The sequence below is a fragment of the Electrophorus electricus genome, chromosome 18 (assembly GCF_041902795.1).
Source record: "Electrophorus electricus isolate QZ-2024a chromosome 18, ASM4190279v1, whole genome shotgun sequence".
Taxonomy (NCBI): Eukaryota; Metazoa; Chordata; class Actinopteri; order Gymnotiformes; family Gymnotidae; genus Electrophorus; species Electrophorus electricus.
In genome coordinates, this window is record NC_137514.1 from 16,734,183 (window position 1) to 16,806,271 (window position 72,089).

A 72,089-nucleotide genomic window follows, 5' to 3' on the forward strand; every position below is an offset into this window, starting at 1 on the left:
ATGCATTCCCTTTTAGTCTAAAACACAATCTCTTGCCCTGAAACTGTGTTTAAGGTGAATACAAAGCTGTTTTATAGTGTGAAAAAGGTGAAGAACAGAGTTACAAAGTAAAGATTCTTCTTATAATGCATTCCGTTTTAGTCTAAAACACAATCTCTTGCCCTGAAACAGTGTTTAAGGTGAATACAAAGCTGTTTCATAGAGTGAAAAAGGTAAAGAACAGAGTTTCAAAGTAGATATTCTTCTTATAATGCATTCCCTTTTAGTCTAAAACACAATCTCTTGCCCTGAAACAGTGTTTAGGGTGAATACAAAGCTGTTTCATAGTGTGAAAAAGGTAAAGAACAGAGTTTCAAAGTAAAGATTCTTCTTATAATGCATTCCCTTTTAGTCTAAAACACAATCTCTTGCCCTGAAACAGTGTTTAGGGTGAATACAAAGCTGTTTCATAGTGTGAAAAAGGTAAAGAACAGAGTTTCAAAGTAAAGATTCTTCTTATAATGCATTCCCTTTTAGTCTAAAACACAATCTCTTGCCCTGAAACAGTGTTTAAGGTGAATACAAAGCTGTTTCATAGAGTGAAAAAGGTAAAGAACAGAGTTTCAAAGTAGATATTCTTCTTATAATGCATTCCCTTTTAGTCTAAAACACAATCTCTTGCCCTGAAACTGTGTTTAAGGTGAATACAAAGCTGTTTCATAGTGTGAAAAAGGTGAAGAACAGAGTTTCAAAGTAAAGATTCTTCTTATAATTCTTTCCCTTTTAGTCTAAAACACAATCTCTTGCGCTGAAACAGTGTTTAAGGTGAATACAAAGCTGTTTCATAGTGTGAAAAAGGTAAAGAACAGAGTTTCAAAGTAAAGATTCTTCTTATAATGCATTCCCTTTTAGTCTAAAACACAATCTCTTGCCCTGAAACAGTGTTTAGGGTGAATACAAGCTGTTTCATAGTGTGAAAAAGGTGAAGAACAGAGTTTCAAAGTAAAGATTCTTCTTATAATGCTTTCCCTTTTAGTCTAAAACACAATCTCTTGCGCTGAAACAGTGTTTAAGGTGAATACAAAGCTGTTTCATAGTGTGAAAAAGGTAAAGAACAGAGTTTCAAAGTAAAGATTCTTCTTATAATGCATTCCCTTTTAGTCTAAAACACAATCTCTTGCCCTGAAACAGTGTTTAGGGTGAATACAAGCTGTTTCATAGTGTGAAAAAGGTAAAGAACAGAGTTTCAAAGTAAAGATTCTTCTTATAATGCATTCCCTTTTAGTCTAAAACACAATCTCTTGCCTTGAAACTGTGTTTAAGGTGAATACAAAGCTGTTTTATAGTGTGAAAAAGGTGAAGAACAGAGTTACAAAGTAAAGATTCTTCTTATAATGCATTCCGTTTTAGTCTAAAACACAATCTCTTGCCCTCAAACAGTGTTGAAGGTGAATACAAAGCTGTTTCATAGTGTGAAAAAGGTAAAGAACAGAGTTTCAAAGTAAAGATTCTTCTTATAATGCATTCCCTTTTAGTCTAAAACACAATCTCTTGCCCTGAAACAGTGTTTAGGGTGAATACAAGCTGTTTCATAGTGTGAAAAAGGTGAAGAACAGAGTTTCAAAGTAAAGATTCTTCTTATAATGCTTTCCCTTTTAGTCTAAAACACAATCTCTTGCGCTGAAACAGTGTTTAAGGTGAATACAAAGCTGTTTCATAGTGTGAAAAAGGTAAAGAACAGAGTTTCAAAGTAAAGATTCTTCTTATAATGCATTCCCTTTTAGTCTAAAACACAATCTCTTGCCCTGAAACAGTGTTTAGGGTGAATACAAGCTGTTTCATAGTGTGAAAAAGGTAAAGAACAGAGTTTCAAAGTAAAGATTCTTCTTATAATGCATTCCCTTTTAGTCTAAAACACAATCTCTTGCCCTGAAACAGTGTTTAAGGTGAATACAAAGCTGTTTCATAGTGTGAAAAAGGTAAAGAACAGAGTTTCAAAGTAAAGATTCTTCTTATAATGCATTCCCTTTTAGTCTAAAACACAATCTCTTGCCCTGAAACTGTGTTTAAGGTGAATACAAAGCTGTTTTATAGTGTGAAAAAGGTGAAGAACAGAGTTACAAAGTAAAGATTCTTCTTATAATGCATTCCGTTTTAGTCTAAAACACAATCTCTTGCCCTCAAACAGTGTTGAAGGTGAATACAAAGCTGTTTCATAGAGGGAAAAAGGTAAAAAACAGAGTTTCAAAGTAGATATTCTTCTTATAATGCATTCCCTTTTAGTCTAAAATACAATCTCTTGCCCTGAAACTGTGTTTAAGGTGAATACAAAGCTGTTTCATAGTGTGAAAAAGGTGAAGAACAGAGTTTCAAAGTAAAGATTCTTCTTATAATGCATTACCTTTTAGTCTAAAACACAATCTCTTGCCCTGAAACAGTGTTTAAGGTGAATACAAAGCTGTTTCATAGTGTGAAAAAGGTAAAGAACAGAGTTTCAAAGTAAAGATTCTTCTTATAATGCATTCCGTTTTAGTCTAAAACACAATCTCTTGCCCTGAAACAGTGTTGAAGGTGAATACAAAGCTGTTTCATAGTGTGAAAAAGGTAAAGAACAGAGTTTCAAAGTAAAGATTCTTCTTATAATGCATTCCCTTTTAGTCTAAAACACAATCTCTTGCCCTGAAACAGTGTTTAAGGTGAATACAAAGCTGTTTCATAGTGTGAAAAAGGTAAAGAACAGAGTTTCAAAGTAAAGATTCTTCTTATAATGCATTCCCTTTTAGTCTAAAACACAATGTCTTGCCTGAAACAGTGTTTAAGCTATTCAATTTGGTTAAATACAATATTTCTTGCTCTGAAACTATGTATAAGCCAATTATAATGCGTGGAAACGTTGCCTCCTTGTGGTTAGAGGTGTAAAAACAGAGTTGCAGTTACTTTCAAGGGTCACATTAGAACCATGTTAAAACAACTTGTTCTCCCCTGGATAAACTCTTTTCACTTGAAATATGTGTTTTCTTAGGATATTGTAAGTTATTCAGTTTGGTTAAAAACAAGATGTCTTGCTCTGAAACGGTGTATAAGCTGATTACAATGCATGGAAGCCCTGTTTCTTTGTGGTTAGAGGTGTACAAACAGAGTTGCAATTACTTTAATTGGTCATATTACAAACAACTTGTTTCACCCCTGTATAAACTCGTTTCACTTGAAATATGTGTTTTCTTCAGAGTTTGAAACAGAGTTTCAAAGTAAAGATTCTTCTTATAATGCATTCCCTTTTAGTCTAAAACACAATCTCTTGCCCTGAAACTGTGTTTAAGGTGACTACAAAGCTGTTTCATAGTGTGAAAAAGGTGAAGAACAGAGTTTCAAAGTAAAGATTCTTCTTATAATGCTTTCCCTTTTAGTCTAAAACACAATCTCTTGCGCTGAAACAGTGTTTAAGGTGAATACAAAGCTGTTTCATAGTGTGAAAAAGGTAAAGAACAGAGTTTCAAAGTAAAGATTCTTCTTATAATGCATTCCCTTTTAGTCTAAAACACAATCTCTTGCCCTGAAACAGTGTTTAGGGTGAATACAAGCTGTTTCATAGTGTGAAAAAGGTAAAGAACAGAGTTTCAAAGTAAAGATTCTTCTTATAATGCATTCCCTTTTAGTCTAAAACACAATCTCTTGCCCTGAAACAGTGTTTAAGGTGAATACAAAGCTGTTTCATAGAGTGAAAAAGGTAAAGAACAGAGTTTCAAAGTAGATATTCTTCTTATAATGCATTCCCTTTTAGTCTAAAACACAATCTCTTGCCCTGAAACTGTGTTTAAGGTGACTACAAAGCTGTTTCATAGTGTGAAAAAGGTAAAGAACAGAGTTTCAAAGTAAAGATTCTTCTTATAATGCATTCCCTTTTAGTCTAAAACACAATCTCTTGCCCTGAAACAGTGTTTAGGGTGAATACAAGCTGTTTCATAGTGTGAAAAAGGTAAAGAACAGTTTCAAAGTAAAGATTCTTCTTATAATGCATTCCGTTTTAGTCTAAAACACAATCTCTTGCCCTCAAACAGTGTTGAAGGTGAATACAAAGCTGTTTCATAGTGTGAAAAAGGTAAAGAACAGAGTTTCAAAGTAAAGATTCTTCTTATAATGCATTCCCTTTTAGTCTAAAACACAATCTCTTGCCCTGAAACTGTGTTTAAGGTCAATACAAAGCTGTTTTATAGTGTGAAAAAGGTGAAGAACAGAGTTTCAAAGTAAAGATTCTTCTTATAATGCATTCCATTTTAGTCTAAAACACAATCTCTTGCCCTGAAACAGTGTTGAAGGTGATTACAAAGCTGTTTCATAGTGTGAAAAAGGTAAAGAACAGAGTTTCAAAGTAAAGATTCTTCTTATAATGCATTCCCTTTTAGTCTAAACCACAATCTCTTGCCCTGAAACAGTGTTTAAGGTGAATACAAAGCTGTTTCATAGTGTGAAAAAGGTGAAGAACAGAGTTTCAAAGTAAAGATTCTTCTTATAATGCTTTCCCTTTTAGTCTAAAACACAATCTCTTGCCCTGAAACAGTGTTTAAGGTGAATACAAAGCTGTTTTATAGTGTGAAAAAGGTGAAGAACAGAGTTACAAAGTAAAGATTCTTCTTATAATGCATTCCGTTTTAGTCTAAAACACAATCTCTTGCCCTGAAACAGTGTTGAAGGTGAATACAAAGCTGTTTCATAGTGTGAAAAAGGTAAAGAACAGAGTTTCAAAGTAAAGATTCTTCTTATAATGCATTCCCTTTTAGTCTAAAACACAATCTCTTGCCTGAAACAGTGTTTAAGCTATTCAATTTGGTTAAATACAATATTTCTTGCTCTGAAACTATGTATAAGCCAATTATAATGCGTGGAAACGTTGCCTCCTTGTGGTTAGAGGTGTAAAAACAGAGTTGCAGTTACTTTCAAGGGTCACATTAGAACCATGTTAAAACAACTTGTTCTCCCCTGGATAAACTCTTTTCACTTGAAATATGTGTTTTCTTAGGATATTGTAAGTTATTCAGTTTGGTTAAAAACAAGATGTCTTGCTCTGAAACGGTGTATAAGCTGATTACAATGCATGGAAGCCCTGTTTCTTTGTGGTTAGAGGTGTACAAACAGAGTTGCAATTACTTTAATTGGTCATATTACAAACAACTTGTTTCACCCCTGTATAAACTCGTTTCACTTGAAATATGTGTTTTCTTCAGAGTTTGAAACAGAGTTTCAAAGTAAAGATTCTTCTTATAATGCATTCCCTTTTAGTCTAAAACACAATCTCTTGCCCTGAAACTGTGTTTAAGGTGACTACAAAGCTGTTTCATAGTGTGAAAAAGGTGAAGAACAGAGTTTCAAAGTAAAGATTCTTCTTATAATGCTTTCCCTTTTAGTCTAAAACACAATCTCTTGCGCTGAAACAGTGTTTAAGGTGAATACAAAGCTGTTTCATAGTGTGAAAAAGGTAAAGAACAGAGTTTCAAAGTAAAGATTCTTCTTATAATGCATTCCCTTTTAGTCTAAAACACAATCTCTTGCCCTGAAACAGTGTTTAGGGTGAATACAAGCTGTTTCATAGTGTGAAAAAGGTAAAGAACAGAGTTTCAAAGTAAAGATTCTTCTTATAATGCATTCCCTTTTAGTCTAAAACACAATCTCTTGCCCTGAAACAGTGTTTAAGGTGAATACAAAGCTGTTTCATAGAGTGAAAAAGGTAAAGAACAGAGTTTCAAAGTAGATATTCTTCTTATAATGCATTCCCTTTTAGTCTAAAACACAATCTCTTGCCCTGAAACTGTGTTTAAGGTGACTACAAAGCTGTTTCATAGTGTGAAAAAGGTAAAGAACAGAGTTTCAAAGTAAAGATTCTTCTTATAATGCATTCCCTTTTAGTCTAAAACACAATCTCTTGCCCTGAAACAGTGTTTAGGGTGAATACAAGCTGTTTCATAGTGTGAAAAAGGTAAAGAACAGAGTTTCAAAGTAAAGATTCTTTTATAATGCATTCCCTTTTAGTCTAAAACACAATCTCTTGCCCTGAAACTGTGTTTAAGGTGAATACAAAGCTGTTTTATAGTGTGAAAAAGGTGAAGAACAGAGTTACAAAGTAAAGATTCTTCTTATAATGCATTCCGTTTTAGTCTAAAACACAATCTCTTGCCCTCAAACAGTGTTGAAGGTGAATACAAAGCTGTTTCATAGTGTGAAAAAGGTAAAGAACAGAGTTTCAAAGTAAAGATTCTTCTTATAATGCATTCCCTTTTAGTCTAAAACACAATCTCTTGCCCTGAAACTGTGTTTAAGGTCAATACAAAGCTGTTTTATAGTGTGAAAAAGGTGAAGAACAGAGTTTCAAAGTAAAGATTCTTCTTATAATGCATTCCATTTTAGTCTAAAACACAATCTCTTGCCCTGAAACAGTGTTGAAGGTGATTACAAAGCTGTTTCATAGTGTGAAAAAGGTAAAGAACAGAGTTTCAAAGTAAAGATTCTTCTTATAATGCATTCCGTTTTAGTCTAAAACACAATCTCTTGCCCTGAAACAGTGTTGAAGGTGAATACAAAGCTGTTTCATAGTGTGAAAAAGGTAAAGAACAGAGTTTCAAAGTAAAGATTCTTCTTATAATGCATTCCCTTTTAGTCTAAACCACAATCTCTTGCCCTGAAACAGTGTTTAAGGTGAATACAAAGCTGTTTCATAGTGTGAAAAAGGTGAAGAACAGAGTTTCAAAGTAAAGATTCTTCTTATAATGCTTTCCCTTTTAGTCTAAAACACAATCTCTTGCCCTGAAACAGTGTTTAAGGTGAATACAAAGCTGTTTCATAGTGTGAAAAAGGTAAAGAACAGAGTTTCAAAGTAAAGATTCTTCTTATAATGCATTCCCTTTTAGTCTAAAACACAATCTCTTGCCCTGAAACAGTGTTTAGGGTGAATACAAAGCTGTTTCATAGTGTGAAAAAGGTAAAGAACAGAGTTTCAAAGTAAAATTTCTTCTTATAATGCATTCCCTTTTAGTCTAAAACACAATCTCTTGCCCTGAAACAGTGTTTAAGGTGAATACAAAGCTGTTTCATACTGTGAAAAAGGTAAAGAACAGAGTTTCAAAGTAAAGTTTCTTCTTATAATGCATTCCCTTTTAGTCAAAAACACAATCTCTTGCCCTGAAACTGTGTTTAAGGTGAATACAAAGGTGTTTTATAGTGTGAAAAAGGTGAAGAACAGAGTTACAAAGTAAAGATTCTTCTTATAATGCATTCCGTTTTAGTCTAAAACACAATCTCTTGCCCTGAAACAGTGTTGAAGGTGAATACAAAGCTGTTTCATAGTGTGAAAAAGGTAAAGAACAGAGTTTCAAAGTAAAGATTCTTCTTATAATGCATTCCCTTTTAGTCTAAAACACAATCTCTTGCCCTGACACAGTGTTTAAGGTGAATACAAAGCTGTTTCATAGTGTGAAAAAGGTAAAGAACAGAGTTTCAAAGTAAAGATTCTTCTTATAATGCATTCCCTTTTAGTCTAAAACACAATCTCTTGCCTGAAACAGTGTTTAAGCTATTCAATTTGGTTAAATACAATATTTCTTGCTCTGAAACTATGTATAAGCCAATTATAATGCGTGGAAACGTTGCCTCCTTGTGGTTAGAGGTGTAAAAACAGAGTTGCAGTTACTTTCAAGGGTCACATTAGAACCATGTTAAAACAACTTGTTCTCCCCTGGATAAACTCTTTTCACTTGAAATATGTGTTTTCTTAGGATATTGTAAGTTATTCAGTTTGGTTAAAAACAAGATGTCTTGCTCTGAAACGGTGTATAAGCTGATTACAATGCATGGAAGCCCTGTTTCTTTGTGGTTAGAGGTGTACAAACAGAGTTGCAATTACTTTAATTGGTCATATTACAAACAACTTGTTTCACCCCTGTATAAACTCGTTTCACTTGAAATATGTGTTTTCTTCAGAGTTTGAAACAGAGTTTCAAAGTAAAGATTCTTCTTATAATGCATTCCCTTTTAATCTAAAACACAATCTCTTGCCCTGAAACTGTGTTTAAGGTGAATACAAAGCTGTTTCATAGTGTGAAAAAGGTGAAGAACAGAGTTTCAAAGTAGATATTCTTCTTATAATGCATTCCCTTTTAGTCTAAAACACAATATCTTGCCCTGAAACTATGTTTAAGGTGAATACAAAGCTGTTTCATAGTGTGAAAAAGGTAAAGAACAGAGTTTCAAAGTAAAGATTCTTCTTATAATGCATTCCCTTTTAGTCTAAAACACAATCTCTTGCCCTGAAACAGTGTTTAAGGTGAATACAAAGCTGTTTCATAGTGTGAAAAAGGTAAAGAACAGAGTTTCAAAGTAAAGATTCTTCTTATAATGCATTCCCTTTTAGTCTAAAACACAATCTCTTGCCCTGAAACAGTGTTTAAGGTGAATACAAAGCTGTTTTATAGTGTGAAAAAGGTGAAGAACAGAGTTACAAAGTAAAGATTCTTCTTATAATGCATTCCGTTTTAGTCTAAAACACAATCTCTTGCCCTGAAACAGTGTTTAAGGTGAATACAAAGCTGTTTCATAGAGTGAAAAAGGTAAAGAACAGAGTTTCAAAGTAGATATTCTTCTTATAATGCATTCCCTTTTAGTCTAAAACACAATCTCTTGCCCTGAAACTGTGTTTAAGGTGAATACAAAGCTGTTTCATAGTGTGAAAAAGGTGAAGAACAGAGTTTCAAAGTAAAGATTCTTCTTATAATGCATTACCTTTTAGTCTAAAACACAATCTCTTGCCCTGAAACTGTGTTTAAGGTGTATACAAAGCTGTTTCATAGTGTGAAAAAGGTGAAGAACAGAGTTTCAAAGTAGATATTCTTCTTATAATGCATTCCCTTTTAGTCTAAAACACAATATCTTGCCCTGAAACTATGTTTAAGGTGAATACAAAGCTGTTTCATAGTGTGAAAAAGGTGAAGAACAGAGTTTCAAAGTAAAGATTCTTCTTATAATGCTTTCCCTTTTAGTCTAAAACACAATCTCTTGCCCTGAAACAGTGTTTAAGGTGAATACAAAGCTGTTTCATAGTGTGAAAAAGGTAAAGAACAGAGTTTCAAAGTAAAGATTCTTCTTATAATGCATTCCCTTTTAGTCTAAAACACAATCTCTTGCCCTGAAACTGTGTTTAGGGTGAATACAAAGCTGTTTCATAGTGTGAAAAAGGTAAAGAACAGAGTTTCAAAGTAAAGATTCTTCTTATAATGCATTCCCTTTTAGTCTAAAACACAATCTCTTGCCCTGAAACAGTGTTTAAGTAGAATACAAAGCTGTTTCATAGTGTGAAAAAGGTAAAGAACAGAGTTTCAAAGTAAAGATTCTTCTTATAATGCATTCCCTTTTAGTCTAAAACACAATCTCTTGCCCTGAAACTGTGTTTAAGGTGAATACAAAGCTGTTTTATAGTGTGAAAAAGGTGAAGAACAGAGTTACAAAGTAAAGATTCTTCTTATAATGCATTCCGTTTTAGTCTAAAACACAATCTCTTGCCCTGAAACAGTGTTTAAGGTGAATACAAAGCTGTTTCATAGAGTGAAAAAGGTAAAGAACAGAGTTTCAAAGTAGATATTCTTCTTATAATGCATTCCCTTTTAGTCTAAAACACACTCTCTTGCCCTGAAACTGTGTTTAAGGTGAATACAAAGCTGTTTCATAGTGTGAAAAAGGTGAAGAACACAGTTTCAAAGTAAAGATTCTTCTTATAATGCATTCCCTTTTAGTCTAAAACACAATCTCTTGCCCTGAAACAGTGTTTAGGGTGAATACAAAGCTGTTTCATAGTGTGAAAAAGGTAAAGAACAGAGTTTCAAAGTAAAGATTCTTCTTATAATGCATTCCCTTTTAGTCTAAAACACAATCTCTTGCCCTGAAACAGTGTTTAAGGTGAATACAAAGCTGTTTCATAGAGTGAAAAAGGTAAAGAACAGAGTTTCAAAGTAGATATTCTTCTTATAATGCATTCCCTTTTAGTCTAAAACACAATCTCTTGCCCTGAAACTGTGTTTAAGGTGAATACAAAGCTGTTTCATAGTGTGAAAAAGGTGAAGAACAGAGTTTCAAAGTAAAGATTCTTCTTATAATTCTTTCCCTTTTAGTCTAAAACACAATCTCTTGCGCTGAAACAGTGTTTAAGGTGAATACAAAGCTGTTTCATAGTGTGAAAAAGGTAAAGAACAGAGTTTCAAAGTAAAGATTCTTCTTATAATGCATTCCCTTTTAGTCTAAAACACAATCTCTTGCCCTGAAACAGTGTTTAGGGTGAATACAAGCTGTTTCATAGTGTGAAAAAGGTAAAGAACAGAGTTTCAAAGTAAAGATTCTTCTTATAATGCATTCCCTTTTAGTCTAAAACACAATCTCTTGCCCTGAAACAGTGTTTAAGGTGAATACAAAGCTGTTTCATAGTGTGAAAAAGGTAAAGAACAGAGTTTCAAAGTAAAGATTCTTCTTATAATGCATTCCCTTTTAGTCTAAAACACAATCTCTTGCCCTGAAACTGTGTTTAAGGTGAATACAAAGCTGTTTTATAGTGTGAAAAAGGTGAAGAACAGAGTTACAAAGTAAAGATTCTTCTTATAATGCATTCCGTTTTAGTCTAAAACACAATCTCTTGCCCTCAAACAGTGTTGAAGGTGAATACAAAGCTGTTTCATAGTGTGAAAAAGGTAAAGAACAGAGTTTCAAAGTAAAGATTCTTCTTATAATGCATTCCCTTTTAGTCTAAAACACAATCTCTTGCCCTGAAACAGTGTTTAGGGTGAATACAAGCTGTTTCATAGTGTGAAAAAGGTGAAGAACAGAGTTTCAAAGTAAAGATTCTTCTTATAATGCTTTCCCTTTTAGTCTAAAACACAATCTCTTGCGCTGAAACAGTGTTTAAGGTGAATACAAAGCTGTTTCATAGTGTGAAAAAGGTAAAGAACAGAGTTTCAAAGTAAAGATTCTTCTTATAATGCATTCCCTTTTAGTCTAAAACACAATCTCTTGCCCTGAAACAGTGTTTAGGGTGAATACAAGCTGTTTCATAGTGTGAAAAAGGTAAAGAACAGAGTTTCAAAGTAAAGATTCTTCTTATAATGCATTCCCTTTTAGTCTAAAACACAATCTCTTGCCCTGAAACAGTGTTTAAGGTGAATACAAAGCTGTTTCATAGTGTGAAAAAGGTAAAGAACAGAGTTTCAAAGTAAAGATTCTTCTTATAATGCATTCCCTTTTAGTCTAAAACACAATCTCTTGCCCTGAAACTGTGTTTAAGGTGAATACAAAGCTGTTTTATAGTGTGAAAAAGGTGAAGAACAGAGTTACAAAGTAAAGATTCTTCTTATAATGCATTCCGTTTTAGTCTAAAACACAATCTCTTGCCCTCAAACAGTGTTGAAGGTGAATACAAAGCTGTTTCATAGAGGGAAAAAGGTAAAGAACAGAGTTTCAAAGTAGATATTCTTCTTATAATGCATTCCCTTTTAGTCTAAAATACAATCTCTTGCCCTGAAACTGTGTTTAAGGTGAATACAAAGCTGTTTCATAGTGTGAAAAAGGTGAAGAACAGAGTTTCAAAGTAAAGATTCTTCTTATAATGCATTACCTTTTAGTCTAAAACACAATCTCTTGCCCTGAAACAGTGTTTAAGGTGAATACAAAGCTGTTTCATAGTGTGAAAAAGGTAAAGAACAGAGTTTCAAAGTAAAGATTCTTCTTATAATGCATTCCGTTTTAGTCTAAAACACAATCTCTTGCCCTGAAACAGTGTTGAAGGTGAATACAAAGCTGTTTCATAGTGTGAAAAAGGTAAAGAACAGAGTTTCAAAGTAAAGATTCTTCTTATAATGCATTCCCTTTTAGTCTAAAACACAATCTCTTGCCCTGAAACAGTGTTTAAGGTGAATACAAAGCTGTTTCATAGTGTGAAAAAGGTAAAGAACAGAGTTTCAAAGTAAAGATTCTTCTTATAATGCATTCCCTTTTAGTCTAAAACACAATCTCTTGCCTGAAACAGTGTTTAAGCTATTCAATTTGGTTAAATACAATATTTCTTGCTCTGAAACTATTTATAAGCCAATTATAATGCGTGGAAACGTTGCCTCCTTGTGGTTAGAGGTGTAAAAACAGAGTTGCAGTTACTTTCAAGGGTCACATTAGAACCATGTTAAAACAACTTGTTCTCCCCTGGATAAACTCTTTTCACTTGAAATATGTGTTTTCTTAGGATATTGTAAGTTATTCAGTTTGGTTAAAAACAAGATGTCTTGCTCTGAAACGGTGTATAAGCTGATTACAATGCATGGAAGCCCTGTTTCTTTGTGGTTAGAGGTGTACAAACAGAGTTGCAATTACTTTAATTGGTCATATTACAAACAACTTGTTTCACCCCTGTATAAACTCGTTTCACTTGAAATATGTGTTTTCTTCAGAGTTTGAAACAGAGTTTCAAAGTAAAGATTCTTCTTATAATGCATTCCCTTTTAGTCTAAAACACAATCTCTTGCCCTGAAACTGTGTTTAAGGTGACTACAAAGCTGTTTCATAGTGTGAAAAAGGTGAAGAACAGAGTTTCAAAGTAAAGATTCTTCTTATAATGCTTTCCCTTTTAGTCTAAAACACAATCTCTTGCGCTGAAACAATGTTTAAGGTGAATACAAAGCTGTTTCATAGTGTGAAAAAGGTAAAGAACAGAGTTTCAAAGTAAAGATTCTTCTTATAATGCATTCCCTTTTAGTCTAAAACACAATCTCTTGCCCTGAAACAGTGTTTAGGGTGAATACAAGCTGTTTCATAGTGTGAAAAAGGTAAAGAACAGAGTTTCAAAGTAAAGATTCTTCTTATAATGCATTCCCTTTTAGTCTAAAACACAATCTCTTGCCCTGAAACAGTGTTTAAGGTGAATACAAAGCTGTTTCATAGAGTGAAAAAGGTAAAGAACAGAGTTTCAAAGTAGATATTCTTCTTATAATGCATTCCCTTTTAGTCTAAAACACAATCTCTTGCCCTGAAACTGTGTTTAAGGTGACTACAAAGCTGTTTCATAGTGTGAAAAAGGTAAAGAACAGAGTTTCAAAGTAAAGATTCTTCTTATAATGCATTCCCTTTTAGTCTAAAACACAATCTCTTGCCCTGAAACAGTGTTTAGGGTGAATACAAGCTGTTTCATAGTGTGAAAAAGGTAAAGAACAGAGTTTCAAAGTAAAGATTCTTCTTATAATGCATTCCCTTTTAGTCTAAAACACAATCTCTTGCCCTGAAACAGTGTTTAAGGTGAATACAAAGCTGTTTCATAGTGTGAAAAAGGTAAAGAACAGAGTTTCAAAGTAAAGATTCTTTTATAATGCATTCCCTTTTAGTCTAAAACACAATCTCTTGCCCTGAAACTGTGTTTAAGGTGAATACAAAGCTGTTTTATAGTGTGAAAAGGGTGAAGAACAGAGTTACAAAGTAAAGATTCTTCTTATAATGCATTCCGTTTTAGTCTAAAACACAATCTCTTGCCCTCAAACAGTGTTGAAGGTGAATACAAAGCTGTTTCATAGTGTGAAAAAGGTAAAGAACAGAGTTTCAAAGTAAAGATTCTTCTTATAATGCATTCCCTTTTAGTCTAAAACACAATCTCTTGCCTGAAACAGTGTTTAAGCTATTCAATTTAGTTAAATACAATATTTCTTGCTCTGAAACTATGTATAAGCCAATTATAATGCGTGGAAACGTTGCCTCCTTGTGGTTAGAGGTGTAAAAACAGAGTTGCAGTTACTTTCAAGGGTCACATTAGAACCATGTTAAAACAACTTGTTCTCCCCTGGATAAACTCTTTTCACTTGAAATATGTGTTTTCTTAGGATATTGTAAGTTATTCAGTTTGGTTAAAAACAAGATGTCTTGCTCTGAAACAGTGTATAAGCTGATTACAATGCATGGAAGCCCTGTTTCTTTGTGGTTAGAGGTGTACAAACAGAGTTGCAATTACTTTAATTGGTCATATTACAAACAACTTGTTTCACAACTGTATAAACTCGTTTCACTTGAAATATGTGTTTTCTTCAGAGTTTGAAACAGAGTTTCAAAGTAAAGATTCTTCTTATAATGCATTCCCTTTTAGTCTAAAACACAATCTCTTGCCCTGAAACAGTGTTTAGGGTGAATACAAAGCTGTTTCATAGTGTGAAAAAGGTAAAGAACAGAGTTTCAAAGTAAAGATTCTTCTTATAATGCATTCCCTTTTAGTCTAAAACACAATCTCTTGCCCTGAAACAGTGTTTAAGGTGAATACAAAGCTGTTTCATAGAGTGAAAAAGGTAAAGAACAGAGTTTCAAAGTAGATATTCTTCTTATAATGCATTCCCTTTTAGTCTAAAACACAATCTCTTGCCCTGAAACTGTGTTTAAGGTGACTACAAAGCTGTTTCATAGTGTGAAAAAGGTGAAGAACAGAGTTTCAAAGTAAAGATTCTTCTTATAATGCTTTCCCTTTTAGTCTAAAACACAATCTCTTGCGCTGAAACAGTGTTTAAGGTGAATACAAAGCTGTTTCATAGTGTGAAAAAGGTAAAGAACAGAGTTTCAAAGTAAAGATTCTTTTATAATGCATTCCCTTTTAGTCTAAAACACAATCTCTTGCCCTGAAACTGTGTTTAAGGTGAATACAAAGCTGTTTTATAGTGTGAAAAAGGTGAAGAACAGAGTTACAAAGTAAAGATTCTTCTTATAATGCATTCCGTTTTAGTCTAAAACACAATCTCTTGCCCTCAAACAGTGTTGAAGGTGAATACAAAGCTGTTTCATAGTGTGAAAAAGGTAAAGAACAGAGTTTCAAAGTAAAGATTCTTCTTATAATGCATTCCCTTTTAGTCTAAAACACAATCTCTTGCCTGAAACAGTGTTTAAGCTATTCAATTTAGTTAAATACAATATTTCTTGCTCTGAAACTATGTATAAGCCAATTATAATGCGTGGAAACGTTGCCTCCTTGTGGTTAGAGGTGTAAAAACAGAGTTGCAGTTACTTTCAAGGGTCACATTAGAACCATGTTAAAACAACTTGTTCTCCCCTGGATAAACTCTTTTCACTTGAAATATGTGTTTTCTTAGGATATTGTAAGTTATTCAGTTTGGTTAAAAACAAGATGTCTTGCTCTGAAACAGTGTATAAGCTGATTACAATGCATGGAAGCCCTGTTTCTTTGTGGTTAGAGGTGTACAAACAGAGTTGCAATTACTTTAATTGGTCATATTACAAACAACTTGTTTCACAACTGTATAAACTCGTTTCACTTGAAATATGTGTTTTCTTCAGAGTTTGAAACAGAGTTTCAAAGTAAAGATTCTTCTTATAATGCATTCCCTTTTAGTCTAAAACACAATCTCTTGCCCTGAAACAGTGTTTAGGGTGAATACAAAGCTGTTTCATAGTGTGAAAAAGGTAAAGAACAGAGTTTCAAAGTAAAGATTCTTCTTATAATGCATTCCCTTTTAGTCTAAAACACAATCTCTTGCCCTGAAACAGTGTTTAAGGTGAATACAAAGCTGTTTCATAGAGTGAAAAAGGTAAAGAACAGAGTTTCAAAGTAGATATTCTTCTTATAATGCATTCCCTTTTAGTCTAAAACACAATCTCTTGCCCTGAAACTGTGTTTAAGGTGACTACAAAGCTGTTTCATAGTGTGAAAAAGGTGAAGAACAGAGTTTCAAAGTAAAGATTCTTCTTATAATGCTTTCCCTTTTAGTCTAAAACACAATCTCTTGCGCTGAAACAGTGTTTAAGGTGAATACAAAGCTGTTTCATAGTGTGAAAAAGGTAAAGAACAGAGTTTCAAAGTAAAGATTCTTCTTATAATGCATTCCCTTTTAGTCTAAAACACAATCTCTTGCCCTGAAACAGTGTTTAGGGTGAATACAAGCTGTTTCATAGTGTGAAAAAGGTAAAGAACAGAGTTTCAAAGTAAAGATTCTTCTTATAATGCATTCCCTTTTAGTCTAAAACACAATCTCTTGCCCTGAAACAGTGTTTAAGGTGAATACAAAGCTGTTTCATAGTGTGAAAAAGGTGAAGAACAGAGTTACAAAGTAAAGATTCTTCTTATAATGCATTCCGTTTTAGTCTAAAACACAATCTCTTGCCCTCAAACAGTGTTGAAGGTGAATACAAAGCTGTTTCATAGTGTGAAAAAGGTAAAGAACAGAGTTTCAAAGTAAAGATTCTTCTTATAATGCATTCCCTTTTAGTCTAAAACACAATCTCTTGCCCTGAAACAGTGTTTAAGGTGAATACAAAGCTGTTTCATAGTGTGAAAAAGGTAAAGAACAGAGTTTCAAAGTAAAGATTCTTCTTATAATGCATTCCATTTTAGTCTAAAACACAATCTCTTGCCCTGAAACAGTGTTTAAGGTGAATACAAAGCTGTTTCATAGTGTAAAAAAGGTAAAGAACAGAGTTTCAAAGTAAAGATTCTTCTTATAATGCATTCCCTTTTAGTCTAAAACACAATCTCTTGCCCTGAAACAGTGTTTAAGCTATTCAATTTGGTTAAATACAATATTTCTTGCTCTGAAACTATGTATGAGCCAATTATAATGCGTGGAAACGTTGCCTCCTTGTGGTTAGAGGTGTAAAAACAGAGTTGCAGTTACTTTCAAGGGTCACATTAGAACCATGTTAAAACAACTTGTTCTCCCCTGGATAAACTCTTTTCACTTGAAATATGTGTTTTCTTAGGATATAGTAAGGTATTCAGTTTGGTTAAAAACAAGATGTCTTGCTCTGAAACGGTGTATAAGCTGATTACAATGCATGAAAGCCCTGTTTCTTTGTGGTTAGAGGTGTACAAACAGTTGCAATTACTTTAATTGGTCATATTACAAACAACTTGTTTCACCCCTGTATAAACTCGTTTCACTTGAAATATGTGTTTTCTTCAGAGTTTGAAACAGAGTTTCAAAGTAAAGATTCTTCTTATAATGCATTCCCTTTTAGTCTAAAACACAATCTCTTGCCCTGAAACAGTGTTTAGGGTGAATACAAAGCTGTTTCATAGTGTGAAAAAGGTAAAGAACAGTTTCAAAGTAAAGATTCTTCTTATAATGCATTCCCTTTTAGTCTAAAACACAATCTCTTGCCCTGAAACAGTGTTTAAGGTGAATACAAAGCTGTTTCATAGAGTGAAAAAGGTAAAGAACAGAGTTTCAAAGTAGATATTCTTCTTATAATGCATTCCCTTTTAGTCTAAAACACAATCTCTTGCCCTGAAACTGTGTTTAAGGTGAATACAAAGCTGTTTTATAGTGTGAAAAAGGTGAAGAACAGAGTTTCAAAGTAAAGATTCTTCTTATAATGCATTCCGCTTTAGTCTAAAACACAATCTCTTGCCCTGAAACAGTGTTTAAGGTGAATACAAAGCTGTTTCATAGAGTGAAAAAGGTAAAGAACAGAGTTTCAAAGTAGATATTCTTCTTATAATGCATTCCCTTTTAGTCTAAAACACAATCTCTTGCCCTGAAACTGTGTTTAAGGTGAATACAAAGCTGTTTCATAGTGTGAAAAAGGTGAAGAACAGAGTTTCAAAGTAAAGATTCTTCTTATAATGCATTACCTTTTAGTCTAAAACACAATCTCTTGCCCTGAAACAGTGTTGAAGGTGAATACAAAGCTGTTTCATAGTGTGAAAAAGGTAAAGAACAGAGTTTCAAAGTAAAGATTCTTCTTATAATGCATTCCCTTTTAGTCTAAAACACAATCTCTTGCCTGAAACAGTGTTTAAGCTATTCAATTTGGTTAAATACAATATTTCTTGCTCTGAAACTATGTATGAGCCAATTATAATGCGTGGAAACGTTGCCTCCTTGTGGTTAGAGGTGTAAAAACAGAGTTGCAGTTACTTTCAAGGGTCACATTAGAACCATGTTAAAACAACTTGTTCTCCCCTGGATAAACTCTTTTCACTTGAAATATGTGTTTTCTTAGGATATTGTAAGTTATTCAGTTTGGTTAAAAACAAGATGTCTTGCTCTGAAACGGTGTATAAGCTGATTACAATGCATGAAAGCCCTGTTTCTTTGTGGTTAGAGGTGTACAAACAGAGTTGCAATTACTTTAATTGGTCATATTACAAACAACTTGTTTCACCCCTGTATAAACTCGTTTCACTTGAAATATGTGTTTTCTTCAAAGTTTGAAACAGAGTTTCAAAGTAAAGATTCTTCTTATAATGCATTCCCTTTTAGTCTAAAACACAATCTCTTGCCCTGAAACAGTGTTTAGGGTGAATACAAAGCTGTTTCATAGTGTGAAAAAGGTAAAGAACAGTTTCAAAGTAAAGATTCTTCTTATAATGCATTCCCTTTTAGTCTAAAACACAATCTCTTGCCCTGAAACAGTGTTTAAGGTGAATACAAAGCTGTTTCATAGAGTGAAAAAGGTAAAGAACAGAGTTTCAAAGTAGATATTCTTCTTATAATGCATTCCCTTTTAGTCTAAAACACAATCTCTTGCCCTGAAACAGTGTTTAAGGTGAATACAAAGCTGTTTCATAGTGTAAAAAAGGTAAAGAACAGAGTTTCAAAGTAAAGATTCTTCTTATAATGCATTCCCTTTTAGTCTAAAACACAATCTCTTGCCCTGAAACAGTGTTTAAGCTATTCAATTTGGTTAAATACAATATTTCTTGCTCTGAAACTATGTATGAGCCAATTATAATGCGTGGAAACGTTGCCTCCTTGTGGTTAGAGGTGTAAAAACAGAGTTGCAGTTACTTTCAAGGGTCACATTAGAACCATGTTAAAACAACTTGTTCTCCCCTGGATAAACTCTTTTCACTTGAAATATGTGTTTTCTTAGGATATTGTAAGTTATTCAGTTTGGTTAAAAACAAGATGTCTTGCTCTGAAACGGTGTATAAGCTGATTACAATGCATGAAAGCCCTGTTTCTTTGTGGTTAGAGGTGTACAAACAGAGTTGCAATTACTTTAATTGGTCATATTACAAACAACTTGTTTCACCCCTGTATAAACTCGTTTCACTTGAAATATGTGTTTTCTTCAGAGTTTGAAACAGAGTTTCAAAGTAAAGATTCTTCTTATAATGCATTCCCTTTTAGTCTAAAACACAATCTCTTGCCCTGAAACAGTGTTTAGGGTGAATACAAAGCTGTTTCATAGTGTGAAAAAGGTAAAGAACAGTTTCAAAGTAAAGATTCTTCTTATAATGCATTCCCTTTTAGTCTAAAACACAATCTCTTGCCCTGAAACAGTGTTTAAGGTGAATACAAAGCTGTTTCATAGAGTGAAAAAGGTAAAGAACAGAGTTTCAAAGTAGATATTCTTCTTATAATGCATTCCCTTTTAGTCTAAAACACAATCTCTTGCCCTGAAACTGTGTTTAAGGTGAATACAAAGCTGTTTTATAGTGTGAAAAAGGTGAAGAACAGAGTTTCAAAGTAAAGATTCTTCTTATAATGCATTCCGCTTTAGTCTAAAACACAATCTCTTGCCCTGAAACAGTGTTTAAGGTGAATACAAAGCTGTTTCATAGAGTGAAAAAGGTAAAGAACAGAGTTTCAAAGTAGATATTCTTCTTATAATGCATTCCCTTTTAGTCTAAAACACAATCTCTTGCCCTGAAACTGTGTTTAAGGTGAATACAAAGCTGTTTCATAGTGTGAAAAAGGTGAAGAACAGAGTTTCAAAGTAAAGATTCTTCTTATAATGCATTACCTTTTAGTCTAAAACACAATCTCTTGCCCTGAAACAGTGTTGAAGGTGAATACAAAGCTGTTTCATAGTGTGAAAAAGGTAAAGAACAGAGTTTCAAAGTAAAGATTCTTCTTATAATGCATTCCCTTTTAGTCTAAAACACAATCTCTTGCCTGAAACAGTGTTTAAGCTATTCAATTTGGTTAAATACAATATTTCTTGCTCTGAAACTATGTATGAGCCAATTATAATGCGTGGAAACGTTGCCTCCTTGTGGTTAGAGGTGTAAAAACAGAGTTGCAGTTACTTTCAAGGGTCACATTAGAACCATGTTAAAACAACTTGTTCTCCCCTGGATAAACTCTTTTCACTTGAAATATGTGTTTTCTTAGGATATTGTAAGTTATTCAGTTTGGTTAAAAACAAGATGTCTTGCTCTGAAACGGTGTATAAGCTGATTACAATGCATGAAAGCCCTGTTTCTTTGTGGTTAGAGGTGTACAAACAGAGTTGCAATTACTTTAATTGGTCATATTACAAACAACTTGTTTCACCCCTGTATCAACTCGTTTCACTTGAAATATGTGTTTTCTTCAGAGTTTGAAACAGAGTTTCAAAGTAAAGATTCTTCTTATAATGCATTCCCTTTTAGTCTAAAACACAATCTCTTGCCCTGAAACAGTGTTTAGGGTGAATACAAAGCTGTTTCATAGTGTGAAAAAGGTAAAGAACAGTTTCAAAGTAAAGATTCTTCTTATAATGCATTCCCTTTTAGTCTAAAACACAATCTCTTGCCCTGAAACAGTGTTTAAGGTGAATACAAAGCTGTTTCATAGAGTGAAAAAGGTAAAGAACAGAGTTTCAAAGTAGATATTCTTCTTATAATGCATTCCCTTTTAGTCTAAAACACAATCTCTTGCCCTGAAACAGTGTTTAAGGTGAATACAAAGCTGTTTCATAGTGTAAAAAAGGTAAAGAACAGAGTTTCAAAGTAAAGATTCTTCTTATAATGCATTCCCTTTTAGTCTAAAACACAATCTCTTGCCCTGAAACAGTGTTTAAGCTATTCAATTTGGTTAAATACAATATTTCTTGCTCTGAAACTATGTATGAGCCAATTATAATGCGTGGAAACGTTGCCTCCTTGTGGTTAGAGGTGTAAAAACAGAGTTGCAGTTACTTTCAAGGGTCACATTAGAACCATGTTAAAACAACTTGTTCTCCCCTGGATAAACTCTTTTCACTTGAAATATGTGTTTTCTTAGGATATTGTAAGTTATTCAGTTTGGTTAAAAACAAGATGTCTTGCTCTGAAACGGTGTATAAGCTGATTACAATGCATGAAAGCCCTGTTTCTTTGTGGTTAGAGGTGTACAAACAGAGTTGCAATTACTTTAATTGGTCATATTACAAACAACTTGTTTCACCCCTGTATAAACTCGTTTCACTTGAAATATGTGTTTTCTTCAGAGTTTGAAACAGAGTTTCAAAGTAAAGATTCTTCTTATAATGCATTCCCTTTTAGTCTAAAACACAATCTCTTGCCCTGAAACAGTGTTTAGGGTGAATACAAAGCTGTTTCATAGTGTGAAAAAGGTAAAGAACAGTTTCAAAGTAAAGATTCTTCTTATAATGCATTCCCTTTTAGTCTAAAACACAATCTCTTGCCCTGAAACAGTGTTTAAGGTGAATACAAAGCTGTTTCATAGAGTGAAAAAGGTAAAGAACAGAGTTTCAAAGTAGATATTCTTCTTATAATGCATTCCGTTTTAGTCTAAAACACAATCTCTTGCCCTGAAACTGTGTTTAAGGTGAATACAAAGCTGTTTTATAGTGTGAAAAAGGTGAAGAACAGAGTTACAAAGTAAAGATTCTTCTTATAATGCATTCCGCTTTAGTCTAAAACACAATCTCTTGCCCTGAAACAGTGTTTAAGGTGAATACAAAGCTGTTTCATAGTGTGAAAAAGGTGAAGAACAGAGTTTCAAAGTAAAGATTCTTCTTATAATGCATTCCCTTTTAGTCTAAAACACAATCTCTTGCCCTGAAACTGTGTTTAAGGTGAATACAAAGCTGTTTCATAGTGTGAAAAAGGTGAAGAACAGAGTTTCAAAGTAAAGATTCTTCTTATAATGCATTCCCTTTTAGTCTAAAACACAATCTCTTGCCCTGAAACAATGTTTAAGGTGAATACAAAGCTGTTTCATAGTGTGAAAAAGGTAAAGAACAGAGTTTCAAAGTAAAGATTCTTCTTATAATGCATTCCGTTTTAGTCTAAAACACAATCTCTTGCCCTGAAACAGTGTTGAAGGTGAATACAAAGCTGTTTCATAGTGTGAAAAAGGTAAAGAACAGAGTTTCAAAGTAAAGATTCTTCTTATAATGCATTCCCTTTTAGTCTAAAACACAATCTCTTGCCCTGAAACAGTGTTTAGGGTGAATACAAGCTGTTTCATAGTGTGAAAAAGGTAAAGAACAGAGTTTCAAAGTAAAGATTTTTCTTATAGTGCATTCCCTTTTAGTCTAAAGCACAATCTCTTGCCCTGAAACAGTGTTTAAGGTGAATACAAAGCTGTTTCATAGTGTGAAAAAGGTAAAGAACAGAGTTTCAAAGTAAAGATTCTTCTTATAATGCATTCCCTTTTAGTCTAAAACACAATCTCTTTCCCTGAAACTGTGTTTAAGGTGAATACAAAGCTGTTTTATAGTGTGAAAAAGGTGAAGAACAGAGTTACAAAGTAAAGATTCTTCTTATAATGCATTCCGCTTTAGTCTAAAACACAATCTCTTGCCCTGAAACAGTGTTTAAGGTGAATACAAAGCTGTTTCATAGAGTGAAAAAGGTAAAGAACAGAGTTTCAAAGTAGATATTCTTCTTATAATGCATTCCCTTTTAGTCTAAAACACAATCTCTTGCCCTGAAACTGTGTTTAAGGTGAATACAAAGCTGTTTCATAGTGTGAAAAAGGTGAAGAACAGAGTTTCAAAGTAAAGATTCTTCTTATAATGCATTACCTTTTAGTCTAAAACACAATCTCTTGCCCTGAAACAGTGTTGAAGGTGAATACAAAGCTGTTTCATAGTGTGAAAAAGGTAAAGAACAGAGTTTCAAAGTAAAGATTCTTCTTATAATGCATTCCCTTTTAGTCTAAAACACAATCTCTTGCCTGAAACAGTGTTTAAGCTATTCAATTTGGTTAAATACAATATTTCTTGCTCTGAAACTATGTATGAGCCAATTATAATGCGTGGAAACGTTGCCTCCTTGTGGTTAGAGGTGTAAAAACAGAGTTGCAGTTACTTTCAAGGGTCACATTAGAACCATGTTAAAACAACTTGTTCTCCCCTGGATAAACTCTTTTCACTTGAAATATGTGTTTTCTTAGGATATTGTAAGTTATTCAGTTTGGTTAAAAACAAGATGTCTTGCTCTGAAACGGTGTATAAGCTGATTACAATGCATGAAAGCCCTGTTTCTTTGTGGTTAGAGGTGTACAAACAGAGTTGCAATTACTTTAATTGGTCATATTACAAACAACTTGTTTCACCCCTGTATAAACTCGTTTCACTTGAAATATGTGTTTTCTTCAGAGTTTGAAACAGAGTTTCAAAGTAAAGATTCTTCTTATAATGCATTCCCTTTTAGTCTAAAACACAATCTCTTGCCCTGAAACAGTGTTTAGGGTGAATACAAAGCTGTTTCATAGTGTGAAAAAGGTAAAGAACAGTTTCAAAGTAAAGATTCTTCTTATAATGCATTCCCTTTTAGTCTAAAACACAATCTCTTGCCCTGAAACAGTGTTTAAGGTGAATACAAAGCTGTTTCATAGAGTGAAAAAGGTAAAGAACAGAGTTTCAAAGTAGATATTCTTCTTATAATGCATTCCCTTTTAGTCTAAAACACAATCTCTTGCCCTGAAACAGTGTTTAAGGTGAATACAAAGCTGTTTCATAGTGTAAAAAAGGTAAAGAACAGAGTTTCAAAGTAAAGATTCTTCTTATAATGCATTCCCTTTTAGTCTAAAACACAATCTCTTGCCCTGAAACAGTGTTTAAGCTATTCAATTTGGTTAAATACAATATTTCTTGCTCTGAAACTATGTATGAGCCAATTATAATGCGTGGAAACGTTGCCTCCTTGTGGTTAGAGGTGTAAAAACAGAGTTGCAGTTACTTTCAAGGGTCACATTAGAACCATGTTAAAACAACTTGTTCTCCCCTGGATAAACTCTTTTCACTTGAAATATGTGTTTTCTTAGGATATTGTAAGTTATTCAGTTTGGTTAAAAACAAGATGTCTTGCTCTGAAACGGTGTATAAGCTGATTACAATGCATGAAAGCCCTGTTTCTTTGTGGTTAGAGGTGTACAAACAGAGTTGCAATTACTTTAATTGGTCATATTACAAACAACTTGTTTCACCCCTGTATAAACTCGTTTCACTTGAAATATGTGTTTTCTTCAGAGTTTGAAACAGAGTTTCAAAGTAAAGATTCTTCTTATAATGCATTCCCTTTTAGTCTAAAACACAATCCCTTGCCCTGAAACAGTGTTTAGGGTGAATACAAAGCTGTTTCATAGTGTGAAAAAGGTAAAGAACAGTTTCAAAGTAAAGATTCTTCTTATAATGCATTCCCTTTTAGTCTAAAACACAATCTCTTGCCCTGAAACAGTGTTTAAGGTGAATACAAAGCTGTTTCATAGAGTGAAAAAGGTAAAGAACAGAGTTTCAAAGTAGATATTCTTCTTATAATGCATTCCGTTTTAGTCTAAAACACAATCTCTTGCCCTGAAACTGTGTTTAAGGTGAATACAAAGCTGTTTTATAGTGTGAAAAAGGTGAAGAACAGAGTTACAAAGTAAAGATTCTTCTTATAATGCATTCCGCTTTAGTCTAAAACACAATCTCTTGCCCTGAAACAGTGTTTAAGGTGAATACAAAGCTGTTTCATAGTGTGAAAAAGGTGAAGAACAGAGTTTCAAAGTAAAGATTCTTCTTATAATGCATTCCCTTTTAGTCTAAAACACAATCTCTTGCCCTGAAACTGTGTTTAAGGTGAATACAAAGCTGTTTCATAGTGTGAAAAAGGTGAAGAACAGAGTTTCAAAGTAAAGATTCTTCTTATAATGCATTCCCTTTTAGTCTAAAACACAATCTCTTGCCCTGAAACAATGTTTAAGGTGAATACAAAGCTGTTTCATAGTGTGAAAAAGGTAAAGAACAGAGTTTCAAAGTAAAGATTCTTCTTATAATGCATTCCGTTTTAGTCTAAAACACAATCTCTTGCCCTGAAACAGTGTTGAAGGTGAATACAAAGCTGTTTCATAGTGTGAAAAAGGTAAAGAACAGAGTTTCAAAGTAAAGATTCTTCTTATAATGCATTCCCTTTTAGTCTAAAACACAATCTCTTGCCCTGAAACAGTGTTTAGGGTGAATACAAGCTGTTTCATAGTGTGAAAAAGGTAAAGAACAGAGTTTCAAAGTAAAGATTCTTCTTATAGTGCATTCCCTTTTAGTCTAAAGCACAATCTCTTGCCCTGAAACAGTGTTTAAGGTGAATACAAAGCTGTTTCATAGTGTGAAAAAGGTAAAGAACAGAGTTTCAAAGTAAAGATTCTTCTTATAATGCATTCCCTTTTAGTCTAAAACACAATCTCTTTCCCTGAAACTGTGTTTAAGGTGAATACAAAGCTGTTTTATAGTGTGAAAAAGGTGAAGAACAGAGTTACAAAGTAAAGATTCTTCTTATAATGCATTCCGTTTTAGTCTAAAACACAATCTCTTGCCCTCAAACAGTGTTGAAGGTGAATACAAAGCTGTTTCATAGTGTGAAAAAGGTAAAGAACAGAGTTTCAAAGTAAAGATTCTTCTTATAATGCATTCCCTTTTAGTCTAAAACACAATCTCTTGCCCTGAAACAGTGTTTAAGGTGAATACAAAGCTGTTTCATAGTGTGAAAAAGGTAAAGAACAGAGTTTCAAAGTAAAGATTCTTCTTATAATGCATTCCCTTTTAGTCTAAAACACAATCTCTTGCCCTGAAACAGTGTTTAAGCTATTCAATTTGGTTAAATACAATATTTCTTGCTCTGAAACTATGTATGAGCCAATTATAATGCGTGGAAACGTTGCCTCCTTGTGGTTAGAGGTGTAAAAACAGAGTTGCAGTTACTTTCAAGGGTCACATTAGAACCATGTTAAAACAACTTGTTCTCCCCTGGATAAACTCTTTTCACTTGAAATATGTGTTTTCTTAGGATATTGTAAGTTATTCAGTTTGGTTAAAAACAAGATGTCGCTCTGAAACGGTGTATAAGCTGATTACAATGCATGAAAGCCCTGTTTCTTTGTGGTTAGAGGTGTACAAACAGAGTTGCAATTACTTTAATTGGTCATATTACAAACAACTTGTTTCACCCCTGTATAAACTCGTTTCACTTGAAATATGTGTTTTCTTCAGAGTTTGAAACAGAGTTTCAAAGTAAAGATTCTTCTTATAATGCATTCCCTTTTAGTCTAAAACACAATCTCTTGCCCTGAAACAGTGTTTAGGGTGAATACAAAGCTGTTTCATAGTGTGAAAAAGGTAAAGAACAGTTTCAAAGTAAAGATTCTTCTTATAATGCATTCCCTTTTAGTCTAAAACACAATCTCTTGCCCTGAAACTGTGTTTAAGGTGAATACAAAGCTGTTTTATAGTGTGAAAAAGGTGAAGAACAGAGTTACAAAGTAAAGATTCTTCTTATAATGCATTCCGTTTTAGTCTAAAACACAATCTCTTGCCCTGAAACAGTGTTTAAGGTGAATACAATGCTGTTTCATAGAGTGAAAAAGGTAAAGAACAGAGTTTCAAAGTAGATATTCTTCTTATAATGCATTCCCTTTTAGTCTAAAACACAATCTCTTGCCCTGAAACTGTGTTTAAGGTGAATACAAAGCTGTTTCATAGTGTGAAAAATGTGAAGAACAGAGTTTCAAAGTAAAGATTCTTCTTATAATGCATTCCCTTTTAGTCTAAAACACAATCTCTTGCCCTGAAACAGTGTTTAAGGTGAATACAAAGCTGTTTCATAGTGTGAAAAAGGTAAAGAACAGAGTTTCAAAGTAAAGATTCTTCTTATAATGCATTCCATTTTAGTCTAAAACACAATCTCTTGCCCTGAAACAGTGTTTAAGGTGAATACAAAGCTGTTTCATAGTGTGAAAAAGGTAAAGAACAGAGTTTCAAAGTAAAGATTCTTCTTATAATGCATTCCCTTTTAGTCTAAAACACAATCTCTTGCCTGAAACAGTGTTTAAGCTATTCAATTTGGTTAAATACAATATTTCTTGCTCTGAAACTATGTATAAGCCAATTATAATGCGTGGAAACGTTGCCTCCTTGTGGTTAGAGGTGTAAAAACAGAGTTGCAGTTACTTTCAAGGGTCACATTAGAACCATGTTAAAACAACTTGTTCTCCCCTGGATAAACTCTTTTCACTTGAAATATGTGTTTTCTTAGGATATTGTAAGTTATTCAGTTTGGTTAAAAACAAGATGTCTTGCTCTGAAATGGTGTATAAGCTGATTACAATGCATGGAAGCCCTATTTGTTTGTGGTTAGAGGTGTACAAACAGAGTTGCAATTACTTTAATTGGTCATATTACAAACAACTTGTTTCACCCCTGTATAAACTCGTTTCACTTGAAATATGTGTTTTCTTCAGAGTTTGAAACAGAGTTTCAAAGTAAAGATTCTTCTTATAATGCATTCCCTTTTAGTCTAAAACACAATCTCTTGCCCTGAAACAGTGTTTAGGGTGAATACAAAGCTGTTTCATAGTGTGAAAAAGGTAAAGAACAGTTTCAAAGTAAAGATTCTTCTTATAATGCATTCCCTTTTAGTCTAAAACACAATCTCTTGCCCTGAAACAGTGTTTAAGGTGAATACAAAGCTGTTTCATAGAGTGAAAAAGGTAAAGAACAGAGTTTCAAAGTAGATATTCTTCTTATAATGCATTCCCTTTTAGTCTAAAACACAATCTCTTGCCCTGAAACTGTGTTTAAGGTGAATACAAAGCTGTTTCATATTGTGAAAAAGGTGAAGAACAGAGTTTCAAAGTAAAGATTCTTCTTATAATGCTTTCCCTTTTAGTCTAAAACACAATCTCTTGCCCTGAAACAGTGTTTAAGGTGAATACAAAGCTGTTTCATAGTGTGAAAAAGGTAAAGAACAGAGTTTCAAAGTAAAGATTCTTCTTATAATGCATTCCCTTTTAGTCTAAAACACAATCTCTTGCCTGAAACAGTGTTTAAGCTATTCAATTTGGTTAAATACAATATTTCTTGCTCTGAAACTATGTATAAGCCAATTATAATGCGTGGAAACGTTCCCTCCTTGTGGTTAGAGGTGTAAAAACAGAGTTGCAGTTACTTTCAAGGGTCACATTAGAGCCATGTTAAAACAACTTGTTCTCCTCTGGATAAACTCTTTTCACTTGAAATATGTGTTTTCTTAGGATATTGTAAGTTATTCAGTTTGGTTAAAAACAAGATGTCTTGCTCTGAAACGGTGTATAAGCTGATTACAATGCATGGAAGCCCTGTTTCTTTGTGGTTAGAGGTGTACAAACAGAGTTGCAATTACTTTAATTGGTCATATTACAAACAACTTGTTTCACCCCTGTATAAACTCTTTTCACTTGAAATATGTGTTTTCTTAGGATATTGTAAGTTATTCAGTTTGGTTAAAAACAAGATGTCTTGCTCTGAAACGGTGTATAAGCTGATTACAATGCATGGAAGCCCTGTTTCTTTGTGGTTAGAGGTGTACAAACAGAGTTGCAATTACTTTAATTGGTCATATTACAAACAACTTGTTTCACCCCTGTATAAACTCGTTTCACTTGAAATATGTGTTTTCTTCAGAGTTTGAAACAGAGTTTCAAAGTAAAGATTCTTCTTATAATGCATTCCCTTTTAGTCTAAAACACAATCTCTTGCCCTGAAACAGTGTTTAGGGTGAATACAAAGCTGTTTCATAGTGTGAAAAAGGTAAAGAACAGTTTCAAAGTAAAGATTCTTCTTATAATGCATTCCCTTTTAGTCTAAAACACAATCTCTTGCCCTGAAACTGTGTTTAAGGTGAATACAAAGCTGTTTTATAGTGTGAAAAAGGTGAAGAACAGAGTTACAAAGTAAAGATTCTTCTTATAATGCATTCCGTTTTAGTCTAAAACACAATCTCTTGCCCTGAAACAGTGTTTAAGGTGAATACAATGCTGTTTCATAGAGTGAAAAAGGTAAAGAACAGAGTTTCAAAGTAGATATTCTTCTTATAATGCATTCCCTTTTAGTCTAAAACACAATCTCTTGCCCTGAAACTGTGTTTAAGGTGAATACAAAGCTGTTTCATAGTGTGAAAAATGTGAAGAACAGAGTTTCAAAGTAAAGATTCTTCTTATAATGCATTCCCTTTTAGTCTAAAACACAATCTCTTGCCCTGAAACAGTGTTTAAGGTGAATACAAAGCTGTTTCATAGTGTGAAAAAGGTAAAGAACAGAGTTTCAAAGTAAAGATTCTTCTTATAATGCATTCCATTTTAGTCTAAAACACAATCTCTTGCCCTGAAACAGTGTTTAAGGTGAATACAAAGCTGTTTCATAGTGTGAAAAAGGTAAAGAACAGAGTTTCAAAGTAAAGATTCTTCTTATAATGCATTCCCTTTTAGTCTAAAACACAATCTCTTGCCTGAAACAGTGTTTAAGCTATTCAATTTGGTTAAATACAATATTTCTTGCTCTGAAACTATGTATAAGCCAATTATAATGCGTGGAAACGTTGCCTCCTTGTGGTTAGAGGTGTAAAAACAGAGTTGCAGTTACTTTCAAGGGTCACATTAGAACCATGTTAAAACAACTTGTTCTCCCCTGGATAAACTCTTTTCACTTGAAATATGTGTTTTCTTAGGATATTGTAAGTTATTCAGTTTGGTTAAAAACAAGATGTCTTGCTCTGAAACGGTGTATAAGCTGATTACAATGCATGGAAGCCCTGTTTCTTTGTGTTTAGAGGTGTACAAACAGAGTTGCAATTACTTTAATTGGTCATATTACAAACAACTTGTTTCACCCCTGTATAAACTCGTTTCACTTGAAATATGTGTTTTCTTCAGAGTTTGAAACAGAGTTTCAAAGTAAAGATTCTTCTTATAATGCATTCCCTTTTAGTCTAAAACACAATCTCTTGCCCTGAAACAGTGTTTAGGGTGAATACAAAGCTGTTTCATAGTGTGAAAAAGGTAAAGAACAGAGTTTCAAAGTAAAGATTCTTCTTATAATGCATTCCCTTTTAGTCTAAAACACAATCTCTTGCCCTGAAACAGTGTTTAAGCTATTCAATTTGGTTAAATACAATATTTCTTGCTCTGAAACTATGTATGAGCCAATTATAATGCGTGGAAACGTTGCCTCCTTGTGGTTAGAGGTGTAAAAACAGAGTTGCAGTTACTTTCAAGGGTCACATTAGAACCATGTTAAAACAACTTGTTCTCCCCTGGATAAACTCTTTTCACTTGAAATATGTGTTTTCTTAGGATATTGTAAGTTATTCAGTTTGGTTAAAAACAAGATGTCGCTCTGAAACGGTGTATAAGCTGATTACAATGCATGAAAGCCCTGTTTCTTTGTGGTTAGAGGTGTACAAACAGAGTTGCAATTACTTTAATTGGTCATATTACAAACAACTTGTTTCACCCCTGTATAAACTCGTTTCACTTGAAATATGTGTTTTCTTCAGAGTTTGAAACAGAGTTTCAAAGTAAAGATTCTTCTTATAATGCATTCCCTTTTAGTCTAAAACACAATCTCTTGCCCTGAAACAGTGTTTAGGGTGAATACAAAGCTGTTTCATAGTGTGAAAAAGGTAAAGAACAGTTTCAAAGTAAAGATTCTTCTTATAATGCATTCCCTTTTAGTCTAAAACACAATCTCTTGCCCTGAAACTGTGTTTAAGGTGAATACAAAGCTGTTTTATAGTGTGAAAAAGGTGAAGAACAGAGTTTCAAAGTAAAGATTCTTCTTATAATGCATTCCGTTTTAGTCTAAAACACAATCTCTTGCCCTGAAACAGTGTTGAAGGTGAATACAAAGCTGTTTCATAGTGTGAAAAAGGTAAAGAACAGAGTTTCAAAGTAAAGATTCTTCTTATAATGCATTCCCTTTTAGTCTAAAACACAATCTCTTGCCCTGAAACAGTGTTTAAGGTGAATACAAAGCTGTTTCATAGTGTGAAAAAGGTAAAGAACAGAGTTTCAAAGTAAAGATTCTTCTTATAATGCATTCCATTTTAGTCTAAAACACAATCTCTTGCCCTGAAACAGTGTTTAAGGTGAATACAAAGCTGTTTCATAGTGTGAAAAAGGTAAAGAACAGAGTTTCAAAGTAAAGATTCTTCTTATAATGCATTCCCTTTTAGTCTAAAACACAATCTCTTGCCTGAAACAGTGTTTAAGCTATTCAATTTGGTTAAATACAATATTTCTTGCTCTGAAACTATGTATAAGCCAATTATAATGCGTGGAAACGTTGCCTCCTTGTGGTTAGAGGTGTAAAAACAGAGTTGCAGTTACTTTCAAGGGTCACATTAGAACCATGTTAAAACAACTTGTTCTCCCCTGGATAAACTCTTTTCACTTGAAATATGTGTTTTCTTAGGATATTGTAAGTTATTCAGTTTGGTTAAAAACAAGATGTCTTGCTCTGAAACGGTGTATAAGCTGATTACAATGCATGGAAGCCCTGTTTCTTTGTGTTTAGAGGTGTACAAACAGAGTTGCAATTACTTTAATTGGTCATATTACAAACAACTTGTTTCACCCCTGTATAAACTCGTTTCACTTGAAATATGTGTTTTCTTCAGAGTTTGAAACAGTTTCAAAGTAAAGATTCTTCTTATAATGCATTCCGTTTTAGTCTAAAACACAATCTCTTGCCCTGAAACAGTGTTGAAGGTGAATACAAAGCTGTTTCATAGTGTGAAAAAGGTAAAGAACAGAGTTTCAAAGTAAAGATTCTTCTTATAATGCATTCCCTTTTAGTCTAAAACACAATCTCTTGCCCTGAAACAGTGTTTAGGGTGAATACAAGCTGTTTCATAGTGTGAAAAAGGTAAAGAACAGAGTTTCAAAGTAAAGATTCTTCTTATAGTGCATTCCCTTTTAGTCTAAAGCACAATCTCTTGCCCTGAAACAGTGTTTAAGGTGAATACAAAGCTGTTTCATAGTGTGAAAAAGGTAAAGAACAGAGTTTCAAAGTAAAGATTCTTCTTATAATGCATTCCCTTTTAGTCTAAAACACAATCTCTTTCCCTGAAACTGTGTTTAAGGTGAATACAAAGCTGTTTTATAGTGTGAAAAAGGTGAAGAACAGAGTTACAAAGTAAAGATTCTTCTTATAATGCATTCCGTTTTAGTCTAAAACACAATCTCTTGCCCTCAAACAGTGTTGAAGGTGAATACAAAGCTGTTTCATAGTGTGAAAAAGGTAAAGAACAGAGTTTCAAAGTAAAGATTCTTCTTATAATGCATTCCCTTTTAGTCTAAAACACAATCTCTTGCCCTGAAACAGTGTTTAAGGTGAATACAAAGCTGTTTCATAGTGTGAAAAAGGTAAAGAACAGAGTTTCAAAGTAAAGATTCTTCTTATAATGCATTCCCTTTTAGTCTAAAACACAATCTCTTGCCCTGAAACAGTGTTTAAGGTGAATACAAAGCTGTTTCATAGTGTGAAAAAGGTAAAGAACAGAGTTTCAAAGTAAAGATTCTTCTTATAATGCATTCCATTTTAGTCTAAAACACAATCTCTTGCCCTGAAACAGTGTTTAAGGTGAATACAAAGCTGTTTCATAGTGTGAAAAAGGTAAAGAACAGAGTTTCAAAGTAAAGATTCTTCTTATAATGCATTCCCTTTTAGTCTAAAACACAATCTCTTGCCTGAAACAGTGTTTAAGCTATTCAATTTGGTTAAATACAATATTTCTTGCTCTGAAACTATGTATAAGCCAATTATAATGCGTGGAAACGTTGCCTCCTTGTGGTTAGAGGTGTAAAAACAGAGTTGCAGTTACTTTCAAGGGTCACATTAGAACCATGTTAAAACAACTTGTTCTCCCCTGGATAAACTCTTTTCACTTGAAATATGTGTTTTCTTAGGATATTGTAAGTTATTCAGTTTGGTTAAAAACAAGATGTCTTGCTCTGAAACGGTGTATAAGCTGATTACAATGCATGGAAGCCCTGTTTCTTTGTGTTTAGAGGTGTACAAACAGAGTTGCAATTACTTTAATTGGTCATATTACAAACAACTTGTTTCACCCCTGTATAAACTCGTTTCACTTGAAATATGTGTTTTCTTCAGAGTTTGAAACAGAGTTTCAAAGTAAAGATTCTTCTTATAATGCATTCCCTTTTAGTCTAAAACACAATCTCTTGCCCTGAAACAGTGTTTAGGGTGAATACAAAGCTGTTTCATAGTGTGAAAAAGGTAAAGAACAGTTTCAAAGTAAAGATTCTTCTTATAATGCATTCCCTTTTAGTCTAAAACACAATCTCTTGCCCTGAAACTGTGTTTAAGGTGAATACAAAGCTGTTTTATAGTGTGAAAAAGGTGAAGAACAGAGTTTCAAAGTAAAGATTCTTCTTATAATGCATTCCCTTTTAGTCTAAAACACAATCTCTTGCCTGAAACAGTGTTTAAGCTATTCAATTTGGTTAAATACAATATTTCTTGCTCTGAAACTATGTATAAGCCAATTATAATGCGTGGAAACGTTGCCTCCTTGTGGTTAGAGGTGTAAAAACAGAGTTGCAGTTACTTTCAAGGGTCACATTAGAACCATGTTAAAACAACTTGTTCTCCCCTGGATAAACTCTTTTCACTTGAAATATGTGTTTTCTTAGGATATTGTAAGTTATTCAGTTTGGTTAAAAACAAGATGTCTTGCTCTGAAACGGTGTATAAGCTGATTACAATGCATGGAAGCCCTGTTTCTTTGTGTTTAGAGGTGTACAAACAGAGTTGCAATTACTTTAATTGGTCATATTACAAACAACTTGTTTCACCCCTGTATAAACTCGTTTCACTTGAAATATGTGTTTTCTTCAGAGTTTGAAACAGAGTTTCAAAGTAAAGATTCTTCTTATAATGCATTCCCTTTTAGTCTAAAACACAATCTCTTGCCCTGAAACAGTGTTTAGGGTGAATACAAAGCTGTTTCATAGTGTGAAAAAGGTAAAGAACAGAGTTTCAAAGTAAAGATTCTTCTTATAATGCATTCCCTTTTAGTCTAAAACACAATCTCTTGCCCTGAAACAGTGTTTAAGCTATTCAATTTGGTTAAATACAATATTTCTTGCTCTGAAACTATGTATGAGCCAATTATAATGCGTGGAAACGTTGCCTCCTTGTGGTTAGAGGTGTAAAAACAGAGTTGCAGTTACTTTCAAGGGTCACATTAGAACCATGTTAAAACAACTTGTTCTCCCCTGGATAAACTCTTTTCACTTGAAATATGTGTTTTCTTAGGATATTGTAAGTTATTCAGTTTGGTTAAAAACAAGATGTCGCTCTGAAACGGTGTATAAGCTGATTACAATGCATGAAAGCCCTGTTTCTTTGTGGTTAGAGGTGTACAAACAGAGTTGCAATTACTTTAATTGGTCATATTACAAACAACTTGTTTCACCCCTGTATAAACTCGTTTCACTTGAAATATGTGTTTTCTTCAGAGTTTGAAACAGAGTTTCAAAGTAAAGATTCTTCTTATAATGCATTCCCTTTTAGTCTAAAACACAATCTCTTGCCCTGAAACAGTGTTTAGGGTGAATACAAAGCTGTTTCATAGTGTGAAAAAGGTAAAGAACAGTTTCAAAGTAAAGATTCTTCTTATAATGCATTCCCTTTTAGTCTAAAACACAATCTCTTGCCCTGAAACTGTGTTTAAGGTGAATACAAAGCTGTTTTATAGTGTGAAAAAGGTGAAGAACAGAGTTACAAAGTAAAGATTCTTCTTATAATGCATTCCGTTTTAGTCTAAAACACAATCTCTTGCCCTGAAACAGTGTTTAAGGTGAATACAATGCTGTTTCATAGAGTGAAAAAGGTAAAGAACAGAGTTTCAAAGTAGATATTCTTCTTATAATGCATTCCCTTTTACTCTAAAACACAATCTCTTGCCCTGAAACTGTGTTTAAGGTGAATACAAAGCTGTTTCATAGTGTGAAAAATGTGAAGAACAGAGTTTCAAAGTAAAGATTCTTCTTATAATGCATTCCGTTTTAGTCTAAAACACAATCTCTTGCCCTGAAACAGTGTTGAAGGTGAATACAAAGCTGTTTCATAGTGTGAAAAAGGTAAAGAACAGAGTTTCAAAGTAAAGATTCTTCTTATAATGCATTCCCTTTTAGTCTAAAACACAATCTCTTGCCCTGAAACAGTGTTTAAGGTGAATACAAAGCTGTTTCATAGTGTGAAAAAGGTAAAGAACAGAGTTTCAAAGTAAAGATTCTTCTTATAATGCATTCCATTTTAGTCTAAAACACAATCTCTTGCCCTGAAACAGTGTTTAAGGTGAATACAAAGCTGTTTCATAGTGTGAAAAAGGTAAAGAACAGAGTTTCAAAGTAAAGATTCTTCTAATAATGCATTCCCTTTTAGTCTAAAACACAATCTCTTGCCTGAAACAGTGTTTAAGCTATTCAATTTGGTTAAATACAATATTTCTTGCTCTGAAACTATGTATAAGCCAATTATAATGCGTGGAAACGTTGCCTCCTTGTGGTTAGAGGTGTAAAAACAGAGTTGCAGTTACTTTCAAGGGTCACATTAGAACCATGTTAAAACAACTTGTTCTCCCCTGGATAAACTCTTTTCACTTGAAATATGTGTTTTCTTAGGATATTGTAAGTTATTCAGTTTGGTTAAAAACAAGATGTCTTGCTCTGAAACGGTGTATAAGCTGATTACAATGCATGGAAGCCCTGTTTCTTTGTGTTTAGAGGTGTACAAACAGAATTGCAATTACTTTAATTGGTCATATTACAAACAACTTGTTTCACCCCTGTATAAACTCGTTTCACTTGAAATATGTGTTTTCTTCAGAGTTTGAAACAGAGTTTCAAAGTAAAGATTCTTCTTATAATGCATTCCCTTTTAGTCTAAAACACAATCTCTTGCCCTGAAACAGTGTTTAGGGTGAATACAAAGCTGTTTCATAGTGTGAAAAAGGTAAAGAACAGAGTTTCAAAGTAAAGATTCTTCTTATAATGCATTCCCTTTTAGTCTAAAACACAATCTCTTGCCCTGAAACAGTGTTTAAGGTGAATACAAAGCTGTTTCATAGAGTGAAAAAGGTAAAGAACAGAGTTTCAAAGTAGATATTCTTCTTATAATGCATTCCCTTTTAGTCTAAAACACAATCTCTTGCCCTGAAACAGTGTTTAGGGTGAATACAAAGCTGTTTCATAGTGTGAAAAAGGTAAAGAACAGAGTTTCAAAGTAAAGATTCTTCTTATAATGCATTCCCTTTTAGTCTAAAACACAATCTCTTGCCCTGAAACAGTGTTTAAGGTGAATACAAAGCTGTTTCATAGAGTGAAAAAGGTAAAGAACAGAGTTTCAAAGTAGATATTCTTCTTATAATGCATTCCCTTTTAGTCTAAAACACAATCTCTTGCCCTGAAACTGTGTTTAAGGTGACTACAAAGCTGTTTCATAGTGTGAAAAAGGTGAAGAACAGAGTTTCAAAGTAAAGATTCTTCTTATAATGCTTTCCCTTTTAGTCTAAAACACAATCTCTTGCCCTGAAACAGTGTTTAAGGTGAATACAAAGCTGTTTCATAGTATGAAAAAGGTAAAGAACAGAGTTTCAAAGTAAAGATTCTTCTTATAATGCATTCCCTTTTAGTCTAAAACACAATCTCTTGCCCTGAAACAGTGTTTAGGGTGAATACAAGCTGTTTCATAGTGTGAAAAAGGTAAAGAACAGAGTTTCAAAGTAAAGATTCTTCTTATAATGCATTCCCTTTTAGTCTAAAACACAATCTCTTGCCCTGAAACAGTGTTTAAGGTGAATACAAAGCTGTTTCATAGTGTGAAAAAGGTAAAGAACAGAGTTTCAAAGTAAAGATTCTTCTTATAATGCATTCCCTTTTAGTCTAAAACACAATCTCTTGCCCTGAAACTGTGTTTAAGGTGAATACAAAGCTGTTTTATAGTGTGAAAAAGGTGAAGAACAGAGTTACAAAGTAAAGATTCTTCTTATAATGCATTCCGTTTTAGTCTAAAACACAATCTCTTGCCCTGAAACAGTGTTTAAGGTGAATACAAAGCTGTTTCATAGTGTAAAAAAGGTAAAGAACAGAGTTTCAAAGTAAAGATTCTTCTTATAATGCATTCCCTTTTAGTCTAAAACACAATCTCTTGCCTGAAACAGTGTTTAAGCTATTCAATTTGGTTAAATACAATATTTCTTGCTCTGAAACTATGTATAAGCGAATTATAATGCGTGGAAACGTTGCCTCCTTGTGGTTAGAGGTGTAAAAACAGAGTTGCAGTTACTTTCAAGGGTCACATTAGAACCATGTTAAAACAACTTGTTCTCCCCTGGATAAACTCTTTTCACTTGAAATATGTGTTTTCTTAGGATATTGTAAGTTATTCAGTTTGGTTAAAAACAAGATGTCTTGCTCTGAAACGGTGTATAAGCTGATTACAATGCATGAAAGCCCTGTTTCTTTGTGGTTAGAGGTGTACAAACAGAGTTGCAATTACTTTAATTGGTCATATTACAAACAACTTGTTTCACCCCTGTATAAACTCGTTTCACTTGAAATATGTGTTTTCTTCAGAGTTTGAAACAGAGTTTCAAAGTAAAGATTCTTCTTATAATGCATTCCCTTTTAGTCTAAAACACAATCTCTTGCCCTGAAACTGTGTTTAAGGTGAATACAAAGCTGTTTTATAGTGTGAAAAAGGTGAAGAACAGAGTTACAAAGTAAAGATTCTTCTTATAATGCATTCCGTTTTAGTCTAAAACACAATCTCTTGCCCTGAAACAGTGTTTAAGGTGAATACAAAGCTGTTTCATAGTGTAAAAAAGGTGAAGAACAGAGTTTCAAAGTAGATATTCTTCTTATAATGCATTCCCTTTTAGTCTAAAACACAATCTCTTGCCCTGAAACTGTGTTTAAGGTGAATACAAAGCTGTTTCATAGAGTGAAAAAGGTAAAGAACAGAGTTTCAAAGTAAAGATTCTTCTTATAATGCTTTCCCTTTTAGTCTAAAACACAATCTCTTGCCCTGAAACAGTGTTTAAGGTGAATACAAAGCTGTTTCATAGTGTGAAAAAGGTAAAGAACAGTTTCAAAGTAAAGATTCTTCTTATAATGCATTCCCTTTTAGTCAAAAACACAATCTCTTGCCCTGAAACAGTGTTTAAGGTGAATACAAAGCTGTTTCATAGAGTGAAAAAGGTAAAGAACAGAGTTTCAAAGTAGATATTCTTCTTATAATGCATTCCCTTTTAGTCTAAAACACAATCTCTTGCCCTGAAACTGTGTTTAAGGTGAATACAAAGCTGTTTCATAGAGTGAAAAAGGTAAAGAACAGAGTTTCAAAGTAAAGATTCTTCTTATAATGCTTTCCCTTTTAGTCTAAAACACAATCTCTTGCCCTGAAACAGTGTTTAAGGTGAATACAAAGCTGTTTCATAGTGTGAAAAAGGTAAAGAACAGAGTTTCAAAGTAAAGATTCTTCTTATAATGCATTCCCTTTTAGTCTAAAACACAATCTCTTGCCCTGAAACTGTGTTTAGGGTGAATACAAAGCTGTTTCATAGTGTGAAAAAGGTAAAGAACAGAGTTTTAAAGTAAAGATTCTTCTTATAATGCATTCCCTTTTAGTCTAAAACACAATCTCTTGCCCTGAAACAGTGTTTAAGGTGAATACAAAGCTGTTTCATAGAGTGAAAAAGGTAAAGAACAGAGTTTCAAAGTAAAGATTCTTCTTATAATGCATTCCCTTTTAGTCTAAAATACAATCTCTTGCCTGAAACAGTGTTTAAGCTATTCAATTTGGTTAAATACAATATTTCTTGCTCTGAAACTATGTATAAGCCAATTATAATGCGTGGAAACGTTCCCTCCTTGTGGTTAGAGGTGTAAAAACAGAGTTGCAGTTACTTTCAAGGGTCACATTAGAACAATGTTAAAACAACTTGTTCTCCCCTGGATAAACTCTTTTCACTTGAAATATGTGTTTTCTTAGGATATTGTAAGTTATTCAGTTTGCTTAAAAACAAGATGTCTTGCTCTGAAACGGTGTATAAGCTGATTACAATGCATGGAAGCCCTGTTTCTTTGTGGTTAGAGGTGTACAAACAGAGTTGCAATTACTTTAATTGGTCATATTACAAACAACTTGTTTCACCCCTGTATAAACTCGTTTCACTTGAAATATGTGTTTTCTTCAGAGTTTGAAACAGAGTTTCAAAGTAAAGATTCTTCTTATAATGCATTCCCTTTTAGTCTAAAACACAATCTCTTGCCCTGAAACAGTGTTTAGGGTGAATACAAAGCTGTTTCATAGTGTGAAAAAGGTAAAGAACAGAGTTTCAAAGTAAAGATTCTTCTTATAATGCATTCCCTTTTAGTCTAAAACACAATCTCTTGCCCTGAAACAGTGTTTAAGGTGAATACAAAGCTGTTTCACAGAGTGAAAAAGGTAAAGAACAGAGTTTCAAAGTAGATATTCTTCTTATAATGCATTCCCTTTTAGTCTAAAACACAATCTCTTGCCCTAAAACTGTGTTTAAGGCGAATACAAAGCTGTTTCATAGTGTGAAAAAGGTAAAGAACAGATTTTCAAAGTAAAGATTCTTCTTATAATGCATTCCCTTTTAGTCTAAAACACAATCTCTTGCCCTGAAACTGTGTTTAAGGTGAATACAAAGCTGTTTTATAGTGTGAAAAAGGTGAAGGACAGAGTTACAAAGTAAAGATTCTTCTTATAATGCATTCCGTTTTAGTCTAAAACACAATCTCTTGCCCTGAAACAGTGTTTAGGGTGAATACAAAGCTGTTTCATAGTGTGAAAAAGGTAAAGAACAGAGTTTCAAAGTAAAGATTCTTCTTATAATGCATTCCCTTTTAGTCTAAAACACAATCTCTTGCCCTGAAACTGTGTTTAAGGTGAATACAAAGCTGTTTTATAGTGTGAAAAAGGTGAAGAACAGAGTTACAAAGTAAAGATTCTTCTTATAATGCATTCCGTTTTAGTCTAAAACACAATCTCTTGCCCTGAAACAGTGTTTAAGGTGAATACAAAGCTGTTTCATAGAGTGAAAAAGGTAAAGAACAGAGTTTCAAAGTAGATATTCTTCTTATAATGCATTCCCTTTTAGTCTAAAACACAATCTCTTGCCCTGAAACTGTGTTTAAGGTGAATACAAAGCTGTTTCATAGTGTGAAAAAGGTGAAGAACAGAGTTTCAAAGTAAAGATTCTTCTTATAATGCTTTCCCTTTTAGTCTAAAACACAATCTCTTGCCCTGAAACAGTGTTTAACGTGAATACAAAGCTGTTTCATAGTGTCAAAAAGGTAAAGAACAGAGTTTCAAAGTAAAGATTCTTCTTATAATGCCTTCCCTTTTAGTCTAAAACACAATCTATTGCCCCGAAACAGTGTTTAGGGTGAATACAAAGCTGTTTATAGTGTGAAAAAGGTAAAGAACAGAGTTTCAAAGTAAAGATTCTTCTTATCATGCATTCCCTTTTAGTCTAAAACACAATCTCTTGCCCTGAAACAGTGTTTAAGGTGAATACAAAGCTGTTTCATAGTGTGAAAAAGGTAAAGAACAGAGTTTCAAAGTAAAGATTCTTCTTATAATGCATTCCCTTTTAGTCTAAAACACAATCTCTTGCCCTGAAACTGTGTTTAAGGTGAATACAAAGCTGTTTTATAGTGTGAAAAAGGTGAAGAACAGAGTTACAAAGTAAAGATTCTTCTTATAATGCATTCCCTTTTAGTCTAAAACACAATCTCTTGCCCTGAAACAGTGTTTAAGGTGAATACAAAGCTGTTTCATAGAGTGAAAAAGGTAAAGAACAGAGTTTCAAAGCAAAGATTCTTCTTATAATGCATTCCCTTTTAGTCTAAAACACAATCTCTTGCCCTGAAACAGTGTTTAAGGTGAATACAAAGCTGTTTCATAGTGTGAAAAAGGTAAAGAACAGAGTTGCAAAGTAAAGATTCTTCTTATAATGCATTCCCTTTTAGTCTAAAACACAATCTCTTGCCCTGAAACAGTGTTTAAGGTGAATACAAAGCTGTTTCATAGTGTGAAAAAGGTAAAGAACAGAGTTTCAAAGTAAAGATTCTTCTTATAATGCATTCCATTTTAGTCTAAAACACAATCTCTTGCCCTGAAACAGTGTTTAAGGTGAATACAAAGCTGTTTCATAGTGTGAAAAAGGTAAAGAACAGAGTTTCAAAGTAAAGATTCTTCTTATAATGCATTCCCTTTTAGTCTAAAACACAATCTCTTGCCCTGAAACAGTGTTTAAGGTGAATACAAAGCTGTTTCATAGAGTGAAAAAGGTAAAGAACAGAGTTTCAAAGTAGATATTCTTCTTATAATGCATTCCCTTTTAGTCTAAAACACAATCTCTTGCCCTGAAACAGTGTTTAGGGTGAATACAAAGCTGTTTCATAGTGTGAAAAAGGTAAAGAACAGAGTTTCAAAGTAAAGATTCTTCTTATAATGCATTCCCTTTTAGTCTAAAACACAATCTCTTGCCCTGAAACAGTGTTTAAGGTGAATACAAAGCTGTTTCATAGAGTGAAAAAGGTAAAGAACAGAGTTTCAAAGTAGATATTCTTCTTATAATGCATTCCCTTTTAGTCTAAAACACAATCTCTTGCCCTGAAACTGTGTTTAAGGTGACTACAAAGCTGTTTCATAGTGTGAAAAAGGTGAAGAACAGAGTTTCAAAGTAAAGATTCTTCTTATAATGCTTTCCCTTTTAGTCTAAAACACAATCTCTTGCCCTGAAACAGTGTTTAAGGTGAATACAAAGCTGTTTCATAGTATGAAAAAGGTAAAGAACAGAGTTTCAAAGTAAAGATTCTTCTTATAATGCATTCCCTTTTAGTCTAAAACACAATCTCTTGCCCTGAAACAGTGTTTAGGGTGAATACAAGCTGTTTCATAGTGTGAAAAAGGTAAAGAACAGAGTTTCAAAGTAAAGATTCTTCTTATAATGCATTCCCTTTTAGTCTAAAACACAATCTCTTGCCCTGAAACAGTGTTTAAGGTGAATACAAAGCTGTTTCATAGTGTGAAAAAGGTAAAGAACAGAGTTTCAAAGTAAAGATTCTTCTTATAATGCATTCCCTTTTAGTCTAAAACACAATCTCTTGCCCTGAAACTGTGTTTAAGGTGAATACAAAGCTGTTTTATAGTGTGAAAAAGGTGAAGAACAGAGTTACAAAGTAAAGATTCTTCTTATAATGCATTCCGTTTTAGTCTAAAACACAATCTCTTGCCCTGAAACAGTGTTTAAGGTGAATACAAAGCTGTTTCATAGTGTAAAAAAGGTAAAGAACAGAGTTTCAAAGTAAAGATTCTTCTTATAATGCATTCCCTTTTAGTCTAAAACACAATCTCTTGCCTGAAACAGTGTTTAAGCTATTCAATTTGGTTAAATACAATATTTCTTGCTCTGAAACTATGTATAAGCGAATTATAATGCGTGGAAACGTTGCCTCCTTGTGGTTAGAGGTGTAAAAACAGAGTTGCAGTTACTTTCAAGGGTCACATTAGAACCATGTTAAAACAACTTGTTCTCCCCTGGATAAACTCTTTTCACTTGAAATATGTGTTTTCTTAGGATATTGTAAGTTATTCAGTTTGGTTAAAAACAAGATGTCTTGCTCTGAAACGGTGTATAAGCTGATTACAATGCATGAAAGCCCTGTTTCTTTGTGGTTAGAGGTGTACAAACAGAGTTGCAATTACTTTAATTGGTCATATTACAAACAACTTGTTTCACCCCTGTATAAACTCGTTTCACTTGAAATATGTGTTTTCTTCAGAGTTTGAAACAGAGTTTCAAAGTAAAGATTCTTCTTATAATGCATTCCCTTTTAGTCTAAAACACAATCTCTTGCCCTGAAACTGTGTTTAAGGTGAATACAAAGCTGTTTTATAGTGTGAAAAAGGTGAAGAACAGAGTTACAAAGTAAAGATTCTTCTTATAATGCATTCCGTTTTAGTCTAAAACACAATCTCTTGCCCTGAAACAGTGTTTAAGGTGAATACAAAGCTGTTTCATAGTGTAAAAAAGGTGAAGAACAGAGTTTCAAAGTAGATATTCTTCTTATAATGCATTCCCTTTTAGTCTAAAACACAATCTCTTGCCCTGAAACTGTGTTTAAGGTGAATACAAAGCTGTTTCATAGAGTGAAAAAGGTAAAGAACAGAGTTTCAAAGTAAAGATTCTTCTTATAATGCTTTCCCTTTTAGTCTAAAACACAATCTCTTGCCCTGAAACAGTGTTTAAGGTGAATACAAAGCTGTTTCATAGTGTGAAAAAGGTAAAGAACAGTTTCAAAGTAAAGATTCTTCTTATAATGCATTCCCTTTTAGTCAAAAACACAATCTCTTGCCCTGAAACAGTGTTTAAGGTGAATACAAAGCTGTTTCATAGAGTGAAAAAGGTAAAGAACAGAGTTTCAAAGTAGATATTCTTCTTATAATGCATTCCCTTTTAGTCTAAAACACAATCTCTTGCCCTGAAACTGTGTTTAAGGTGAATACAAAGCTGTTTCATAGAGTGAAAAAGGTAAAGAACAGAGTTTCAAAGTAAAGATTCTTCTTATAATGCTTTCCCTTTTAGTCTAAAACACAATCTCTTGCCCTGAAACAGTGTTTAAGGTGAATACAAAGCTGTTTCATAGTGTGAAAAAGGTAAAGAACAGAGTTTCAAAGTAAAGATTCTTCTTATAATGCATTCCCTTTTAGTCTAAAACACAATCTCTTGCCCTGAAACTGTGTTTAGGGTGAATACAAAGCTGTTTCATAGTGTGAAAAAGGTAAAGAACAGAGTTTTAAAGTAAAGATTCTTCTTATAATGCATTCCCTTTTAGTCTAAAACACAATCTCTTGCCCTGAAACAGTGTTTAAGGTGAATACAAAGCTGTTTCATAGAGTGAAAAAGGTAAAGAACAGAGTTTCAAAGTAAAGATTCTTCTTATAATGCATTCCCTTTTAGTCTAAAATACAATCTCTTGCCTGAAACAGTGTTTAAGCTATTCAATTTGGTTAAATACAATATTTCTTGCTCTGAAACTATGTATAAGCCAATTATAATGCGTGGAAACGTTCCCTCCTTGTGGTTAGAGGTGTAAAAACAGAGTTGCAGTTACTTTCAAGGGTCACATTAGAACAATGTTAAAACAACTTGTTCTCCCCTGGATAAACTCTTTTCACTTGAAATATGTGTTTTCTTAGGATATTGTAAGTTATTCAGTTTGCTTAAAAACAAGATGTCTTGCTCTGAAACGGTGTATAAGCTGATTACAATGCATGGAAGCCCTGTTTCTTTGTGGTTAGAGGTGTACAAACAGAGTTGCAATTACTTTAATTGGTCATATTACAAACAACTTGTTTCACCCCTGTATAAACTCGTTTCACTTGAAATATGTGTTTTCTTCAGAGTTTGAAACAGAGTTTCAAAGTAAAGATTCTTCTTATAATGCATTCCCTTTTAGTCTAAAACACAATCTCTTGCCCTGAAACAGTGTTTAGGGTGAATACAAAGCTGTTTCATAGTGTGAAAAAGGTAAAGAACAGAGTTTCAAAGTAAAGATTCTTCTTATAATGCATTCCCTTTTAGTCTAAAACACAATCTCTTGCCCTGAAACAGTGTTTAAGGTGAATACAAAGCTGTTTCACAGAGTGAAAAAGGTAAAGAACAGAGTTTCAAAGTAGATATTCTTCTTATAATGCATTCCCTTTTAGTCTAAAACACAATCTCTTGCCCTAAAACTGTGTTTAAGGCGAATACAAAGCTGTTTCATAGTGTGAAAAAGGTAAAGAACAGATTTTCAAAGTAAAGATTCTTCTTATAATGCATTCCCTTTTAGTCTAAAACACAATCTCTTGCCCTGAAACTGTGTTTAAGGTGAATACAAAGCTGTTTTATAGTGTGAAAAAGGTGAAGGACAGAGTTACAAAGTAAAGATTCTTCTTATAATGCATTCCGTTTTAGTCTAAAACACAATCTCTTGCCCTGAAACAGTGTTTAGGGTGAATACAAAGCTGTTTCATAGTGTGAAAAAGGTAAAGAACAGAGTTTCAAAGTAAAGATTCTTCTTATAATGCATTCCCTTTTAGTCTAAAACACAATCTCTTGCCCTGAAACTGTGTTTAAGGTGAATACAAAGCTGTTTTATAGTGTGAAAAAGGTGAAGAACAGAGTTACAAAGTAAAGATTCTTCTTATAATGCATTCCGTTTTAGTCTAAAACACAATCTCTTGCCCTGAAACAGTGTTTAAGGTGAATACAAAGCTGTTTCATAGAGTGAAAAAGGTAAAGAACAGAGTTTCAAAGTAGATATTCTTCTTATAATGCATTCCCTTTTAGTCTAAAACACAATCTCTTGCCCTGAAACTGTGTTTAAGGTGAATACAAAGCTGTTTCATAGTGTGAAAAAGGTGAAGAACAGAGTTTCAAAGTAAAGATTCTTCTTATAATGCTTTCCCTTTTAGTCTAAAACACAATCTCTTGCCCTGAAACAGTGTTTAACGTGAATACAAAGCTGTTTCATAGTGTCAAAAAGGTAAAGAACAGAGTTTCAAAGTAAAGATTCTTCTTATAATGCCTTCCCTTTTAGTCTAAAACACAATCTATTGCCCCGAAACAGTGTTTAGGGTGAATACAAAGCTGTTTATAGTGTGAAAAAGGTAAAGAACAGAGTTTCAAAGTAAAGATTCTTCTTATCATGCATTCCCTTTTAGTCTAAAACACAATCTCTTGCCCTGAAACAGTGTTTAAGGTGAATACAAAGCTGTTTCATAGTGTGAAAAAGGTAAAGAACAGAGTTTCAAAGTAAAGATTCTTCTTATAATGCATTCCCTTTTAGTCTAAAACACAATCTCTTGCCCTGAAACTGTGTTTAAGGTGAATACAAAGCTGTTTTATAGTGTGAAAAAGGTGAAGAACAGAGTTACAAAGTAAAGATTCTTCTTATAATGCATTCCCTTTTAGTCTAAAACACAATCTCTTGCCCTGAAACAGTGTTTAAGGTGAATACAAAGCTGTTTCATAGAGTGAAAAAGGTAAAGAACAGAGTTTCAAAGCAAAGATTCTTCTTATAATGCATTCCCTTTTAGTCTAAAACACAATCTCTTGCCCTGAAACAGTGTTTAAGGTGAATACAAAGCTGTTTCATAGTGTGAAAAAGGTAAAGAACAGAGTTGCAAAGTAAAGATTCTTCTTATAATGCATTCCCTTTTAGTCTAAAACACAATCTCTTGCCCTGAAACAGTGTTTAAGGTGAATACAAAGCTGTTTCATAGTGTGAAAAAGGTAAAGAACAGAGTTTCAAAGTAAAGATTCTTCTTATAATGCATTCCATTTTAGTCTAAAACACAATCTCTTGCCCTGAAACAGTGTTTAAGGTGAATACAAAGCTGTTTCATAGTGTGAAAAAGGTAAAGAACAGAGTTTCAAAGTAAAGATTCTTCTTATAATGCATTCCCTTTTAGTCTAAAACACAATCTCTTGCCCTGAAACAGTGTTTAAGGTGAATACAAAGCTGTTTCATAGTGTGAAAAAGGTAAAGAACAGAGTTTCAAAGTAAAGATTCTTCTTATAATGCATTCCATTTTAGTCTAAAACACAATCTCTTGCCCTGAAACAGTGTTTAAGGTGAATACAAAGCTGTTTCATAGTGTGAAAAAGGTAAAGAACAGAGTTTCAAAGTAAAGATTCTTCTTATAATGCATTCCCTTTTAGTCTAAAACACAATCTCTTGCCTGAAACAGTGTTTAAGCTATTCAATTTGGTTAAATACAATATTTCTTGCTCTGAAACTATGTATAAGCCAATTATAATGTGTGGAAACGTTGCCTCCTTGTGGTTAGAGGTGTAAAAACAGAGTTGCAGTTACTTTCAAGGGTCACATTAGAACCATGTTAAAACAACTTGTTCTCCCCTGGATAAACTCTTTTCACTTGAAATATGTGTTTTCTTAGGATATTGTAAGTTATTCAGTTTGGTTAAAAACAAGATGTCTTGCTCTGAAACGGTGTATAAGCTGATTACAATGCATGGAAGCCCTGTTTCTTTGTGGTTAGAGGTGTACAAACAGAGTTGCAATTACTTTAATTGGTCATATTACAAACAACTTGTTTCACCCCTGTATAAACTCGTTTCACTTGAAATATGTGTTTTCTTCAGAGTTTGAAACAGAGTTTCAAAGTAAAGATTCTTCTTATAATGCATTCCCTTTTAGTCTAAAACACAATCTCTTGCCCTGAAACAGTGTTTAGGGTGAATACAAAGCTGTTTCATAGTGTGAAAAAGGTAAAGAACAGTTTCAAAGTAAAGATTCTTCTTATAATGCATTCCCTTTTAGTCTAAAACACAATCTCTTGCCCTGAAACAGTGTTTAAGGTGAATACAAAGCTGTTTCATAGAGTGAAAAAGGTAAAGAACAGAGTTTCAAAGTAGATATTCTTCTTATAATGCATTCCCTTTTAGTCTAAAACACAATCTCTTGCCCTGAAACTGTGTTTAAGGTGAATACAAAGCTGTTTCATATTGTGAAAAAGGTGAAGAACAGAGTTTCAAAGTAAAGATTCTTCTTATAATGCTTTCCCTTTTAGTCTAAAACACAATCTCTTGCCCTGAAACAGTGTTTAAGGTGAATACAAAGCTGTTTCATAGTGTGAAAAAGGTAAAGAACAGAGTTTCAAAGTAAAGATTCTTCTTATAATGCATTCCCTTTTAGTCTAAAACACAATCTCTTGCCCTGAAACAGTGTTTAGGGTGAATACAAAGCTGTTTCATAGTGTGAAAAAGTTAAAGAACAGAGATTCAAAGTAAAGATTCTTCTTATAATGCATTCCCTTTTAGTCTAAAACACAATCTCTTGCCCTGAAACAGTGTTTAAGGTGAATACAAAGCTGTTTCATAGTGTGAAAAAGGTAAAGAACAGAGTTTCAAAGTAAAGATTCTTCTTATAATATATTCCCTTTTAGTCTATAACACAATCTCTTGCCTGAAACAGTGTTTAAGCTATTCAATTTGGTTAAATACAATATTTCTTGCTCTGAAACTATGTATAAGCCAATTATAATGCGTGGAAACGTTCCCTCCTTGTGGTTAGAGGTGTAAAAACAGAGTTGCAGTTACTTTCAAGGGTCACATTAGAACCATGTTAAAACAACTTGTTCTCCTCTGGATAAACTCTTTTCACTTGAAATATGTGTTTTCTTAGGATATTGTAAGTTATTCAGTTTGGTTAAAAACAAGATGTCTTGCTCTGAAACGGTGTATAAGCTGATTACAATGCATGGAAGCCCTGTTTCTTTGTGGTTAGAGGTGTACAAACAGAGTTGCAATTACTTTAATTGGTCATATTACAAACAACTTGTTTCACCCCTGTATAAACTCGTTTCACTTGAAATATGTGTTTTCTTCAGAGTTTGAAACAGAGTTTCAAAGTAAAGATTCTTCTTATAATGCATTCCCTTTTAGTCTAAAACACAATCTCTTGCCCTGAAACAGTGTTTAGGGTGAATACAAAGCTGTTTCATAGTGTGAAAAAGGTAAAGAACAGTTTCAAAGTAAAGATTCTTCTTATAATGCATTCCCTTTTAGTCTAAAACACAATCTCTTGCCCTGAAACAGTGTTTAAGGTGAATACAAAGCTGTTTCATAGAGTGAAAAAGGTAAAGAACAGAGTTTCAAAGTAGATATTCTTCTTATAATGCATTCCCTTTTAGTCTAAAACACAATCTCTTGCCCTGAAACTGTGTTTAAGGTGAATACAAAGCTGTTTCATATTGTGAAAAAGGTGAAGAACAGAGTTTCAAAGTAAAGATTCTTCTTATAATGCTTTCCCTTTTAGTCTAAAACACAATCTCTTGCCCTGAAACAGTGTTTAAGGTGAATACAAAGCTGTTTCATAGTGTGAAAAAGGTAAAGAACAGAGTTTCAAAGTAAAGATTCTTCTTATAATGCATTCCCTTTTAGTCTAAAACACAATCTCTTGCCCTGAAACAGTGTTTAGGGTGAATACAAAGCTGTTTCATAGTGTGAAAAAGTTAAAGAACAGAGATTCAAAGTAAAGATTCTTCTTATAATGCATTCCCTTTTAGTCTAAAACACAATCTCTTGCCCTGAAACAGTGTTTAAGGTGAATACAAAGCTGTTTCATAGTGTGAAAAAGGTAAAGAACAGAGTTTCAAAGTAAAGATTCTTCTTATAATGCATTCCCTTTTAGTCTAAAACACAATCTCTTGCCTGAAACAGTGTTTAAGCTATTCAATTTGGTTAAATACAATATTTCTTGCTCTGAAACTATGTATAAGCCAATTATAATGCGTGGAAACGTTCCCTCCTTGTCGTTAGAGGTGTAAAAACAGAATTGCAGTTACTTTCAAGGATCACATTAGAACCATGTTAAAACAACTTGTTCTCCTCTGGATAAACTCTTTTCACTTGAAATATGTGTTTTCTTAGGATATTGTAAGTTATTCAGTTTGGTTAAAAACAAGATGTCTTGCTCTGAAACGGTGTATAAGCTGATTACAATGCATGGAAGCCCTGTTTCTTTGTGGTTAGAGGTGTACAAACAGAGTTGCAATTACTTTAATTGGTCATATTACAAACAACTTGTTTCACCCCTGTATAAACTCGTTTCACTTGAAATATGTGTTTTCTTCAGAGTTTGAAACAGAGTTTCAAAGTAAAGATTCTTCTTATAATGCATTCCCTTTTAGTCTAAAACACAATCTCTTGCCCTGAAACAGTGTTTAGGGTGAATACAAAGCTGTTTCATAGTGTGAAAAAGGTAAAGAACAGTTTCAAAGTAAAGATTCTTCTTATAATGCATTCCCTTTTAGTCTAAAACACAATCTCTTGCCCTGAAACAGTGTTTAAGGTGAATACAAAGCTGTTTCATAGAGTGAAAAAGGTAAAGAACAGAGTTTCAAAGTAGATATTCTTCTTATAATGCATTCCCTTTTAGTCTAAAACACAATCTCTTGCCCTGAAACTGTGTTTAAGGTGAATACAAAGCTGTTTCATATTGTGAAAAAGGTGAAGAACAGAGTTTCAAAGTAAAGATTCTTCTTATAATGCATTCCGTTTTAGTCTAAAACACAATCTCTTGCCCTGAAACAGTGTTTAAGGTGAATACAAAGCTGTTTCATAGAGTGAAAAAGGTAAAGAACAGAGTTTCAAAGTAGATATTCTTCTTATAATGCATTCCCTTTTAGTCTAAAACACAATCTCTTGCCCTGAAACTGTGTTTAAGGTGAATACAAAGCTGTTTCATAGTGTGAAAAAGGTGAAGAACAGAGTTTCAAAGTAAAGATTCTTCTTATAATGCTTTCCCTTTTAGTCTAAAACACAATCTCTTGCCCTGAAACAGTGTTTAACGTGAATACAAAGCTGTTTCATAGTGTCAAAAAGGTAAAGAACAGAGTTTCAAAGTAAAGATTCTTCTTATAATGCCTTCCCTTTTAGTCTAAAACACAATCTATTGCCCCGAAACAGTGTTTAGGGTGAATACAAAGCTGTTTATAGTGTGAAAAAGGTAAAGAACAGAGTTTCAAAGTAAAGATTCTTCTTATCATGCATTCCCTTTTAGTCTAAAACACAATCTCTTGCCCTGAAACAGTGTTTAAGGTGAATACAAAGCTGTTTCATAGTGTGAAAAAGGTAAAGAACAGAGTTTCAAAGTAAAGATTCTTCTTATAATGCATTCCCTTTTAGTCTAAAACACAATCTCTTGCCCTGAAACTGTGTTTAAGGTGAATACAAAGCTGTTTTATAGTGTGAAAAAGGTGAAGAACAGAGTTACAAAGTAAAGATTCTTCTTATAATGCATTCCCTTTTAGTCTAAAACACAATCTCTTGCCCTGAAACAGTGTTTAAGGTGAATACAAAGCTGTTTCATAGAGTGAAAAAGGTAAAGAACAGAGTTTCAAAGCAAAGATTCTTCTTATAATGCATTCCCTTTTAGTCTAAAACACAATCTCTTGCCCTGAAACAGTGTTTAAGGTGAATACAAAGCTGTTTCATAGTGTGAAAAAGGTAAAGAACAGAGTTGCAAAGTAAAGATTCTTCTTATAATGCATTCCCTTTTAGTCTAAAACACAATCTCTTGCCCTGAAACAGTGTTTAAGGTGAATACAAAGCTGTTTCATAGTGTGAAAAAGGTAAAGAACAGAGTTTCAAAGTAAAGATTCTTCTTATAATGCATTCCATTTTAGTCTAAAACACAATCTCTTGCCCTGAAACAGTGTTTAAGGTGAATACAAAGCTGTTTCATAGTGTGAAAAAGGTAAAGAACAGAGTTTCAAAGTAAAGATTCTTCTTATAATGCATTCCCTTTTAGTCTAAAACACAATCTCTTGCCCTGAAACAGTGTTTAAGGTGAATACAAAGCTGTTTCATAGTGTGAAAAAGGTAAAGAACAGAGTTTCAAAGTAAAGATTCTTCTTATAATGCATTCCATTTTAGTCTAAAACACAATCTCTTGCCCTGAAACAGTGTTTAAGGTGAATACAAAGCTGTTTCATAGTGTGAAAAAGGTAAAGAACAGAGTTTCAAAGTAAAGATTCTTCTTATAATGCATTCCCTTTTAGTCTAAAACACAATCTCTTGCCTGAAACAGTGTTTAAGCTATTCAATTTGGTTAAATACAATATTTCTTGCTCTGAAACTATGTATAAGCCAATTATAATGTGTGGAAACGTTGCCTCCTTGTGGTTAGAGGTGTAAAAACAGAGTTGCAGTTACTTTCAAGGGTCACATTAGAACCATGTTAAAACAACTTGTTCTCCCCTGGATAAACTCTTTTCACTTGAAATATGTGTTTTCTTAGGATATTGTAAGTTATTCAGTTTGGTTAAAAACAAGATGTCTTGCTCTGAAACGGTGTATAAGCTGATTACAATGCATGGAAGCCCTGTTTCTTTGTGGTTAGAGGTGTACAAACAGAGTTGCAATTACTTTAATTGGTCATATTACAAACAACTTGTTTCACCCCTGTATAAACTCGTTTCACTTGAAATATGTGTTTTCTTCAGAGTTTGAAACAGAGTTTCAAAGTAAAGATTCTTCTTATAATGCATTCCCTTTTAGTCTAAAACACAATCTCTTGCCCTGAAACAGTGTTTAGGGTGAATACAAAGCTGTTTCATAGTGTGAAAAAGGTAAAGAACAGTTTCAAAGTAAAGATTCTTCTTATAATGCATTCCCTTTTAGTCTAAAACACAATCTCTTGCCCTGAAACAGTGTTTAAGGTGAATACAAAGCTGTTTCATAGAGTGAAAAAGGTAAAGAACAGAGTTTCAAAGTAGATATTCTTCTTATAATGCATTCCCTTTTAGTCTAAAACACAATCTCTTGCCCTGAAACTGTGTTTAAGGTGAATACAAAGCTGTTTCATATTGTGAAAAAGGTGAAGAACAGAGTTTCAAAGTAAAGATTCTTCTTATAATGCTTTCCCTTTTAGTCTAAAACACAATCTCTTGCCCTGAAACAGTGTTTAAGGTGAATACAAAGCTGTTTCATAGTGTGAAAAAGGTAAAGAACAGAGTTTCAAAGTAAAGATTCTTCTTATAATGCATTCCCTTTTAGTCTAAAACACAATCTCTTGCCCTGAAACAGTGTTTAGGGTGAATACAAAGCTGTTTCATAGTGTGAAAAAGTTAAAGAACAGAGATTCAAAGTAAAGATTCTTCTTATAATGCATTCCCTTTTAGTCTAAAACACAATCTCTTGCCCTGAAACAGTGTTTAAGGTGAATACAAAGCTGTTTCATAGTGTGAAAAAGGTAAAGAACAGAGTTTCAAAGTAAAGATTCTTCTTATAATATATTCCCTTTTAGTCTAAAACACAATCTCTTGCCTGAAACAGTGTTTAAGCTATTCAATTTGGTTAAATACAATATTTCTTGCTCTGAAACTATGTATAAGCCAATTATAATGCGTGGAAACGTTCCCTCCTTGTGGTTAGAGGTGTAAAAACAGAGTTGCAGTTACTTTCAAGGGTCACATTAGAACCATGTTAAAACAACTTGTTCTCCTCTGGATAAACTCTTTTCACTTGAAATATGTGTTTTCTTAGGATATTGTAAGTTATTCAGTTTGGTTAAAAACAAGATGTCTTGCTCTGAAACGGTGTATAAGCTGATTACAATGCATGGAAGCCCTGTTTCTTTGTGGTTAGAGGTGTACAAACAGAGTTGCAATTACTTTAATTGGTCATATTACAAACAACTTGTTTCACCCCTGTATAAACTCGTTTCACTTGAAATATGTGTTTTCTTCAGAGTTTGAAACAGAGTTTCAAAGTAAAGATTCTTCTTATAATGCATTCCCTTTTAGTCTAAAACACAATCTCTTGCCCTGAAACAGTGTTTAGGGTGAATACAAAGCTGTTTCATAGTGTGAAAAAGGTAAAGAACAGTTTCAAAGTAAAGATTCTTCTTATAATGCATTCCCTTTTAGTCTAAAACACAATCTCTTGCCCTGAAACAGTGTTTAAGGTGAATACAAAGCTGTTTCATAGAGTGAAAAAGGTAAAGAACAGAGTTTCAAAGTAGATATTCTTCTTATAATGCATTCCCTTTTAGTCTAAAACACAATCTCTTGCCCTGAAACTGTGTTTAAGGTGAATACAAAGCTGTTTCATATTGTGAAAAAGGTGAAGAACAGAGTTTCAAAGTAAAGATTCTTCTTATAATGCTTTCCCTTTTAGTCTAAAACACAATCTCTTGCCCTGAAACAGTGTTTAAGGTGAATACAAAGCTGTTTCATAGTGTGAAAAAGGTAAAGAACAGAGTTTCAAAGTAAAGATTCTTCTTATAATGCATTCCCTTTTAGTCTAAAACACAATCTCTTGCCCTGAAACAGTGTTTAGGGTGAATACAAAGCTGTTTCATAGTGTGAAAAAGTTAAAGAACAGAGATTCAAAGTAAAGATTCTTCTTATAATGCATTCCCTTTTAGTCTAAAACACAATCTCTTGCCCTGAAACAGTGTTTAAGGTGAATACAAAGCTGTTTCATAGTGTGAAAAAGGTAAAGAACAGAGTTTCAAAGTAAAGATTCTTCTTATAATGCATTCCCTTTTAGTCTAAAACACAATCTCTTGCCTGAAACAGTGTTTAAGCTATTCAATTTGGTTAAATACAATATTTCTTGCTCTGAAACTATGTATAAGCCAATTATAATGCGTGGAAACGTTCCCTCCTTGTCGTTAGAGGTGTAAAAACAGAATTGCAGTTACTTTCAAGGATCACATTAGAACCATGTTAAAACAACTTGTTCTCCTCTGGATAAACTCTTTTCACTTGAAATATGTGTTTTCTTAGGATATTGTAAGTTATTCAGTTTGGTTAAAAACAAGATGTCTTGCTCTGAAACGGTGTATAAGCTGATTACAATGCATGGAAGCCCTGTTTCTTTGTGGTTAGAGGTGTACAAACAGAGTTGCAATTACTTTAATTGGTCATATTACAAACAACTTGTTTCACCCCTGTATAAACTCGTTTCACTTGAAATATGTGTTTTCTTCAGAGTTTGAAACAGAGTTTCAAAGTAAAGATTCTTCTTATAATGCATTCCCTTTTAGTCTAAAACACAATCTCTTGCCCTGAAACAGTGTTTAGGGTGAATACAAAGCTGTTTCATAGTGTGAAAAAGGTAAAGAACAGTTTCAAAGTAAAGATTCTTCTTATAATGCATTCCCTTTTAGTCTAAAACACAATCTCTTGCCCTGAAACAGTGTTTAAGGTGAATACAAAGCTGTTTCATAGAGTGAAAAAGGTAAAGAACAGAGTTTCAAAGTAGATATTCTTCTTATAATGCATTCCCTTTTAGTCTAAAACACAATCTCTTGCCCTGAAACTGTGTTTAAGGTGAATACAAAGCTGTTTCATATTGTGAAAAAGGTGAAGAACAGAGTTTCAAAGTAAAGATTCTTCTTATAATGCTTTCCCTTTTAGTCTAAAACACAATCTCTTGCCCTGAAACAGTGTTTAAGGTGAATACAAAGCTGTTTCATAGTGTGAAAAAGGTAAAGAACAGAGTTTCAAAGTAAAGATTCTTCTTATAATGCATTCCCTTTTAATCTAAAACACAATCTCTTGCCCTGAAACAGTGTTTAGGGTGAATACAAAGCTGTTTCATAGTGTGAAAAAGTTAAAGAACAGAGATTCAAAGTAAAGATTCTTCTTATAATGCATTCCCTTTTAGTCTAAAACACAATCTCTTGCCCTGAAACAGTGTTTAAGGTGAATACAAAGCTGTTTCATAGTGTGAAAAAGGTAAAGAACAGAGTTTCAAAGTAAAGATTCTTCTTATAATGCATTCCCTTTTAGTCTAAAACACAATCTCTTGCCTGAAACAGTGTTTAAGCTATTCAATTTGGTTAAATACAATATTTCTTGCTCTGAAACTATGTATAAGCCAATTATAATGCGTGGAAACGTTCCCTCCTTGTGGTTAGAGGTGTAAAAACAGAGTTGCAGTTACTTTCAAGGGTCACATTAGAACCATGTTAAAACAACTTGTTCTCCTCTGGATAAACTCTTTTCACTTGAAATATGTGTTTTCTTAGGATATTGTAAGTTATTCAGTTTGGTTAAAAACAAGATGTCTTGCTCTGAAACCGTGTATAAGCTGATTACAATGCATGGAAGCCCTGTTTCTTTGTGGTTAGAGGTGTACAAACAGAGTTGCAATTACTTTAATTGGTCATATTACAAACAACTTGTTTCACCCCTGTATAAATTCGTTTCACTTGAAATATGTGTTTTCTTCAGAGTTTGAAACAGAGTTTCAAAGTAAAGATTCTTCTTATAATGCATTCCCTTTTAGTCTAAAACACAATCTTTTGCCCTGAAACAGTGTTTAGGGTGAATACAAAGCTGTTTCATAGTGTGAAAAAGGTAAAGAACAGTTTCAAAGTAAAGATTCTTCTTATAATGCATTCCCTTTTAGTCTAAAACACAATCTCTTGCCCTGAAACAGTGTTTAAGGTGAATACAAAGCTGTTTCATAGAGTGAAAAAGGTAAAGAACAGAGTTTCAAAGTAGATATTCTTCTTATAATGCATTCCCTTTTAGTCTAAAACACAATCTCTTGCCCTGAAACTGTGTTTAAGGTGAATACAAAGCTGTTTCATATTGTGAAAAAGGTGAAGAACAGAGTTTCAAAGTAAAGATTCTTCTTATAATGCTTTCCCTTTTAGTCTAAAACACAATCTCTTGCCCTGAAACAGTGTTTAAGGTGAATACAAAGCTGTTTCATAGTGTGAAAAAGGTAAAGAACAGAGTTTCAAAGTAAAGATTCTTCTTATAATGCATTCCCTTTTAGTCTAAAACACAATCTCTTGCCCTGAAACAGTGTTTAGGGTGAATACAAAGCTGTTTCATAGTGTGAAAAAGTTAAAGAACAGAGATTCAAAGTAAAGATTCTTCTTATAATGCATTCCCTTTTAGTCTAAAACACAATCTCTTGCCCTGAAACAGTGTTTAAGGTGAATACAAAGCTGTTTCATAGTGTGAAAAAGGTAAAGAACAGAGTTTCAAAGTAAAGATTCTTCTTATAATGCATTCCCTTTTAGTCTAAAACACAATCTCTTGCCTGAAACAGTGTTTAAGCTATTCAATTTGGTTAAATACAATATTTCTTGCTCTGAAACTATGTATAAGCCAATTATAATGCGTGGAAACGTTCCCTCCTTGTCGTTAGAGGTGTAAAAACAGAATTGCAGTTACTTTCAAGGATCACATTAGAACCATGTTAAAACAACTTGTTCTCCTCTGGATAAACTCTTTTCACTTGAAATATGTGTTTTCTTAGGATATTGTAAGTTATTCAGTTTGGTTAAAAACAAGATGTCTTGCTCTGAAACGGTGTATAAGCTGATTACAATGCATGGAAGCCCTGTTTCTTTGTGGTTAGAGGTGTACAAACAGAGTTGCAATTACTTTAATTGGTCATATTACAAACAACTTGTTTCACCCCTGTATAAACTCGTTTCACTTGAAATATGTGTTTTCTTCAGAGTTTGAAACAGAGTTTCAAAGTAGATATTCTTCTTATAATGCATTCCCTTTTAGTCTAAAACACAATCTCTTGCCCTAAAACTGTGTTTAAGGCGAATACAAAGCTGTTTCATAGTGTGAAAAAGGTAAAGAACAGATTTTCAAAGTAAAGATTCTTCTTATAATGCATTCCCTTTTAGTCTAAAACACAATCTCTTGCCCTGAAACTGTGTTTAAGGTGAATACAAAGCTGTTTTATAGTGTGAAAAAGGTGAAGGACAGAGTTACAAAGTAAAGATTCTTCTTATAATGCATTCCGTTTTAGTCTAAAACACAATCTCTTGCCCTCAAACAGTGTTTAGGGTGAATACAAAGCTGTTTCATAGTGTGAAAAAGGTAAAGAACAGAGTTTCAAAGTAAAGATTCTTCTTATAATGCATTCCCTTTTAGTCTAAAACACAATCTCTTGCCCTGAAACTGTGTTTAAGGTGAATACAAAGCTGTTTTATAGTGTGAAAAAGGTGAAGAACAGAGTTACAAAGTAAAGATTCTTCTTATAATGCATTCCCTTTTAGTCTAAAACACAATCTCTTGCCCTGAAACAGTGTTTAAGGTGAATACAAAGCTGTTTCATAGAGTGAAAAAGGTAAAGAACAGAGTTTCAAAGCAAAGATTCTTCTTATAATGCATTCCCTTTTAGTCTAAAACACAATCTCTTGCCCTGAAACAGTGTTTAAGGTGAATACAAAGCTGTTTCATAGTGTGAAAAAGGTAAAGAACAGAGTTGCAAAGTAAAGATTCTTCTTATAATGCATTCCCTTTTAGTCTAAAACACAATCTCTTGCCCTGAAACAGTGTTTAAGGTGAATACAAAGCTGTTTCATAGTGTGAAAAAGGTAAAGAACAGAGTTTCAAAGTAAAGATTCTTCTTATAATGCATTCCATTTTAGTCTAAAACACAATCTCTTGCCCTGAAACAGTGTTTAAGGTGAATACAAAGCTGTTTCATAGTGTGAAAAAGGTAAAGAACAGAGTTTCAAAGTAAAGATTCTTCTTATAATGCATTCCCTTTTAGTCTAAAACACAATCTCTTGCCCTGAAACAGTGTTTAAGGTGAATACAAAGCTGTTTCATAGTGTGAAAAAGGTAAAGAACAGAGTTTCAAAGTAAAGATTCTTCTTATAATGCATTCCATTTTAGTCTAAAACACAATCTCTTGCCCTGAAACAGTGTTTAAGGTGAATACAAAGCTGTTTCATAGTGTGAAAAAGGTAAAGAACAGAGTTTCAAAGTAAAGATTCTTCTTATAATGCATTCCCTTTTAGTCTAAAACACAATCTCTTGCCTGAAACAGTGTTTAAGATATTCAATTTGGTTAAATACAATATTTCTTGCTCTGAAACTATGTATAAGCCAATTATAATGTGTGGAAACGTTGCCTCCTTGTGGTTAGAGGTGTAAAAACAGAGTTGCAGTTACTTTCAAGGGTCACATTAGAACCATGTTAAAACAACTTGTTCTCCCCTGGATAAACTCTTTTCACTTGAAATATGTGTTTTCTTAGGATATTGTAAGTTATTCAGTTTGGTTAAAAACAAGATGTCTTGCTCTGAAACGGTGTATAAGCTGATTACAATGCATGGAAGCCCTGTTTCTTTGTGGTTAGAGGTGTACAAACAGAGTTGCAATTACTTTAATTGGTCATATTACAAACAACTTGTTTCACCCCTGTATAAACTCGTTTCACTTGAAATATGTGTTTTCTTCAGAGTTTGAAACAGAGTTTCAAAGTAAAGATTCTTCTTATAATGCATTCCCTTTTAGTCTAAAACACAATCTCTTGCCCTGAAACAGTGTTTAGGGTGAATACAAAGCTGTTTCATAGTGTGAAAAAGGTAAAGAACAGTTTCAAAGTAAAGATTCTTCTTATAATGCATTCCCTTTTAGTCTAAAACACAATCTCTTGCCCTGAAACAGTGTTTAAGGTGAATACAAAGCTGTTTCATAGAGTGAAAAAGGTAAAGAACAGAGTTTCAAAGTAGATATTCTTCTTATAATGCATTCCCTTTTAGTCTAAAACACAATCTCTTGCCCTGAAACTGTGTTTAAGGTGAATACAAAGCTTTCATATTGTGAAAAAGGTGAAGAACAGAGTTTCAAAGTAAAGATTCTTCTTATAATGCTTTCCCTTTTAGTCTAAAACACAATCTCTTGCCCTGAAACAGTGTTTAAGGTGAATACAAAGCTGTTTCATAGTGTGAAAAAGGTAAAGAACAGAGTTTCAAAGTAAAGATTCTTCTTATAATGCATTCCCTTTTAGTCTAAAACACAATCTCTTGCCCTGAAACAGTGTTTAGGGTGAATACAAAGCTGTTTCATAGTGTGAAAAAGTTAAAGAACAGAGATTCAAAGTAAAGATTCTTCTTATAATGCATTCCCTTTTAGTCTAAAACACAATCTCTTGCCCTGAAACAGTGTTTAAGGTGAATACAAAGCTGTTTCATAGTGTGAAAAAGGTAAAGAACAGAGTTTCAAAGTAAAGATTCTTCTTATAATGCATTCCCTTTTAGTCTAAAACACAATCTCTTGCCTGAAACAGTGTTTAAGCTATTCAATTTGGTTAAATACAATATTTCTTGCTCTGAAACTATGTATAAGCCAATTATAATGCGTGGAAACGTTCCCTCCTTGTGGTTAGAGGTGTAAAAACAGAGTTGCAGTTACTTTCAAGGGTCACATTAGAACCATGTTAAAACAACTTGTTCTCCTCTGGATAAACTCTTTTCACTTGAAATATGTGTTTTCTTAGGATATTGTAAGTTATTCAGTTTGGTTAAAAACAAGATGTCTTGCTCTGAAATGGTGTATAAGCTGATTACAATGCATGGAAGCCCTATTTGTTTGTGGTTAGAGGTGTACAAACAGAGTTGCAATTACTTTAATTGGTCATATTACAAACAACTTGTTTCACCCCTGTATAAACTCGTTTCACTTGAAATATGTGTTTTCTTCAGAGTTTGAAACAGAGTTTCAAAGTAAAGATTCTTCTTATAATGCATTCCCTTTTAGTCTAAAACACAATCTCTTGCCCTGAAACAGTGTTTAGGGTGAATACAAAGCTGTTTCATAGTGTGAAAAAGGTAAAGAACAGTTTCAAAGTAAAGATTCTTCTTATAATGCATTCCCTTTTAGTCTAAAACACAATCTCTTGCCCTGAAACAGTGTTTAAGGTGAATACAAAGCTGTTTCATAGAGTGAAAAAGGTAAAGAACAGAGTTTCAAAGTAGATATTCTTCTTATAATGCATTCCCTTTTAGTCTAAAACACAATCTCTTGCCCTGAAACTGTGTTTAAGGTGAATACAAAGCTGTTTCATATTGTGAAAAAGGTGAAGAACAGAGTTTCAAAGTAAAGATTCTTCTTATAATGCTTTCCCTTTTAGTCTAAAACACAATCTCTTGCCCTGAAACAGTGTTTAAGGTGAATACAAAGCTGTTTCATAGTGTGAAAAAGGTAAAGAACAGAGTTTCAAAGTAAAGATTCTTCTTATAATGCATTCCCTTTTAGTCTAAAACACAATCTCTTGCCCTGAAACAGTGTTTAGGGTGAATACAAAGCTGTTTCATAGTGTGAAAAAGTTAAAGAACAGAGATTCAAAGTAAAGATTCTTCTTATAATGCATTCCCTTTTAGTCTAAAACACAATCTCTTGCCCTGAAACAGTGTTTAAGGTGAATACAAAGCTGTTTCATAGTGTGAAAAAGGTAAAGAACAGAGTTTCAAAGTAAAGATTCTTCTTATAATGCATTCCCTTTTAGTCTAAAACACAATCTCTTGCCTGAAACAGTGTTTAAGCTATTCAATTTGGTTAAATACAATATTTCTTGCTCTGAAACTATGTATAAGCCAATTATAATGCGTGGAAACGTTCCCTCCTTGTCGTTAGAGGTGTAAAAACAGAATTGCAGTTACTTTCAAGGATCACATTAGAACCATGTTAAAACAACTTGTTCTCCTCTGGATAAACTCTTTTCACTTTAAATATGTGTTTTCTTAGGATATTGTAAGTTATTCAGTTTGGTTAAAAACAAGATGTCTTGCTCTGAAACGGTGTATAAGCTGATTACAATGCATGGAAGCCCTGTTTCTTTGTGGTTAGAGGTGTACAAACAGAGTTGCAATTACTTTAATTGGTCATATTACAAACAACTTGTTTCACCCCTGTATAAACTCGTTTCACTTGAAATATGTGTTTTCTTCAGAGTTTGAAACAGAGTTTCAAAGTAAAGATTCTTCTTATAATGCATTCCCTTTTAGTCTAAAACACAATCTCTTGCCCTGAAACAGTGTTTAGGGTGAATACAAAGCTGTTTCATAGTGTGAAAAAGGTAAAGAACAGAGTTTCAAAGTAAAGATTCTTCTTATAATGCATTCCCTTTTAGTCTAAAACACAATCTCTTGCCCTGAAACAGTGTTTAAGGTGAATACAAAGCTGTTTCATAGAGTGAAAAAGGTAAAGAACAGAGTTTCAAAGTAGATATTCTTCTTATAATGCATTCCCTTTTAGTCTAAAACACAATCTCTTGCCCTGAAACTGTGTTTAAGGTGAATACAAAGCTGTTTCATATTGTGAAAAAGGTGAAGAACAGAGTTTCAAAGTCAAGATTCTTCTTATAATGCTTTCCCTTTTAGTCTAAAACACAATCTCTTGCCCTGAAACAGTGTTTAAGGTGAATACAAAGCTGTTTCATAGTGTGAAAAAGGTAAAGAACAGAGTTTCAAAGTAAAGATTCTTCTTATAATGCATTCCCTTTTAGTCTAAAACACAATCTCTTGCCCTGAAACAGTGTTTAGGGTGAATACAAAGCTGTTTCATAGTGTGAAAAAGTTAAAGAACAGAGATTCAAAGTAAAGATTCTTCTTATAATGCATTCCCTTTTAGTCTAAAACACAATCTCTTGCCCTGAAACAGTGTTTAAGGTGAATACAAAGCTGTTTCATAGTGTGAAAAAGGTAAAGAACAGAGTTTCAAAGTAAAGATTCTTCTTATAATGCATTCCCTTTTAGTCTAAAACACAATCTCTTGCCTGAAACAGTGTTTAAGCTATTCAATTTGGTTAAATACAATATTTCTTGCTCTGAAACTATGTATAAGCCAATTATAATGCGTGGAAACGTTCCCTCCTTGTGGTTAGAGGTGTAAAAACAGAGTTGCAGTTACTTTCAAGGGTCACATTAGAACCATGTTAAAACAACTTGTTCTCCTCTGGATTAACTCTTTTCACTTGAAATATGTGTTTTCTTAGGATATTGTAAGTTATTCAGTTTGGTTAAAAACAAGATGTCTTGCTCTGAAACGGTGTATAAGCTGATTACAATGCATGGAAGCCCTGTTTCTTTGTGGTTAGAGGTGTACAAACAGAGTTGCAATTACTTTAATTGGTCATATTACAAACAACTTGTTTCACCCCTGTATAAACTCGTTTCACTTGAAATATGTGTTTTCTTCAGAGTTTGAAACAGAGTTTCAAAGTAAAGATTCTTCTTATAATGCATTCCCTTTTAGTCTAAAACACAATCTCTTGCCCTGAAACAGTGTTTAGGGTGAATACAAAGCTGTTTCATAGTGTGAAAAAGGTAAAGAACAGTTTCAAAGTAAAGATTCTTCTTATAATGCATTCCCTTTTAGTCTAAAACACAATCTCTTGCCCTGAAACAGTGTTTAAGGTGAATACAAAGCTGTTTCATAGAGTGAAAAAGGTAAAGAACAGAGTTTCAAAGTAGATATTCTTCTTATAATGCATTCCCTTTTAGTCTAAAACACAATCTCTTGCCCTGAAACTGTGTTTAAGGTGAATACAAAGCTTTCATATTGTGAAAAAGGTGAAGAACAGAGTTTCAAAGTAAAGATTCTTCTTATAATGCTTTCCCTTTTAGTCTAAAACACAATCTCTTGCCCTGAAACAGTGTTTAAGGTGAATACAAAGCTGTTTCATAGTGTGAAAAAGGTAAAGAACAGAGTTTCAAAGTAAAGATTCTTCTTATAATGCATTCCCTTTTAGTCTAAAACACAATCTCTTGCCCTGAAACAGTGTTTAGGGTGAATACAAAGCTGTTTCATAGTGTGAAAAAGTTAAAGAACAGAGATTCAAAGTAAAGATTCTTCTTATAATGCATTCCCTTTTAGTCTAAAACACAATCTCTTGCCCTGAAACAGTGTTTAAGGTGAATACAAAGCTGTTTCATAGTGTGAAAAAGGTAAAGAACAGAGTTTCAAAGTAAAGATTCTTCTTATAATGCATTCCCTTTTAGTCTAAAACACAATCTCTTGCCTGAAACAGTGTTTAAGCTATTCAATTTGGTTAAATACAATATTTCTTGCTCTGAAACTATGTATAAGCCAATTATAATGCGTGGAAACGTTCCCTCCTTGTGGTTAGAGGTGTAAAAACAGAGTTGCAGTTACTTTCAAGGGTCACATTAGAACCATGTTAAAACAACTTGTTCTCCTCTGGATAAACTCTTTTCACTTGAAATATGTGTTTTCTTAGGATATTGTAAGTTATTCAGTTTGGTTAAAAACAAGATGTCTTGCTCTGAAATGGTGTATAAGCTGATTACAATGCATGGAAGCCCTATTTGTTTGTGGTTAGAGGTGTACAAACAGAGTTGCAATTACTTTAATTGGTCATATTACAAACAACTTGTTTCACCCCTGTATAAACTCGTTTCACTTGAAATATGTGTTTTCTTCAGAGTTTGAAACAGAGTTTCAAAGTAAAGATTCTTCTTATAATGCATTCCCTTTTAGTCTAAAACACAATCTCTTGCCCTGAAACAGTGTTTAGGGTGAATACAAAGCTGTTTCATAGTGTGAAAAAGGTAAAGAACAGTTTCAAAGTAAAGATTCTTCTTATAATGCATTCCCTTTTAGTCTAAAACACAATCTCTTGCCCTGAAACAGTGTTTAAGGTGAATACAAAGCTGTTTCATAGAGTGAAAAAGGTAAAGAACAGAGTTTCAAAGTAGATATTCTTCTTATAATGCATTCCCTTTTAGTCTAAAACACAATCTCTTGCCCTGAAACTGTGTTTAAGGTGAATACAAAGCTGTTTCATATTGTGAAAAAGGTGAAGAACAGAGTTTCAAAGTAAAGATTCTTCTTATAATGCTTTCCCTTTTAGTCTAAAACACAATCTCTTGCCCTGAAACAGTGTTTAAGGTGAATACAAAGCTGTTTCATAGTGTGAAAAAGGTAAAGAACAGAGTTTCAAAGTAAAGATTCTTCTTATAATGCATTCCCTTTTAGTCTAAAACACAATCTCTTGCCCTGAAACAGTGTTTAGGGTGAATACAAAGCTGTTTCATAGTGTGAAAAAGTTAAAGAACAGAGATTCAAAGTAAAGATTCTTCTTATAATGCATTCCCTTTTAGTCTAAAACACAATCTCTTGCCCTGAAACAGTGTTTAAGGTGAATACAAAGCTGTTTCATAGTGTGAAAAAGGTAAAGAACAGAGTTTCAAAGTAAAGATTCTTCTTATAATGCATTCCCTTTTAGTCTAAAACACAATCTCTTGCCTGAAACAGTGTTTAAGCTATTCAATTTGGTTAAATACAATATTTCTTGCTCTGAAACTATGTATAAGCCAATTATAATGCGTGGAAACGTTCCCTCCTTGTCGTTAGAGGTGTAAAAACAGAATTGCAGTTACTTTCAAGGATCACATTAGAACCATGTTAAAACAACTTGTTCTCCTCTGGATTAACTCTTTTCACTTTAAATATGTGTTTTCTTAGGATATTGTAAGTTATTCAGTTTGGTTAAAAACAAGATGTCTTGCTCTGAAACGGTGTATAAGCTGATTACAATGCATGGAAGCCCTGTTTCTTTGTGGTTAGAGGTGTACAAACAGAGTTGCAATTACTTTAATTGGTCATATTACAAACAACTTGTTTCACCCCTGTATAAACTCGTTTCACTTGAAATATGTGTTTTCTTCAGAGTTTGAAACAGAGTTTCAAAGTAAAGATTCTTCTTATAATGCATTCCCTTTTAGTCTAAAACACAATCTCTTGCCCTGAAACAGTGTTTAGGGTGAATACAAAGCTGTTTCATAGTGTGAAAAAGGTAAAGAACAGAGTTTCAAAGTAAAGATTCTTCTTATAATGCATTCCCTTTTAGTCTAAAACACAATCTCTTGCCCTGAAACAGTGTTTAAGGTGAATACAAAGCTGTTTCATAGAGTGAAAAAGGTAAAGAACAGAGTTTCAAAGTAGATATTCTTCTTATAATGCATTCCCTTTTAGTCTAAAACACAATCTCTTGCCCTGAAACTGTGTTTAAGGTGAATACAAAGCTGTTTCATATTGTGAAAAAGGTGAAGAACAGAGTTTCAAAGTAAAGATTCTTCTTATAATGCTTTCCCTTTTAGTCTAAAACACAATCTCTTGCCCTGAAACAGTGTTTAAGGTGAATACAAAGCTGTTTCATAGTGTGAAAAAGGTAAAGAACAGAGTTTCAAAGTAAAGATTCTTCTTATAATGCATTCCCTTTTAGTCTAAAACACAATCTCTTGCCCTGAAACAGTGTTTAGGGTGAATACAAAGCTGTTTCATAGTGTGAAAAAGTTAAAGAACAGAGATTCAAAGTAAAGATTCTTCTTATAATGCATTCCCTTTTAGTCTAAAACACAATCTCTTGCCCTGAAACAGTGTTTAAGGTGAATACAAAGCTGTTTCATAGTGTGAAAAAGGTAAAGAACAGAGTTTCAAAGTAAAGATTCTTCTTATAATGCATTCCCTTTTAGTCTAAAACACAATCTCTTGCCTGAAACAGTGTTTAAGCTATTCAATTTGGTTAAATACAATATTTCTTGCTCTGAAACTATGTATAAGCCAATTATAATGCGTGGAAACGTTCCCTCCTTGTGGTTAGAGGTGTAAAAACAGAGTTGCAGTTACTTTCAAGGGTCACATTAGAACCATGTTAAAACAACTTGTTCTCCTCTGGATTAACTCTTTTCACTTGAAATATGTGTTTTCTTAGGATATTGTAAGTTATTCAGTTTGGTTAAAAACAAGATGTCTTGCTCTGAAACGGTGTATAAGCTGATTACAATGCATGGAAGCCCTGTTTCTTTGTGGTTAGAGGTGTACAAACAGAGTTGCAATTACTTTAATTGGTCATATTACAAACAACTTGTTTCACCCCTGTATAAACTCGTTTCACTTGAAATATGTGTTTTCTTCAGAGTTTGAAACAGAGTTTCAAAGTAAAGATTCTTCTTATAATGCATTCCCTTTTAGTCTAAAACACAATCTCTTGCCCTGAAACAGTGTTTAGGGTGAATACAAAGCTGTTTCATAGTGTGAAAAAGGTAAAGAACAGTTTCAAAGTAAAGATTCTTCTTATAATGCATTCCCTTTTAGTCTAAAACACAATCTCTTGCCCTGAAACAGTGTTTAAGGTGAATACAAAGCTGTTTCATAGAGTGAAAAAGGTAAAGAACAGAGTTTCAAAGTAGATATTCTTCTTATAATGCATTCCCTTTTAGTCTAAAACACAATCTCTTGCCCTGAAACTGTGTTTAAAGTGAATACAAAGCTGTTTCATATTGTGAAAAACGTGAAGAACAGAGTTTCAAAGTAAAGATTCTTCTTATAATGCTTTCCCTTTTAGTCTAAAACACAATCTCTTGCCTTGAAACAGTGTTTAAGGTGAATACAAAGCTGTTTCATAGTGTGAAAAAGGTAAAGAACAGAGTTTCAAAGTAAAGATTCTTCTTATAATGCATTCCCTTTTAGTCTAAAACACAATCTCTTGCCCTGAAACAGTGTTTAGGGTGAATACAAAGCTGTTTCATAGTGTGAAAACGTTAAAGAACAGAGATTCAAAGTAAAGATTCTTCTTATAATGCATTCCCTTTTAGTCTAAAACACAATCTCTTGCCCTGAAACAGTGTTTAAGGTGAATACAAAGCTGTTTCATAGTGTGAAAAAGGTAAAGAACAGAGTTTCAAAGTAAAGATTCTTCTGATAATGCTTTCCCTTTTAGTCTAAAACACAATCTCTTGCCTGAAACAGTGTTTAAGCTATTCAATTTGGTTAAATACAATATTTCTTGCTCTGAAACTATGTATAAGCCAATTATAATGCGTGGAAACGTTGCCTCCTTGTGGTTAGAGGTGTAAAAACAGAGTTGCAGTTACTTTCAAGGGTCACATTAGAACCATGTTAAAACAACTTGTTCTCCTCTGGATAAACTCTTTTCACTTGAAATATGTGTTTTCTTAGGATATTGTAAGTTATTCAGTTTGGTTAAAAACAAGATGTCTTGCTCTGAAATGGTGTATAAGCTGATTACAATGCATGGAAGCCCTGTTTCTTTGTGGTTAGAGGTGTACAAACAGAGTTGCAATTACTTTAATTGGTCATATTACAAACAACTTGTTTCACCCCTGTATAAACTCGTTTCACTTGAAATATGTGTTTTCTTCAGAGTTTGAAACAGAGTTTCAAAGTAAAGATTCTTCTTATAATGCATTCCCTTTTAGTCTAAAACACAATCTCTTGCCCTGAAACTGTGTTTAAGGTGAATACAAAGCTGTTTCATAGTGTGAAAAAGGTGAAGAACAGAGTTTCAAAGTAGATATTCTTCTTATAATGCTTTCCCTTTTAGTCTAAAACACAATCTCTTGCCCTGAAACAGTGTTTAAGGTGAATACAAAGCTGTTTCATAGTGTGAAAAAGGTAAAGAACAGAGTTTCAAAGTAAAGATTCTTCTTATAATGCATTCCCTTTTAGTCTAAAACACAATCTCTTGCCCTGAAACTGTGTTTAAGGTGAATACAAAGCTGTTTTATAGTGTGAAAAAGGTGAAGAACAGAGTTACAAAGTAAAGATTCTTCTTATAATGCATTCCCTTTTAGTCTAAAACACAATCTCTTGCCCTGAAACGGTGTTTAAGGTGAATACAAAGCTGTTTCATAGAGTGAAAAAGGTAAAGAACAGAGTTTCAAAGTAGATATTCTTCTTATAATGCATTCCCTTTTAGTCTAAAACACAATCTCTTGCCCTGAAACTGTGTTTAAGGTGAATACAAAGCTGTTTCATAGTGTGAAAAAGGTAAAGAACAGAGTTTCAAAGTAAAGATTCTTCTTATAATGCATTCCCTTTTAGTCTAAAACACAATCTCTTGCCCTGAAACAGTGTTTAAGGTGAATACAAAGCTGTTTCATAGTGTGAAAAAGGTAAAGAACAGAGTTTCAAAGTAAAGATTCTTCTTATAATGCATTCCCTTTTAGTCTAAAACACAATCTCTTGCCTGAAACAGTGTTTAAGCTATTCAATTTGGTTAAATACAATATTTCTTGCTCTGAAACTATGTATAAGCCAATTATAATGCGTGGAAACGTTGCCTCCTTGTGGTTAGAGGTGTAAAAACAGAGTTGCAGTTACTTTCAAGGGTCACATTAGAACGATGTTAAAACAACTTGTTCTCCCCTGGATAAACTCTTTTCACTTGAAATATGTGTTTTCTTAGGATATTGTAAGTTATTCAGTTTGGTTAAAAACAAGATGTCTTGCTCTGAAATGGTGTATAAGCTGATTACAATGCATGGAAGCCCTGTTTCTTTGTGGTTAGAGGTGTACAAACAGAGTTGCAATTACTTTAATTGGTCATATTACAAACAACTTGTTTCACCCCTGTATAAACTCGTTTCACTTGAAATATGTGTTTTCTTCAGAGTTTGAAACAGAGTTTCAAAGTAAAGATTCTTCTTATAATGCATTCCCTTTTAGTCTAAAACACAATCTCTTGCCCTGAAACAGTATTTAGGGTGAATACAAAGCTGTTTCATAGTGTGAAAAAGGTAAAGAACAGAGTTTCAAAGTAAAGATTCTTCTTATAATGCATTCCCTTTTAGTCTAAAACACAATCTCTTGCCCTGAAACAGTGTTTAAGGTGAATACAAAGCTGTTTCATAGTGTGAAAAAGGTAAAGAACAGAGTTTCAAAGTAAAGATTCTTCTTATAATGCATTCCCTTTTAGTCTAAAACACAATCTCTTGCCCTGAAACTGTGTTTAAGGTGAATACAAAGCTGTTTTATAGTGTGAAAAAGGTGAAGAACAGAGTTACAAAGTAAAGATTCTTCTTATAATGCATTCCCTTTTAGTCTAAAACACAATCTCTTGCCCTGAAACGGTGTTTAAGGTGAATACAAAGCTGTTTCATAGAGTGAAAAAGGTAAAGAACAAAGTTTCAAAGTAGATATTCTTCTTATAATGCATTCCCTTTTAGTCTAAAACACAATCTCTTGCCCTGAAACTGTGTTTAAGGTGAATACAAAGCTGTTTCATAGTGTGAAAAAGGTAAAGAACAGAGTTTCAAAGTAAAGATTCTTCTTATAATGCATTCCCTTTTAGTCTAAAACACAATCTCTTGCCCTGAAACAGTGTTTAAGGTGAATACAAAGCTGTTTCATAGTGTGAAAAAGGTAAAGAACAGAGTTTCAAAGTAAAGATTCTTCTTATAATGCATTCCCTTTTAGTCTAAAACACAATCTCTTGCCTGAAACAGTGTTTAAGCTATTCAATTTGGTTAAATACAATATTTCTTGCTCTGAAACTATGTATAAGCCAATTATAATGCGTGGAAACGTTGCCTCCTTGTGGTTAGAGGTGTAAAAACAGAGTTGCAGTTACTTTCAAGGGTCACATTAGAACGATGTTAAAACAACTTGTTCTCCCCTGGATAAACTCTTTTCACTTGAAATATGTGTTTTCTTAGGATATTGTAAGTTATTCAGTTTGGTTAAAAACAAGATGTCTTGCTCTGAAATGGTGTATAAGCTGATTACAATGCATGGAAGCCCTGTTTCTTTGTGGTTAGAGGTGTACAAACAGAGTTGCAATTACTTTAATTGGTCATATTACAAACAACTTGTTTCACCCCTGTATAAACTCGTTTCACTTGAAATATGTGTTTTCTTCAGAGTTTGAAACAGAGTTTCAAAGTAAAGATTCTTCTTATAATGCATTCCCTTTTAGTCTAAAACACAATCTCTTGCCCTGAAACAGTATTTAGGGTGAATACAAAGCTGTTTCATAGTGTGAAAAAGGTAAAGAACAGAGTTTCAAAGTAAAGATTCTTCTTATAATGCATTCCCTTTTAGTCTAAAACACAATCTCTTGCCCTGAAACAGTGTTTAAGGTGAATACAAAGCTGTTTCATAGTGTGAAAAAGGTAAAGAACAGAGTTTCAAAGTAAAGATTCTTCTTATAATGCATTCCCTTTTAGTCTAAAACACAATCTCTTGCCCTGAAACAGTGTTTAAGGTGAATTCAAAGCTGTTTCATAGTGTGAAAAAGGTAAAGAACAGAGTTTCAAAGTAAAGATTCTTCTTATAATGCATTCCCTTTTAGTCTAAAACACAATCTCTTGCCTGAAACAGTGTTTAAGCTATTCAATTTGGTTAAATACAATATTTCTTGCTCTGAAACTATGTATAAGCCAATTATAATGCGTGGAAACGTTGCCTCCTTGTGGTTAGAGGTGTAAAAACAGAGTTGCAGTTACTTTCAAGGGTCACATTAGAACCATGTTAAAACAACTTGTTCTCCCCTGGATAAACTCTTTTCACTTGAAATATGTGTTTTCTTAGGATATTGTAAGTTATTCAGTTTGGTTAAAAACAAGATGTCTTGCCCTGAAACAGTGTTTAGGGTGAATACAAAGCTGTTTCATAGTGTGAAAAAGGTAAAGAACAGTTTCAAAGTAAAGATTCTTCTTATAATGCATTCCCTTTTAGTCTAAAACACAATCTCTTGCCCTGAAACAGTGTTTAAGGTGAATACAAAGCTGTTTCATAGTGTGAAAAAGGTAAAGAACAGAGTTTCAAAGTAAAGATTCTTCTTATAATGCATTCCCTTTTAGTCTAAAACACAATCTCTTGCCCTGAAACAGTGTTTAAGGTGAATACAAAGCTGTTTCACAGAGTGAAAAAGGTAAAGAACAGAGTTTCAAAGTAGATATTCTTCTTATAATGCATTCCCTTTTAGTCTAAAACACAATCTCTTGCCCTGAAACTGTGTTTAAGGCGAATACAAAGCTGTTTCATAGTGTGAAAAAGGTAAAGAACAGAGTTTCAAAGTAAAGATTCTTCTTATAATGCATTCCCTTTTAGTCTAAAACACAATCTCTTGCCCTGAAACTATGTTTAAGGTGAATACAAAGCTGTTTTATAGTGTGAAAAAGGTGAAGAACAGAGTTACAAAGTAAAGATTCTTCTTATAATGCATTCCGTTTTAGTCTAAAACACAATCTCTTGCCCTGAAACAGTGTTTAAGGTGAATACAAAGCTGTTTCATAGAGTGAAAAAGGTAAAGAACAGAGTTTCAAAGTAGATATTCTTCTTATAATGCATTCCCTTTTAGTCTAAAACACAATCTCTTGCCCTGAAACTGTGTTTAAGGTGAATACAAAGCTGTTTCATAGTGTGAAAAAGGTGAAGAACAGAGTTTCAAAGTAAAGATTCTTCTTATAATGCTTTCCCTTTTAGTCTAAAACACAATCTCTTGCCTGAAACAGTGTTTAAGCTATTCAATTTGGTTAAATACAATATTTCTTGCTCTGAAACTATGTATAAGCCAATTATAATGCGTGGAAACGTTGCCTCCTTGTGGTTAGAGGTGTAAAAACAGAGTTGCAGTTACTTTCAAGGGTCACATTAGAACCATGTTAAAACAACTTGTTCTCCTCTGGATAAACTCTTTTCACTTGAAATATGTGTTTTCTTAGGATATTGTAAGTTATTCAGTTTGGTTAAAAACAAGATGTCTTGCTCTGAAACGGTGTATAAGCTGATTACAATGCATGGAAGCCCTGTTTCTTTGTGGTTAGAGGTGTACAAACAGAGTTGCAATTACTTTAATTGGTCATATTACAAACAACTTGTTTCACCCCTGTATAAACTCGTTTCACTTGAAATATGTGTTTTCTTCAGAGTTTGAAACAGAGTTTCAAAGTAAAGATTCTTCTTATAATGCATTC